The following is a 72089-nucleotide window of genomic DNA, read 5'->3' as shown; positions in this document are numbered from 1 at the left end:
TTCCACCCTTGATCATTGCCTCCATGAATTTCCCTACTACTGAAGTCAGACTGACAGGTCGATAATTTCCAACTTCACTTTTAGAGCCACACTTATGTATGGGAGATACATTTGCACTTTTCCAATCCAAGGGAATCTCCCCAGAGTCTAGTGATGCTCGCATAATTAGCCTCAATGGTTCAATGCACTCGCTTACCGCCTCTCTTAAGATTATAGGGTATATTCCATCAACTCCAGGAGCCTTACTGGTCTGTAGGCTGGAAAGGTTTTTCATTAAATAATCTTGCGAAATTTCAATATCATTAATTACATATTTTTTAATGGTATATACGCATTCAAGGCATCTGTGATTAATGTTTTAAAAGCGTACCACAGTTCAATCGTATTCATTCTCTGCGCGATATCTACCCAGTTAATAGAGGCCATGTAGTACCTTAAGGCATCGTAATTTCCTTTTCTGAAATTAAAACCCATTCCTTTGCCTTTTACTTCTGCTACCTCTCTCGTCATCATCCACCGTAGAACGTGTAATTGGATAACCAATTACAAAAAACAATTGGCAAACCATAAGGTGGAAGCGTAATTAGAAGATCTTTTTATGCTAAACATGATCAAAAACCTTTGAAATGTCAAGAGCAACTACAACAGATAAATTGCTTTTCACACCTCATCAACATGCAAGGACTGCTGACGTCTGTCCTGAAATACAACAGGGTCTGAACAAAATCCCAATGATTGAGGGATCTGCAAAAGAAGTGAAGGTAAAATGCATGCATGTACTAGAATTAAAGCTTAGGCTCCAATTAAGCTTACTACGCAACTCTTGAAAACTTGTATTCATTGGTATGCGTGTTTGATCTATGTTTTGTTTTTCTGCTGATTTGCTAGAGGGGAAATTGAGTGTTTTTTCAAGGAAACTATGCTACCCGAGACCAACTAAGAGTTCAAAATAACACAGAAAGGCTCTTTCCATTTTTGCGAGGGAGTATCCTGCAAACTCCCCATAAAAACTATACGATTTACACCACCCTTCCCTTAATATCCAGACACTTACATATCTATAATTAACCTTTATTTACAGGAAAAATAATAAGGTTTTAGGGTTTAGGAGGAGAGACAAAAAACTTCATTTGGCGTTTTGTCTTTCCTTCCTCGCACCCACACACAAATTGATTCCAGAGGTTCTTCAAGGGCTAGAGTCAGAGATTTGGACTAGCCAGCCCAAATTTGTGACACTGAGGTCCTCCAGTCCGCCGCAAGGAGTGTGACATGTAGTGCTGTCCTTATGAGCCTACCTCCAACTTGTGGATTGCCGCAGAACCATTAACCCATAAGATGCAGAGTCTTAGGCCTGTTCTTGTGTGATGTGTGCCAATCGTCTTACTGAGGGCCGTGTTTCGTGCAACAACGTCGAAATACGTTCCCAAAAGCGATTCTTTGCAAGACTATCTTGGTACCAGCTTCGGAGATTTCTATCTTGGAGTATCTATCTTGGTATCAGCTTCGGAGATTTTCTGGATTGTTTCGTAAGGGTTTCATTATCATTCCGCCACTATTTCCATATCACATCCCTAGTTTTCACAGAGGACTAATTCACTGAAGGGTTCATACCAATCCCAAAACGGATTGTCCCAAAATTTATGGTGAGGCTTTTGAAAAGGAGCCTCACTCTACGTTATCGCTTGTTTTGGAAGGTTGGTTGAGTTTGTTTCTGTTCTGTTTCAAAGACCTCAAGTGGGGTGGTGTTTAAATACTTTTGCAGTTATAGTGTATATTTGATAATTCATATAAGTTGCTTGATTTTATAGCTAAACGAAATGTCTTTTTATTTTCAGTGATATCAAGAAAGGAATGAAAGAGATCGAAGATCGTACAAGACGCAGTGTGAAAGCTGTCATATTTTGCGATGCCATAGCAGACAAAATTGTACCTGAAGAATACATCCAGGAATACGATATGCTTATCTCTTTAGGGTGTCTGGAAGCAGCATGTCCTACTTTCGAAGCACACGAGAAAGCCCTAAGAAGTTTTGCTTCATTAGTACGCAAAGGGGGTGGACTGATTCTCGCTGGTTGTTTTGGGTGCACAGAATGGGAGGTGGGAGGGACGAAATATCCTGCTTTAAGCCTAACAAAGGAAATTGTAGAAAACTCTTTGACCAAAGCTGGATTTAAAATCGTCGATTTTTGGATAGAAGAGCGAAAGGACAACAGATTTGACGTTACTGATGCAGGTGACATGTATGTTCTTTCTGCTGAAAAACTGTAGACGGATCTCTTCGTTTTATCGCCAGAATCGGGCAAATAGAATGTACAATCCTTGTAATGAACATATTGCGAGATATTGTAAAGAAGAAGAAGAACAAATAAAAGAATTGGCTGATACATACATATGAATTTATGTCTACACTCTCACTATACATTCTTCTGATAAATACACGCTGCATTATCATTAACATCCGAACACCCCTCTGTTAATAGTGGGTTCAAGAGGGTCCTTAAAAGAGTCACTCGGAACTCAGGTTAACGTTGTCGTAACAAATACAGGCCCGCAGTGGGATATGTAACCGTCCTCGCCACACCGGGTGGAAAAGGCTTGGATGCAAATCCCATCGATGACGCGAGGACATTAATGGACTTTTTTCACTCCGTGACTGAGTTAGTCTGTCTCAGGTGTAGATAGCAAGGTTTTTTGCCTGGATCCCGGGATTTTTGGTCCGGCAAAGAGGCACTCCGACCAGAGAAAACACGCATTTCCTGACACAATACAGATGGCTAGTTGCAGTGACTTTCCGTGTGACCATAATGAATAGTATAAATCCCATTCATCCTCCAGCGTAGACCTTAACTCACCAAGTGACGACATTAATGAGGGGAAGAAAGGGGTGCACTTATGAAGAAAGGTTTAAGTTCTGCAAATTGCAGCGTCTGGATACTAGGCACCTGCGAGATAATTTGACTGAAGTGTTTAAGACTTTAAATGGTTTGAGCAAGCTCAGTGCCAATGGGATTCTTCCTCTTGCTGAGATTACACATTTGAGGGAACATAAATTCAAATTGAGGAAGCACAGTTGTAGAATAGATGTACGAAGTTTGCCTTTCGCCAGCAAGTGGTTGATTGCTGGAACAAACTTCCATCTGCCATTGTGGAAGTTGACAGCTTAAATAAATAAATAAATTCAAGGCGGAACCGGACAAACCTTTTGGAGCAGATGGAGAGGTGAATGGGAAGTGGCCATGGTAACATTCCTCACACAGCCCTACAAATGTTTGATTGGATTTAAGTGTAGTGATCGTCCTGGCTAGCAGCTGCTGGATTGCTTCAGTTTCAAGATATTCCTCCATTACTTGAGCTTCATGTGCAGTGGCCGTGCCGAGCGTGAAAAGAAAATCTGGGTTAACTGTACCCCTAAAAAGTCGCACAGGGATTCAAGTTCTGTTCTCGGTACCTCTGCATAGCTACAGTAACCCCTATCAAAAACAAAAAAAGATGGGTGCGGCCGTTGATCATTATTCCGCTTCCATATTGATGAAGTTTCGATTAACTTTATCTCAAGGGTATCCAACTCGCTTTCCATTAATTAACATCATGCGGTCCATAGTCGAAAAAGGTTGAAAACCCTGGATAGCTGAAAATGTTCAAGGATTACTTCCAAGAAATTAAAGTATAATTTTAATTATCCAAGTATTTCTTGTAATAATCTTATCCGCGTTAAACACGTGCCAACCACTCTCGGCCCCTCTTTAAAAACTGGGCCGATATTAACTTCATCACAAATATAAGTATGTAAATGTAAGTTGTCACATGGCATGATTATAAGTACTTTGGTATCAGATAAATAATGTACGCTTTTCTGGGGCTTCTTTGTCGAAAAGTATACAAATGTTCTCAAAAAAATCTTCCCACATTCTCAAAAAGTATACAATGAGTGGAAGACGAAAGGACAGTACACATCCTAAAGAAAGAAATGCGGCATAACATCCATATTCCGACAACGAGATCCAGGTATTTAAAGAGAATTGTGTGTCAGAGTATAAGGTCCAATATGCAACAAATGATAGAAACTTTCAATTTAGCAAAGAAAGACCCATTTCAACCGAACAGTGCGGCGGGAGTGGAAGAATCTGTGATTGGTAGTCGCGTGCCTATAAGAAAACCATTTCTTTGTTAAAAAAAAAAAGCATGAAAGATTCGACTGGAGTAGTGCCACCAACGCCAAGACTGGACTGTGGAACAGTGTTCGATTAATCGTTGATAGGACACCGTGGGCCTTCCTCGCCGCTTGCCCACACTGCTCGAGGAACTTCATGGCCAACAGTATCGTAACTCCAAATCCTTTTATTACTGTAATGTTTTTAGGTCAATAATTTCACTAAGTGTAAGATATTTTTGGGCTGCCATTCCTCCAAGTTCTGATCATTCTCGAAGCCTGTTCAAGTCATCTTGAAGGAGCGCTGCTTAGCACTGATCACTAATGACTCTCCCAATCTTTACATTCTTCGGAAAGTTTGACATCACGCTTTCACTCCCTTTGTCAATGTCATTTAGGAAAATCAAAAACAGCAGTGGTCCCAGCAATGCTTCTGAAACCCCACTTAAGTGAACTCAGTCTGAAGATTAAAAAACAATCGCATCAACCCAACTAAGCATTTTCCCTATGATTCCATCATCTTCCAGCATATACAGCGTTTTATCGTGTAGGACTGAGTCAATGGCTTTGCTGAAATCCAAATAACCATTGTCGAAATTATTTCCAACATTCAGCTCATGGATGCTTCAGTATTCGAGCAGGTAGGCGCGAGAGTACATAACCACCCGTCCTTTGAATGATCGGACTTCGATCACGTGACTGCTAATAAGGTGCAATGTGGAAAACAAGGGGAAACTGTGACATAAACATTCCTAAGAATAAGCAGCAATGAATACTCAAACTAAAAATGGTGGCAGTTGCTGTGGGGCTACCAATCATAAGACTGAGGCAACCGAAGAAGAAGATTCACCTCATGAGTGAATATTTCCCCTTTACAAAAGTAAATTGGGTTTCATTGAGAGCTCCATTTTTGTCTAAATGATTCAGAAATGCACCCTTTATCATTGCTTCCAGGATGTTCCTTACCACTGAAGTCAGGATATCTGATGTGTGGTTACTCACTTCGCTTTAAGAGCTACCTTTATGTACATTGGCGCTTCTCCAATCCAAGAAATAACTCTTGGGTTTAGCGACGATTTCATATTAACATCAATAGTTCAATTCAATCTTTTCCGCATCCGTGAAAATTACTTGGCGTGTGTCATTAACTCCTTGGGCATTATTTGCCCTTAGGCTTGAAAGTTTTTCTGATTGATAATCTCAGAAATTTGAGTATTCCTCATTTTATGCTAATCGGCTTCACTCGCACAGTTTTCTCCTCTTCACGAATCGCCTTTCTTCTGTAAATATCGATGCAAAGAACGAGGGGCGTTTGAAAAGTGCGTGGCCTGGGTAGGAACGATAATTTTGAGGAGTGTGATAACAGATTAATTTTCAACGTAGTCCCATTTGGATTCAGTGCACTTTTCCACTGATGCTGCAATGCGTTGACCAGCTGAGAAGAAAGATATCTCTTGAGCCTCCAATAATGCATCTACTGCAGCAGTGTCGTCATTGTTTTCAAAACCTCTTTTCCTTTTTGTAAATACCTCTAGTGCAAATCTTTGGAATGCCTGAAAGGATTCTTCATTTTCCACGAGAATAGCTTCATTTCCTTCAGCAAAATCATTATGGTAAGATTTTATTGTTTGTCTTTGGTCATTGTAGTTGGAGCAATGATAAATCACATGACCCCAAATTTCCTCTGACCCGCAGGAGCAAAGCTGTGGGTTTCGAAAATCGAAATAATTTCGAATTTAGGGATCCGTGACCTGTGATTAGTATGAAGAGTAGAGACTAGGGTTGAACCATTTAGTAACATCTCTTTCCGTGGTAAAGATAACATCTGATACAAAGTTTTGAATCACATGCCTGGTTTGGCTGGTGGAACAAGACAATTCTGTTGAATTTTCCTCTGCGTTTGTCTTCACGAATGATTCCACATAAACGTTGCCTAACAACGTCTGCGTAATATCCACCTATGAAAACCTAGCCCTTCCGTATAATTCATTAGCAACACTCCATCACGAACCCCCTCAAAAAAGAAAAAAAAATAGATGTCATCATCTTGCCAGCAGAAGGAATCGACTTGTCTTTCTTTGGAGAGGAGAAGAGTTGTGTTTTCAAAGTTTGGGCACCTCCTTTGTCTTTGGTTGAAAGTTGATGGTCGCACACCTCATCCATAGTCATAAAGCTTGTAAGGAAATTTGCTGGATCTGCTTGATAAAACTGCTAATGTTCACTTGACTTGACCATTGGGTATTTGGGTCCCATCGTCTTGACATCTTTTTCATTGCGATACACCCTTTCAGGTTAGATGTCCAAGACGCTGACAATATGCCAAACTGTCACTAATGGATCACCGATCTCCAGATCGTGCACATTGTCAACAACCTCGGGAGCGGCGCACGTTGTAGGTCTTCCACAGCGTGGTCATCTTCCAGGCTTTACCCTCATTGTTTAAATTCTGCTGCCTACTTAACCAATGAATAGGAAAGGGCATCCTCCCCAATATTTTAACCATGGCCTCATGAATTGCCTTTCGTGTACTACTTATTCCCCAAATATTGGATGACTGCCTGAAGATTGATTGTGTCCACCTTTCATCATTCACACGACCTTGTCGACTTCAAGAATTGCCATTAAAAAAATAAATTTAAACTACATGAAATTTGGTGAGTTCCTATTAGAAGGTTCTATATTAAGTATAAATTTTTTTTGTACTTAATAAAGAAGAAAAGTTGGTTCTGCGAGTTTGAAGTTGGACAGTAAAAAGGATGTTGACTAGTTACAGCACAAGTTCATCTGGTTTGGATAATGGGAATCTCATGGAAGCCAATTCAAAAGAACAGTCCACAGCGAAGTAGCTATAGAAAAGGTAATTATAGTAAGATTTTTGGAGCATCAGCAACTAAAATCTTACTACAATATTGTTCCATATATAGTGTCTGTAAATTGCGTGTGTTCTGTGGACGATTTTGTGCTTGCTGGACAAAACCCTGAGTTTCCTGGAAAAAAATACAACGCTACCCTCGCTTGAGACCGACTAACTCAGCCAAATTGTGGAAAAGGTCCATGAAAATTTAGCATTTTTAGCATTAGCATTAGTAGAGGCATTTGATGCAAGAAAGCAAGCTTATGCAGCATCAGCCAAAAAAAAAAAAAAAAAACCACTTCCACTTCACCCCACTGTTCATTCAAAATACCTGTCCAGCTGAGCCTTAAACTTATTTAGGCTATCAACCTCCACCACAAGGGATGGAAGTCTGTTCCACCAACCAACCACCCGCTGGCTAAAGGCAAATTTCCGCACGTCTATCCTACATCTGTCTTTCCTCAATTTGAATTTATGCCCTCTCAGGTGATTTTTCTGAGCAGGAGGAAGAATCCCATCAGCATTGAGCATGCTTAAACCATTCAAGGCTTTATACACCTCTATCAGATCACCTCGCTGGTGCCTAGTCTCCAGACACTATAATTTGCAAAACTTAAGCCTTTCTTCGTAAGAGCACCCCTTTGTTCCATTCACTAATCTTGTTGCCCTTCTCTGTACTCGTTCCAGCAGCTCTACATCCTTCTTGAAGTGAGGCCTCCAGACCTGTATACAGTACTCTAGGTGTGGCCTGACCATCGCCTTATACAATGGAATAATCACCTCCTTATCCCTGCTGGAAAAATTCCTGTATATCATTGACAATACTTCATGAGCTATTCTTGCAGCCCGTCTGCACTGCTCAGAGAACTTCATATCTGCCTGCACAACAACCCCCAAGTCCCTTTCATTCTCTATCACTGTCAGTGTAGTACCACAGAGTTGATACGTTGCTCTGAGGTTGCTGTTTCCCATGTGTAGTACTTTACATTTGTCAATGTTAAACTTCATTTTCCACCTCTCAGCCCATCTGCTCAACCTTTCCAGATCCTGTTGCAGCAGCATAGTGTCAGTAGTGTCCTTGACAACCTTGCCAACCTTTGTATCGTCTGCAAACTTGGACATTCAGCCCGATATACCATCATCAATATCATTTATAAATACAGAAAACAATAATGGACCCAGCACTGAGCCCTGAGGGACTCCACTAATAACATTAGTCCACGATGAGCAGTGTCCATTGATTACCACTCTCTGTCTTCTCCCCCTCAACCACCCCTTTATCCATAGCAGCAATTTGCCTCCAATGTCACACTGCTCCAATTTGTGTAGCAGTCTTCCATGTGCAACAGTATCAAAAGCCTTTCTAAGATCCAAGTATATAATATCAAAGTTATTCCCTGCATCCAGTTCTTTTGTGACTGCATCATAGTATCCAATAAAGTTGGTCAGGCAAGAATTCCCCTTAACAAAACCATGCTGTGTCTGAGCTATAACTGAAGTCTTGTCTAAATGATCCTGCAGTGCTTCTTTAACCAGTGCCTCCATTAAGTTTCCTGGAACAGAAGTTAAGTTCACAGGTCTATAATTACTTGTGTCAGCCTTTGATCCTCCTTTGTGAATTGGGGTTACATTTGCACATTTCCAGTCTATGGGTACCTCCCCTGAGTCGAAGGAAGCTCTCATAATTATGGCCAAGGGTTTGCTTACTTCCTTTGCTGCCTCCTTTAATATAACTGGATAGATCCCATCCACCCCGGGTGCCTTTCTTGTGTTTATCTTCAACAGTTTCTCCTCCACTTTACTCCCAATTATTTCAAGATTCTGTAGCTTACTGCTAGAGTTGAATACACCTCTGGCATTCCCTTCGCTGAATAACTCCTCATGTGTGAAGGGTGATACAAAATATTCATTTAGTTTGTTAGCTACCCGAGCAGGGTCATCAACAGTTGACCCATCGATCTCAAGTGGACCAATCTGATTCATCCCCTTCCTTCTAGAGTTTACATAAGTAAAGAACTCTTTGCTGTTTTTCTTTGCATCCCTTGCCAAGGATTTCTCGTAATCTGCCTTCGCCTGCCTAACCTCCTTTGTAACTTGGTTGCATATCAACTTGTATCTATCATAGGCTTCTGTGTCACGTGTTAATTTGTAAGTATCCCATGCATGTTTCTTCTCTGCCATATGTCTCATCAGTTCATCTGACAACCATTTAGGCCTAAACCTTGAACAATATTTCTTAGTTGGTATGTAACGCCTAGTAGCTCCAAGATAAGTTCTTTGAATGCTTCCCATTTTGCATTTGCTGTTGGTAACATCATCAGTTGGTCCCACTGTATAGAATTTAAATACTGTCTCAGTCCATCGTAGTCGCCTTTACGGAAGCAATAACCCTTCCCTTAACCCCTAATGGTAGTTACCTCTTTGAGTAAATCCCACTTCAGCACACTGTGATCAGCACTGCTGACCATTAAACCAACAAGTGTCCAATCTGAGAGGGTGTTTTCGATCACTGGTCTCTTTAACACAAAAATAAGGTCAAGTCTATCAGATAAAATGCTTAATATACTGTGTTTTTTAAAGGAAGATTTTAAGAAAAAAGCTGAGCAATAAATAGTAAAGTAATTTCCCCAAGCTATTTTTTTTTCACATTATTTTTATTTATTTATTATTATTATTATTATTATTATAGGGCTTATTATTTTTTTGTTTACTATACGAGAAGATAGTTTTTATTCAAAGGATTTACAATTTGTAATTTTGTATAATCTCAAGCTGGTTACTTTTTTTGGAGCATTTTAATTTTTTTATTTTTTTTACTATAAGAGGTGATAGACTTTGTTTAAAAGATTTGATTACGATTTGTACAATCTACCCAAGATAAAATAAATACCTGCATTATAAACTTTTAATTATTTTTCCTAAGTCTGAGAAAATCGGTTTTTAAAACCGGTTTTAAGAGTAAACTTCGGTTAAACTCGGTTTTCAAATTTCTCGGTTTTATGCAAGCCCTAGAATTTACCTTTAAACTATAAAACGTCTTCCTGAGACTAACTAAAGATCTTTTATTTAGCTGAGGTGAATTTGTCTTTAGCGCTCTTAATTAGTAACAATATTAAAACTAATGTGTTTTCCAAAAAAAAATACCAGACAGTTGAAAAATACCATGAGACTTCACATTTCAAGCTTGCATATGTAAAAAACCAAAACAGGAACAAGTTTAATTTATAACTACTTGTAATGAATCAATTTAAAAATACTTAAATTTATTAAATGAATAACTTTAGAGGATTTAAGGGCACAGGTCTGGAATCTGTTTAAAGAAACTGTCTGTATATCATTCCAACTGCTCCCTGCATCCGATTGCTGCTTTTGTCTCTATGCTGCCATTTTTTTTTGTTTTTGTCAGATAAGATCACATTGATAAGTTTACATAACTTGTGCCCTGATTGTTTTTTTTTTTTTTTTGGTTTTTAGAAGCATTAGCAACTAAGGCCATATTGCTCCGGGGATATGTGGTGGTGGTCATTCCCTGACCTTTCCACATCCTCCGTATTTGGTGGTCACGGGCTTGAACCCCGGTCTAATCAAGAAGCATGTGTTACGCACTGCTGCTCCTGCCCACCTGGCTATGGAGGCACCAACTTGTGCCCTGTGATTACTCACAACATTATCAACTAGAACTATAATCACAAGAGAAGGGTTACTTAAAACTCCATCTACAATCTGACATCCATTCTGGTCTTAACCAACCTTTGAACAATATCTCTTAGTTGATGTAAAAAGCTTGGTAGCTTCTGCAATTACTTCCCTTAACACTTTTCATTTTGAATTTGATAACATCATCAGCTGGAATGAAAAGAATTTAAAAACTGCCCAAGACCACTGCAATCATCTTTATAAAAGAAAAATCCCTTCCCTTTACCTTGATTCTAGCTATATCTTTAAGTAAATCCAACGTCAATATACGCCAATCACTGCTGCCTAGTGTTTCCTTTGTCTAGAGATTCTTATTGCATGAAGAGTTAATTTCTCATTAAAGACTTGAGTTCGAGGCCCATCGACAGGACTAGGACTCAGGTGTTCTCTACCCGGTGTGGGGAAGACGGAAATTCTACCCAAGAGAGCATAGAAAATGCATACAGCAGAAATAGAAGTCTATGAGATAAAGAGTAGAGAGACTTAGAGAAGAAGGGTCATTAATAACCTAATTGTCCTCTTTTAAATGGAGCCTAGAAACCTGGGAAAAGTTTCGGGGGCACCACACTAGATGTGAGAACAATATTCAATAGTCTGGCGAATTGGAGTTTGTACTGAGTGAGAAGAGCTACTGGTTCAGTGAAACAGAAAACTCAGTTATGTCGATGCAAAGGATGCAATATTTTAGATGTGCTTATGCCCAGAGAGATTCGAAGTCAGGGTAATCCCTAACAGAGATACCGTATGTGATCTTGTCTTGACATCTGAGTGTCATTCGAAGGTATTCATAGGAGCGGAAGAATCCTTTTTGCGAGATATAAGAGAGGATTGAGTTTTAAAAGGGTTTAAATCAACTAAGTTTTATTTTCCCCATTGGAGAATTGCCTCAAGATTGCATTTATGGAATTGGATATTCGAGAAGTTGAAATTGTTTCTGCAGGGCAAGGTCTCTCAAACTGAAAGGTGGAATGAAATGTGCTATGGTCAACAAAACTATGGATAGGATTTTCAGTCAATGAAAGGAAGTCATTAAAGAGGAAAAGAGTGGGAGAAAGTGTTGAACTCTTGGGTAACACCTTCATTAATGGAGAAGTTCGAAGAAAGAGCAGTCTACCATCACCGTAGTGAGCGGTCAGAGAAAAATCTTTGACCACAGAGGGCAGAAATTCTCAAGAACCACGAAAGAGTGACTAGGGTCTTTGGGGACTATCACAAGTTATGCTACTGTTGCAAAGACGATCGGTAGAATTCAAAAGACTGGAGTCAGTTAAGGATGATTCAAAGTCTGTTGGACTATCTGAAGCAGTCAATTTTGAAACAACTGGCATCGCTGAAGAATAAAATTTTAGAAACTAGAAGAAATTAAACTGTCTCAACTTGAAAAAGTGCTTAACAATTCCCATGAAAGCATTCTAATAATAATGTACGAGTACTTCGGAATGTCCAAAGTGTGGGCAAGATGGAGTCCCAGAAATCTTTCTATTTCAGGAGAAACATCAAAGGGTGGAGTCATCAAACGACAATTTAAAATTGATTCTTGTTAATCCTGATGGATTTTTATCCTGTGTGGTGAATGGTAATGAAACTTGGCTACGTTTTTATGATTCAAATCCCAATTAAAAAGAGTGCATTGGAAGCACAACGCGTCTCCTACCCCTCCGAATATGATTCCAACCCAACCATCAGATAGAAATGTGATGGACACAATTTTCTGAGATACAAAATGATTGATATCAATTGATTACCTTGAATTTAAACCGTAATAATGGGAAATATAATGCCAGCCTTATGCTAAAATTGAAAACTGCAAATCGGATACTTCCATGGCACATTCCAGTGCCATGGAACTTCCATGACACCAGTTTTTCCGTTTCCCGGATGAAAAACAAGTTTTCATCAGGAGGGAGCAACCCAGCGTCCGAGAGAGCCATACTCGAAGGAATGAAAATAACCCATAAAGTTTCTTCCTTCTCCTAATTGTAAACCAGGAGTTTAAGGAATCAATAGGAGTTAAAGACTGCATGACCACAAAAGAACGGTATGGAGCAATTCAGCCTTTGTGAGGAAAGCGTCAGCCATAGATCATCAACTGCAATGAGCGTTTAAAGGGATCAAAATGCCTCGTAATCGGGTGTGCAGCTACAGTTTATTCTTTGGCATCAGCAAGTGCTCAGTTCACTCATCTGATCATCAGCGACTTTTCAGACTCTAACCGCAGAAATGTGAAGAACTGGATGCGACAAGAGCCAGGGACGTTGGACCATTCACCATTTTTCAAATGTGTGGCCGAACTAGAAGGGTACAGGTGAGTTTTTATTTTTTTAATTTTCTAAAATCACTCTAGAGACATTCCGGAATATTATTAGCAAAGAACAAAATAAAACAAACTTCAAAAATCAATGGATTTGTTCGTTCTTAACAACTATTAGTGGAATGAATACAAATTCAATCTGTTAGGGCATACAGTGACTGTGAGTTTTACTTCCTAAGTCTTTGCAAAAAAGACTTTTACCTTTAAGTCTTTGCTACACTTTGCAACACTCGAAGACAGTGAGATGACTAGTCTATACATAGACAAGGATCACATAGAGGAGCACTCTCCAATTCTGGATTCAAGCCTCTGACCTGGCAGTTTAAGGATCATTCACATGCAGGAATTGGAGTTTCAAATTGAAAAGGTGCAAGAATATTTGCTGATGCCATCGAGGCAATGTTAGATGGTCGGAAAACTGCTAGCTTGGGGATGGATACACGGACTAATAGATTAACAGGATCTGCAGGCAGTGGTGAAAGTTATTCTTGCACTGCTTCTATTGGAATGAGCAGCAGCCTAGAAAACGAGGTGCTGGGGATTTCAGAACCTTCTGGGAGGAACAAGTAAATACATGGACTGTGTTAAGGTAACTAAGAGTAAGAATAGGTGCACGTATACTTGCATGTACACCAATGCCAGGAGTCTGCAAGAGGGACACTTGGTGTTTATCAATGATTTTTTGGAATCAGGCGAGCAGAAAGGTAACGGTCACTGCCCCTCTATATACGGCGATGGTGCTACCAAACTTGGAATATTGTGTCCAGTTCTGGCCTTTGGATTACAGCAAAGGTTGCCACGATATTTTGAAAATTTACACCAGCCGATATGACAGTCAGTTATAATATTATCTCAAATACAGCGATAAATATCAGAAGAAATAATCTGCTGTAGAAAGAAATTATCAAATGAGATTTTCTCCATGATTGATGAAGTTCCGATTATCTGTATCTCAAGGTCATGCAAATCGCTCTCCATTAATTCACATTATGCGGACCATAGTCGTAAAAGATCGAAAGCCCCTGGACAGCCAAAAATATTCAAGGATTTCTTCCAAGAAATTAAAGAATAATTTTAATTATCCAAGTATTTCTTGTAATAATCTTATCCGCACTAACACGTACCAACTACTCTCACTCCTCCTTTAAAAACTGGGCCGATAGTAACTTCATCATAAATGTAACAAAACACTGTATGCAAATGTAAGTTGCTACATGGTATGATCCCAACCCCGTTGGTATCTGGTGTACGCTTTTCTTGGTCTTCTTAGTCAAAAAGTCATAGGTTCTCAAAAATCATTCACATATTCTCAAAAAGTGTACAATTAGTGGAAGACGAAAGGAGAATACAGATCTTAAAGAAAGAAATGCAGATGATCCACATTCCGACAAAGGGACCAGGTATTTAAAGGGAACTGTGTATCAGAATAGGAGGTCCAATGTTCAACAAATGACAGAAACTTTCAATTCAGCAAAGAAAGACCCATTTCCAACCGAACAGTGTGGCGGGAGTGGAAGAATCTGAGAATTCACGGTCTTGTATCAATGGCTTTCATACCCATATGAAAGCCATTACTTTGTAAAAAAAAAAAAAATTGGAAGTTTCGACTGGAGCAGTGCCACCAATGCCAAGACTGGACTGTGGAACAGGATCACATTGTGGAAAAAGATCACATTGTCTGATGAGTCTCGATTTGTTTTTTTGCAATGATGATAGGGTGAAAGTGTGGCATGAACCTCATGAACCCATCGATCCAGACTACTCTTGTTCAAGTCAAGCAGCTCAAATGGCTACCATGGTTTTGGGGATATTCTGTTGATACAGATTGGGTCTGCTCATATAGTTACAAGTTCATGTCATCTCCAACGAATCTTTCTATACTATCGGACCTTACCCAGATTGCAATGAGTTCTTTCAAGACGACAATGCATTATCCACCTTGCAAAAATTGAATCTGGATGGTTTCAGGAATATTCTCAAAGATTACCAACGTCAACTGTAACCGCCTAATTTTTCAGATATGAATGCAGTACAGAACATCTGGGATTTGTTGTAAAGGCCATTTCAACTTAGCAGTTTCCTACCGACCACAACGATGTATCAGACAAATATCCTGATGGAAGAATAGAGAGATCTGCAGCTCGATTCCCACAAACATCTAGGGCAGTCTAGGTGTACGCGCTGTTATTTTGGGAAAAAAGGTGGCCTCATTACATAAAGGTTTCTAATTTTTTGTGGAATGAGTTAACTCCATTCACAGTTTACATTAATTAAAAAGATTTTATATGGACATCTGCTGCTATTTGAATCTTTTAAATTACTTATGAAAAAAATAATTTTGATATCATATACTTGGATTTCAGGAAAGCTTTTGACACTGTTGCGCATGGAAGACTATTGTACAAATTGGAGCAGAATGGTATTAAGGGTAAGTTGCTACAATGGATAAAAGGATGGTTAAGTGGGAGAAGACAGAGGGTGGTAATCAATGGGTGCTGCTCTTCATGGACTAATGTTATTAGTGGAGTCCCACAGGGTTCGGTGTTAGGTCCACTGTTGTTTTGTATATTTATCAGATATTGATGAAGGTATATATCAGGCTTAATGTCGAAGTTTGCAGATGACACAAAGGTTGGCAGGGTTGTTAATGACAGTCATGGCAGTGTGCTACTGCAACAGGATCTAGATAATTTTGGCAGATGGGCTAAGAAGTGGCAACTGAAGTTCAACCTTGACAAATGCAAAGTACTGCATATGGGTAGAAGTAACCCCAGAGAAACGTACCAACTGTGTGGTACTACACTTAAGGTGGTAGAAAATGAAAAAGACCTGGGAGTAATTGTGCAGTCAGATATGAAGTTTTCTGAGCAATGTAGACAGGCTGCTAGGGCAGGTCATGGGGTTTTGTCAATGATATATAGGAATTTTGCTAGCAGGGAAAAGGAGGTGATTGTCCCTCTGTATAAGGCAATGGTCAGGCCACGCCTTGAGTACTGCGGACAGGTCTGGAGGCCTCATTTTAGGAAGGATGTCGATTTGCTTGAGCGTGTACAGAGAAGGGCAACACGATTAGTGAGGGGAATGAAGGGATCCTCTTACCAAGAGAGGCTTAAGTTCTGCAAATTGCAGTGGCTGGAGACTAGGCACCTGCGCGGTGATCTGATTGAGGTCTATAAGGCCTTGAATGGGTTGAGCACGCTGAATTCTGATGGGATCCTTCCACTTGTTCAGATTACGAACCTACGGGGACATAAGTTCAAATTAAGAAAGGATAGATGTAGAATAGATGTGCGGAAATTTGCCTTTAGCCAGCGGGTGGTTAATTGCTGGAACAAACTTCCATCTGTCGTTGTGGAAGTTGATAGGTTGAATAAATTTAAGGAGGAACTGGACAGGCATTTGGAGGGAATGGTGTGATTTTTTTTTTTTTTTTTTTTTTGGCTGATGCTGCATAAGCTCCTACGCTTGCTTTCTTGCATCACGTGCCACTACTACTACTACTACTACTTCTATTTATTGTAAACAAAATAAACTCGACAGAAAGTGGAAATTTCAACCCAGTGCTCGCCATTCGCAAAGATTGCATTCGTCGATAACATCTCGTCTGTTATCGGCCTTGTCGCTACCCCCTAGTTGGGTAACACGATAGTGTAGTGTGCCTGCCAGTACAAGGTCATATAAGAAGATAGATATGTAACTCAGGAAGTGGATGACAGCGCACTCTGTAGTCACTTAAAGCAGTGGTAACTGTGGGAGTAGCGCTGCGCATTAGCTGGAAGTTATTCTTCGTTTTTTGTTGACAGAAACCACTTTTTTGAGGTAAGATTCCTTTCGTTTTTTGTATACGTTTAACCTTTGTCTGTTCGCTGAAGAAACTTTCTTCATGCACATTAGAGTATTTAAGAGATTTTCGTTTGCTGATGGAGCCATTGCTGCCAAATACCGACCGTCAGAATGACTCATCATATATCTGTGAGCAAGGTATACTGCGATGTCAGTAAAATGTTGTATCTGCGACAGTAGGTGAATTGAAGTGAACCAACTGAGAATATAAGTTCTAATAGCTATCAAGAGTCATTTTTCCAAGGATTCATGATAAGGTAAAGCGAACCTAATAAAGTGGTCAGTGTTAGTCGACCTTTGAAGCCCCAAAGAATTGCTTAAAATTTTAGGGTCAAATTATACTCTAAGTATAAAATCCTGAGCTTGAATTAATGGCAGTTTCTTAGGGTTAGAATGACACAAATAAATGCCGATATATTTACAATTTTTTATATACGAGGTGTTCCAATAAAGTTCCCGGACTGGTGCAATGAAGAGAACATAAAGTGAAGGAGCTAAAAATGTTTTTATTTTTATTCCAAGTAATCACAACCTGATTGAATGCACTTTTTTACACGGTTATAGAAGTTTATGAGAAGAGTGAGCAAAGGCGTCCAAAGAGATGATGTTAGTCTGGTAGTTGATTTTTCTTTATGTCCTCAACATCCTGAAATCGTTTTCATCTTGTGAAAGAAGAATCCGCTGGTCTAGATCGGGAGTGTAGCGTGGATGGTTGATCAATGCAATACATGTTCCTTCAGAAATGTCTTCAGAAAGTGAGGAATGGGTGGGTGCGTTGTCGCGCAACAAAATGCAAACTGTTTTTCTTTATAAATTGCGCCCTCACAAGGGAAATTGGCTGGAATAGTCTTTGAAGCACTTGTGCTCTTTGAGACTCTCTTTCTTTCAGGTACAAATTCCTTGTGAATCGCTCCCTGTTTGTTGAAAAACATGATAAGCATCGTCTTGAGACTGGACTTCTGTAAACGAAATATTTTGGATCTTTCTGATAATATTGAAGTCCACTGCATGCTCTGACGCTTCATCTCACTCTATCGTTCAGAAACATTTCACTCATCTCCAGTGACAATACAGTTGAGAAAATTAGGACTGTCTTGACAAAATCTGGATGAAGAGTTCACATTACGACACACTTCGTTACTTCTGCTCATCCGTATGTAAGGCAAATTTTGCACAGATCATCGTTTTCCCTTAATCTTCATTCAGAATTTGACAATAATCTATAAACAATCATGATGAGGATCAAGCGATGATCTCTTGGCACAATTTAGCAAAATTTTGCAACTCTGGCTTCATTTCGAGAGTCTGATGGACGCCCAATTCTGGGCATTGTGGTCATTGACATACATTGTGACGTGGCCTCACATCCTTCTTTGAACCGCTGATATTATTAAAACATACTTGTTTGACTATAATTTTCTCCTCCATAAACATTTTTCAACATTTCGTAAGTTTCTCTTTCAGATTTTCCCAGTTTAAAGCAAAATTTGACATTCGTTCGTTGGTCGATTGTAAAATCGCGACACGGAACGTTAACCATACGAAAGAATCTCTTGAATCTCTGCACCACCATCTCTTGGAGGAAGATCAACGTACCACTTCTGTTTATTTTCAAACTCCTACGCAATAGAACCAGTTGGAGAAATTTATTGCCATTCCTCGTATATGAATTTGTATATATTGCATTTATGCAAACATTTATTGAAAAAACTCAAAGAAGATGGTTGACTGTGTTTTGTTTTTCAGATTGCCATTTTTCGAAGATGTCCAAAAAAGCTCCGACGAAATTTGCCGACGACTGGGGTCAGTACTTCAGGGGAGAGCGTTTCGAGTCAGTTGGTTATATAAAAATGGCAACTGAAGATTTGCGCGAAACTTTCAGATGTAATTATATTCCCGGGATTCATAAGGTTATGAACAGCAGTGAGTACAATCCATAACTAATTTCAAACTTGTTTTATTTCTGAACTTTACATCTATTACTCTAATCTTTTTTACTACACTATTCGAAAAATTAACAGGACACGTGGAAAGCGTGGTGTAACTCTTGCAGTTGCAAAGAAGCAGGACAAAATTTGGTGTGATTCTGTTTCGTTGAATAGCAGTGGAATGAGGAGACAGAGAGGAACTTCAGACGGGTATGTGGGACATTTATAGGAGTTGTACAAGAAATACAGATAGGTCGCATTACATAAGACGTTACAAGATGCTCTAAAAAAAGGTCACATGACATCAGTACGGCCTTTGGTCCCCTTTACAACAGCTCAACAGGTCTAACAACGGTGAACTATGCTCAATGTAAGGGCGTCTATAAGATTCTGTGGCAAAAAATCCTATTCTTCCACCAGCGTAGACCTTAGCTTACCAAGAGCCCGAGGAGTTGGCTGTCGACGTGCAATGCTGAGCCAAATGGTGTCACATACATGTTCCATCGGATTTCAATCTGTGGTCGTGTTGGCCACGGCAGTCTTTGGATTTCTTCAGTTTCAACATATTCCTCCACCACTTGAGTTCTATATGCAGTGGCGTTGTCGTGCATGAAAAGAAAATCTGGGCTAATTGTACCTCTAAAAATTCGGACATAGTGTGTCGAGGATCCACCTCCTCCACCGTAAGTGTTCCTTTCCCTGATGTTGGAGGATGTCAAAGAACAGAACTCGATCTTATTTTTCAGGGCTGAGAGTTAGTTCATGGCTCCATTTTCGACGACCTCTGTGCCGATCTTCCCAGCGATTTTCCCATCTTTGGGCCCTTTCCAGAATACCCATGCCTTTTTGTCGGTGTGGTCTCATACGTAGACAAAGTGTGATCTTGCGTTCGTCTTATACAGTGGGATTATGACCACTCTATCCCATATTTTCAAGAAAATGTTCGCTAGATCATTAATAGGACACCCTGGGCCTTCCTTTTGGCTTTTTACACTGCTTGAAGAACTTCATGTCCAACAGTATCATAACTCCCAAACACTTTTATTCCTGTACTATTTTTATTTCAATCATTTCACTAAGTGTGTAAGATATTTTTGGGTAATGCCCCCAAGTTCTGACCATTCCTAAAGACTGTTCAGGTCATCCTTACGGAATGTTGCTTAGCACTAATCACTAATGTTTCTCCCTATCTTGACATTAGATGCAATGTTTGATATCACGCGCTCAATCCCTTCATCATTTAGGAAAATCAAAAACAGCAGTGGTCCCAGCAATGCTTGTGAAACCCCACTTAAGTTAACCCAGTCTGAAGATTAGCCATCAGCTGCGAAGAATGAATTCTCTTGAACCTCCAGCAATGAATCCACTGCAGAAATTACGTCACTGTCGGTGGGAAAAATGGATACCAGTCAGGTATTTTTTCAAATTATAAACAGGTGAATGTCCGACGGTGTTAGTGAAAATGGGGTTGGTCTAAGATTTCAAAACAGGAGTTATTCAGTTCAGTCATGACAATGACAGACTCGTAAACTGGAGCGTTGTGCTAGAAGAACAAACGATTCTTCTGAATTTTTTCACGCACACGGCTCGTATGAAAATATAGTCTTTCCGAGGGCTAGATTTTTTCCATCAGGAACCCAAAAATAAATCCGATGCCATCACCTTGCCAGCAGAAGGAATCGACTTAACTTTCTACGGAGACAATGTACATTGGACTGTTCCTTTGTCTATGGCTGAAAGAGAGGGGTCCACATCTCATTTTTAGTCATAAACCTTGCAAGGAAATTTGCTGGATCTGTGTGAAAACACTGCAAATGTTCACTTTACTTGACAACCCCTGTGTGTTTGTGATCTCCCGATAGCAACTTTTGATTCCATCGTGCTATCTTTTTTGTATAGAAACTCTGTTAATCTGTGGTACACCCTTTCAGGTAGTCCAAAGTGCTGACAATGTACCGAACTCATCAAACACCCATCAGCGGATCTGGCATACTGCATGACTGAACGGTTCAAACGAACCGTTCAATTCATCTGCAATCTGTGGAGATGTATATATAAAGGTTTATTGCTCCTTGGGTCTCTTTTTGTATTGGATCTTTGTGTCCAGAGCCAGTTTTATTGAGAGTTTTGAAAGATCACAGGTCATTAATGATTTTGGTTACTTTTATCTCCAATAAAAATGTATTTCGCGAAGAAGCATCGAGAATTTAGAAAATATCAAGTTTGTATTGTTTTAAAATCTTTTAGATTCTTTATTATTTTCTCTTTTTTACCCCATAGAGCTATTTTCGGGATCTAAGCTGCTGGAAATAGGGTGTGGTCCGATGATGTATGGTGCGATGTCGGCCAGTGCTCATTTTTCTCACATCGTTATGAGCGATTTCTCGGAGTCAAATCTGAAGACAGTAAAGAAGTGGTTGGACAATGAACCTGGAGCTGCTGATCAATCGTTCTTTTTGGAGGAAAATGCTAAGCTTGAAGGATACAGGTAATTTTTTTTATGAAAATCGCAAGCACAAGAATTATTAGAATTTATAGTATTTACTGCCATGCATGGCTTGAAGGTTAAGAGGATGGAAGAAGAATCTTGTTGACATTAAACTTGAATATCTGTAGTTCGTAATTTTCAGGGAATAGGTATGAACGAAGGTGGCTCCAGAAAACGAAGTTGAAAGAATAAATGGGGAATAATAATAGTTTGTTCTGTGAGTTTGAAGTTGGACATTAAAAGTATGATTGGGGCACGTCTAGTTTGGAAGATAGAGCGGACTTAAAGAAGCCAACGCAGAAGAACAGTGGCCAGGGACGTATCTATAGAAACGTTCGTTGTCGTATGGTTTTAGGAGCAACAGCGACTAAGGCCATATTGCTCCTTGTATATTGTCTGTAAATTGCTTGTATTCTGTGGTAGGTTTTCTATTTGCTGGAAAAAACCATGAGTAATTCATGGCGAGTGTAACATGTAATCCATGTTACACACGCCTGAGACCTACTTATCAGCCACGTTCTGAAAAGGCTCACAAAAATTCCTCATATCATCGATGGGACTCAAACTCAGGTCTTTTCTGCCCGCTTTGGGAAACAGTCATTCTACAAAGTGGTAAAATGACTAGAATTACCTGGAGTTCAACATTTAAGGAATTGGGTGGATATTCGAGAATTTGAAACTGTTTGTGCAGGGCAAATGTTCTCAAACCGGAATGTGGAATGCAATGTGCTATCATCTGCTAAACTATGGATAGAATTTGCGGTCAATGGAAGAAGGTCATTAATTTACAAGAGGAAAAGAGTGAGAGGAAGAACTGAACCTTGGGGTACACCAGTATTACTGCAGAAGTTAGAAGACAGAGATCCTGTACCATCTACCATCACCCACTGTGAGCGGTCTGAGAGAAAATTGGATACCCAAATCCAAAAAAAAATAGTTGGGAAACCATAAGATGGAAGCATATTTTGAAGACCTTTATGACAAACACGATCAAATGTCTTTGAAAGGTCAGAAAGCCATTACAACAGATAAACTGCTTTTAATACCTCATCAACATAGAAGGCCCGCTTATGCAATCACTCCAGAAATACAACAGGATCTGAACAAAATACCAATGATGCTGATGGATCTGCAAGCAAACCGGAGGTAAAAACTAAGCTTATAGAAGGCTGCAATTAGGCTTGGTTCACTGTCCTTGAAACTTTAGCCTTTATGACAACCTTCAGTCTCCGCGGTAAACTCCACCATTTTTTAATGTCCTCCAATATTGGCCCTTACTCAGCTTTCAAAGCGGAGAGCAGTTCAACTCTGTCTCTGGTCTCTACTCACTCGGAAGAAGGTCATTAATTTACAAGAGGAAAAGAGTGGAAGAAAGAACTGAACCTTGGGGAACACCATATTAGTGGAGAAGTTGGAACGCAGAGATCCACACTCCAGTTCAACCTGAAGATTCTTTTAGCACTGAAGTCAGGGATTTGGGCTAGCCAGTCCAACTTTGCCACGGTAATAGAGGGGAAGAGATGGGATTAAAATAAGAAGGTAGATGGATGGTATTACTGAGACAGTGATAAATTAAGGTATACAGGATAACATTAGGAGTCTTCTTGAATATATTGTTGGTAAAGTCCTAAGAGTGTTTCTGATTGTGGTGTAAGGGAATGATAAATAAGATAATAAGAGTAACTCTGGACATGAAAATTATAGGAAAGGAGAATTATGGAGCTATAAGAAAAGTAATTAATGCGCAGAAAGAATATTTAAAAATGTATTGTAATAGGATTGAGAGAATAATGTGTTGAATCAAGAGATGTAACACTAAAGATTCAGTAAACAGTGTGTGGTGTTAATCATGGTGATTAGTTGGTTGTCAATGGCCGCAGGACCATCTTAATTCTAGTGATCAGCATCTTTCGCACTGTACTTGTGCTGATACGTGTCCCAATAGTCTCATTGAGGACCGCGTTTTCTGTGACAACGTGGACATGCGTTCCGGGGGGACGAACTTTTGCAGGACAATCTTGGTTCCAATGTTTTGGACTTTCAAAATATCGCCTGATCAAGGTGTGATCAAATGTCGAAGTAGCGGCCAGCAGTCCAATTCGGTTAAGGACAGTGTTGAATATGCTGCTGACGAAAGGCCCAACAAATTGTTACAACATTGAACGATAATCCGAATGATTCCAATATAAGATCAATAAGACGCCAGCAGAGCACACGGTATAATGCAGATGCAGAAGCTTGTTGAACCTGCTTTCACCAAGGAACACCACTGGAACGTGGATACGGTCGTATCCAAGTCTGAAAATAATTCATTGAAGGGTTCAAACCCATCCAAAAATCTGCAGATTTGTATTGTCCCAAAACGTATAGTCAGGTTGTTGAAAAACAGTCTCACTGTACATTTTGAACAAGGTTGATTTGGCGCTTACCACACATCAACCTTGACTATAGATTATGGCTTATTTCGAAAAGTTGGTTAAGGTTGTTTCTATTCTGTACAGTGTAGGTAAAGCAAGTTCATTGATCGCTAGTGCGGTGGGGTTCAAATACTTTTGTAGTTATAGTGTATATTTGGTAATTCATATAAGATGCTTGAGTTTACAGCTGATCGAAATTTCTCTTTGTATTTTCAGCGATCTCAAGAGAGGAATAAAAGAGATCGAAGATCGTACAAGACGCAATGTGAAAGCTGTCATATTTTGCGATGCCATAGCAGACAAAATTATACCTGAAGAATACATCCAAGAATACGATGTGCTTATGTCTTTAGGGTGTCTCGAAGCAGCATGTCCTACTTATGAATCACACGAGAAAGCCCTGAGAAGTTTTGCTTCATTAGTACGCAAAGGGGGTGGACTGATTCTCGCTGGTGGTTTTGGGTGCACAGAATGGCACGTAGGAGATTCGAAATATCCTTCCCTAAAACTCACAAAGGAATTTGTAGAAAATTCAGTGACCAAAGCTGGATTTAAAATCATCGATTTTTTGATAGCAGAGCGAAAGGATAACGATTTTGAACTTAGTGATTTGGGGGACACCTATGTTATTTCTGCTGTAAAACTGTAGAGGGATCTGTTCATTTTATCGCCAGGTTCGGGCAAATGGAATGTACGATCCTTGTAACGAATTATTGTAAAGAAGAATAATAAATAAAAGAATTGCCTGATATATATATTGACGAATTTATCTGTACACTCTCACTACACTTTTTTCTGATACATGTACGCTGTCTTATCATTAATATTCGGACACACCTCCGTTCACAGTGGGTCCAAGAGAGTCGTCCATTCGGAAGTCAGGTTAGCGTTGTCGCAACAAACCGCCCCTCAGCGAGACGACTCGGTTAATTTTATCACCAGTACAATGCGCAGGATGCTGCATAATAGGGATTATCAGCAGTCCAGTTATTAATGGTAGAGCAGTGTATATGGGTGGTCAGAAAAGCGTTTCCTGATTTCCTATCCTTATTAAATATTCCTAACTCTTCAAACCTAGCTCATCTATACTGGAATCTTTCAATTGATCTTCTAGTTCAGCGCTTTTTAGCTTATTCTGTGATCACTTAACCACTCAAGATCCAGGCACCAACCAAAAATCAAAACTAATTCTCTTATAAAAAATAAGAGAAGAAGACAGGTTTTATTTAGTATTATAACAAAAGTATTTCCTTCGCCAGTATCTACCAGAATTCGCGCTTAGAGTTCTTCTAAATTCATCAGTTATTAAATCAGTTCTAGTATTTTATTTAAATCAAAGTTTGTAGAAGATATGTTTTTTGGAATCATCCAAAATGTTAAAATATCCCTCGGCTTTTCACCAATTTAGACGTGTTAGCATATATGTGCAATGCGACTATTGTCTTCACCCTGTCCAACCGTCTGTCCGTCCGCATGTAATAACTAGACTCCCATGGAAGGATATTCATGAAATTTTGTAATTGGGCCTTTTAAAAATATTTGTTGAGCCAACCTAAATTTCATAAAAATCAAACCATTAGAAATCCTGAAATGTTTATTTATACACATCACAGGTTATCCATATACCATATATTGTAGCTGACGCACTGGATGTTTGTTACTATGCTCTGGTTGGAGAAATGAATGGGCAATGTGACAGATGCGCAGAAACGAAATGTTCTTGGTTCGCCCATAAGAGTCGTTGCTTTTGACACATGTTTTTGTTGTAAACTCCCTCAGAGACGATTAAGACAGGTGGCAGTTTCAAGCAGCATGATATGTGTTATCACTTTCCTTAATCCATTCATAATACAATAATCATCCCCATTTAATGCTACACTCCATCGCAATTTTAGTTCCACCCTCCTTGGACTGTACACTAATGGAAAGCTGTGCTTTGGAGCGCCAAGTCACAGTACACCGTCCATCAACCTAACTTGAATGCAGACCTCATCGTCCGGAAAATGAAGTTCGACGGAGGCAGGGATTTGTTTGAGGCTGTTTTTCATGATTTGACCTGTTGCTATGGATTAAACCATGAATGCTGAAGTCTGTCTAGACAGCGACGCCGACCATCTCACATTTGTCTAGATAATGACGATTACCACATTGACTCTGTGGAGGAAGAATTTAACGCTGAAGAACTGCAGCAAGCCCTTGGCAAAATGAAGGATAAAAAATCCCCAGGACTGGATCGCATTGAACCAGAAATACTAAAAAAGTCGCCCAGATAAACCACAATTTCTGCTTAACCTGTTGAATAAATGCCTAACCCAGGGATCCTTCCCAGAAAGCTGGAAAATACCTGAACTAAAGTTAACACTCAAAAACCCATCGAAGCCTCCAGAACAGCCTAACTCATATCGACCCATTGCCCTCTTGTCCACATTGAGCAAGCTATTTGAACGCCTCCTCCATACCAGACTCCTAACACACTACACAGAAGCTGGCCTACAATACAATTCACAGTATGGATTTCGCCCAGGACGCTGCACAGAGGATGCTCTCTACCAAATAACCCAAGCTGCAGCCAGCACTAATTACAAGTACTTTCTCCTCATAACCATTGACTTTGCCGGGGCCTTTGACATGCTCTGGTGGCAAAGCATTCTTCGCAGGCTAAGACTGGCATGCATACCAGCCAACTTATATAGGTGTATACAAAGTTACCTTTCCAACAGGAAGATCATCATCTCCTCACCATACCAGAAGCTCACAAAATCTATTTACAGAGGCTGCCCACAGGGTTGAGTCCTCGGCCTGTTCCTCTGGAACATCGTCCTTGATGAGTTACTTGGCCTGGATCTGGGCCCTGTTACTGTCCAAGCATTCGCAGATGATATTACCATCTCCATCGCAGCGGACCCCAGAGCAGCTCTCGAGGCCACTGGAAATCAAGCACTACAGATCTCACAGGACTGGGCGATCTACACAAGCTCCGGATTTCTCCATAGAAGACACAATCCATACTTCTCAAAGACACCCTACAAATATCAAGGCCTCCTCAGATCAAGGTACAAGGAAAAACCATCAAGCTGGTAACTTCCCTAAAACACCTGGGTATCATCCTGGATTCGAAGCTCTCCTTCTTCCCTCACCTCTCATACCTTCAAGAAAAAATCCGAAATAATGCAGCCTTAATTGTCCGAGTAAGCAGGTGTGACTGGGGTCTGAACCGGAGAACACTCAAACTCCTGTATAAAGCTATGTTCCTCCCTGTTATTACATGCGGATCCGAGATTTGGTACCATAGAGCAATAATTGTTCGCAATAAACGCAAACTGGAAACAATTCAGCGGAGTATATTGCTCGCCATTACAAGGGCCTGTTGCACAGTAAATTCTCCGGCCCTCCAGGTTCTTGCAGGTGTCCTCCCCTTGACTTGGAGGTTATCCGTCGAGGATTGCACTATTGCTTGTCGCGGGGAATCCCAGCTACCATTTTTGGACATACCATCGACACCCGCACTAACTGTAAGCAAGAAAAGAAGAAACTAGCTGCCCTGCTACTACAAATCTGGCAGACAAGATGGGAGGAAACGGACAAGGGCCTAATAACTAAGAAATTCATCCGGGATGTCAAACTAGTTTATCCAAAGTCGCCGCCTTGGTTCTCTCCTGGCCTCTACTGTACATATATTATAATTGGACACGGCTCTATAAATCATAAGTTGACTACCTTGGGAATCATCAATAATCCCTACTGTACATGTGGAGAAATTGAAGATTGGGACCATCTTCTTTATAACTGCCCAATTTATGACGATCTTCGAGGAACACTGTACACCGGACTCCAACACATACCTCAAGGACAGGAGCACCAGTTAATTTCTGAAGAACAATATTACAAATTATTAACAGAGTACGCACAGAACCTCTTTGCTAGGCACAGGACTCTACAACCAACTCAAGCTAGGGATACAAACCTGTAAGGGACTTGCTCAAACTTGAAATAAAAAATCTGTACTTGACCGTTTTACCAGCATCGACTTGTTAACCCTGGAACATCCAGGGTAGGATTACCTGCTAACTCACCCACATGGTTGGGTAGGCTCCAGTGGTCTTGACCACTCCACCGCAAAATATATCACACTCAGCACTCTCGCTGAGTGGCTTTTCTACCCTTCTGGAGTTATCCCAGGAAGGTCCACACTTGAATCGACAGGACAAAGCTCCATATCACAGTGTTCGCGTTGTGACAGACTGGTCTGTGGATATGACAGCCCAAAAGTTGGACTGGCCATTCCAGAACCCTCACCTCAATCCTACACCTGAGTTTTATAAAACAAAATTGGACAGTGTTGCATGAAAACTAGAAGCTGTTATAAAGGCTAAAGGTCTTCAGCACAACGTTAGTGCTAGGGTAGTGTATAGTTTGCATAATGTTAGGGGAAAGGCGCCTCAAGAGGTCCCATATCTGTGCCATGTGAACTCTGTGGAGACAAACAGTATCACTGTGAAAACCAAAAAAAAGTGTTGTATGTGAAGACAAGCAGCTGAAAGTGGTACCCTGGTTTTGTGGATGTTCTGGTGATAGAGACTGCGTCTGCTCCTCCAGTGAGAAATTCGTGACGCCTCCGATGAATATCTTTCTATACTATTGGTAAACATCGCCACGAAATGCTTCCTTTTTACCGGGATTGCGATGAATTCTTCAACACGACAATCCATCTATCCACTGTGCAAAAATTGAATCTGAGTGATTCGAGGAACATTCCGAAGATTAGGAACGTCTACGCTAACCATCGAATTCTGCAGATATGAATCCAGTACACAATTTGAGGTTGGGCAGTTCAGATTCGCAGTTCTCTACCTCCAACAACGTAGCATTTGTTAAATATCCAGATGGGAGAATAGTCGGATCTGGAGGTGGACTTTCTCAAACTCCTCGTGCAATCCACGTGTACGCGCTGTTATTTGGGGAAAAGGAACCTCAAAAGACATTGAATAAAGATTTCTAATTTTTTCCGTGGTGAGTGTAGTTCCCTTAAGTGGTTAAATGAATTTAAATAAATCTAATTTTATATGGACACGTTCTGTTATTTAAATCTTTCGAATTACTTCTAGAAAGTGGAACTTTCAGCACTGGGATAATCATAAATAAATAAGTCCCAGGGACTGATTCAAACAGATTCCATTCGTTGATAACTTCTCGTCTGTTATCGGCGTTGTCGCTGCCACCTGTAGTTGGATAAAACGATAGTGTACTGCCTGCCAGTACAAGGTCACATAACAAGATAGATATATAACTCAGGAAGTGGACGACAAAGCACTCTGTACTCAATTAAGACAGTGGTAACTGTGAGAGTCGCGCTGCACATTATCTAGGAGTTATTCTTGGTGTTTTTGTTGAAAGAAATCACTTCTTTGATTACAACACGTGAGGTAAGATTACTTTCGTTTTTAGTACACGTTTAACCTTTGTCTGTTCGCTGAAGAAACTTTCTTCATGGACATTAGAGTATTTAAGAGATTTTCATTTGGTGATTGAGCCATTGCTGCCAAATACCGGCAGTCAGAATGACTCCATCACCATATATCCGTGATGATGGATGGTGATGTATCTGAGAGAGTAGGTGAATTAAAGTGAACCAACCGAGAATATAAGTTCCAATACCTACCAAGAGTCATTTTTCCAAGGATTCGTGGTAAGATAAAGCGAATCTAATAAAGTGGCCAGTGTTAGTCGACCTTTGAAGCCCCAAAGAATTGCTTAAAATCTTAGGGTCAATTATACCCAAAGTTTAAAACCGTGAGCTTGAATTAATGGCACTTGCCATTATTTCAACTGAATTAATGGCTAGAATGACACAAAATAATACGGATATATTTACAATTTTTTATACGAGGTGTGCCAATAAAGTTCTCGGACTGGTTCAATGAAGTGTTTTTATTCCAAGTAATCACAACCTGATTGAATGCATTTTTTACACCGTTAGAGAAGATTCTGAGAAGAGTCAAGCAAGGCGTCCAAAGAGATGATGTTAGTCTGGTAGTTCCTTTTCCTTTATGTCCTCAACATCTTGAGGCAGTTTTCATCATATGAAAGAAGAATCTGCTGGTCTAGATCGGGAGTGTAGCGTGGATGATTGATCAATGCAATGCATGTTCCTTCAGAAATGTCTTCAGAAAGTGAGGAACGGGTGGGTATGTTGTCGTGCAACAAAGTCCAAACTGTTTTTCTTTATGAATTTTGGCCTAACCAGGGAAGCACGTGTACTTAGAAAGCAGCATTCAGGCTCTCTTCCTTTCAGGTACAAATTCCCTGTGAATTGCGCCCTGTTAGTCGACAAACATGATAAGCATCGTCTTGAGCCTGGACTTCTATAAACGAAACATTTTGGGCCTTTGGGATAACTTTGAAGTTCAATGCATGCTCTGACGCTTCGTCTCTGGATCGTTCTGAAATACCCATCACTCATCTCCAGTGACAATACAGTTGACGAAATTAGGACTGTCTTGACAAAATCTGGATGAAGTCGCCACATGACGACACTTTTGATGGTTCTACTCATCCGTGAGGGTACCCAACACAAACTTTGCACCGAACTTCGTTTTCCCTTAAGCTTCATGCAGAATTTGACGAATGGTCAATATATTCACACCCAATTCATCAGCAATCATTCTGAGGATCAAGCGATGATCTGACAGTCTCGAATCTCTGCACCATCACCACCATGTCTTGGAGGAAGTTTGAACTACAACGTACCACTTCTGTTTATTTTCAAACTCTGACGCCATAGAACCAGTTTGAGAAATTTATTGCCACACCCGTATACGCATTTGTATATATGGCATTTATGCAAATATTTATTGAAAAAAAAAACACGAAGAAGATGGTTGACTGTGTTTCGTTTTTCAGATTGCCATTTTTTGAAGATGTCTCAAAAAGCTCCGACGAAATTTTCAGACGACTGGGGTCAGTACTTCAGGGGAGATCGTTTCGAGTCAGATGATTATTTAAAAATGACAACTGGAGAATTGCACAAAACTTTCGGATCTCATTTTGTTCCCAGCATTCATAAGATTGTGAACAGCAGTGAGTATAATCCATAACTATATTCAAACTGTTTTATTTCTTAACTTTACATCTATTACTCTAATCTTTTTTACTACACTATTCGCAACACAAGTTGCGAAGAAGTGGGACATTTGGTATGGTGCTATATTGTAGAATAACAGTGGAATGAAGAGACAGCCAGGAGCTTAGAACTTTATAAGGGGCATTTATAAGGGTTGTGCAAGAATTTACAAAAAGGTCACATTACAGAAGTCGTTATAAGATGCTCGAAAAAAAGGTCACATGATTTCAGTACGGCGTATAGTCCCCCTTCAACAACTGAACAGGCCTAACAGCGGTGAACCACGCTCGATGTGAGGGTGGCTATACGATTCCGTGGCAACAAATCCCATTCCTCCACAAGCGCAGACTTTAGCTCACCAAGTGACCGAGGAGTTGGGTGACAGCGTGCAATGCCGAGCCAAATGGCGTCACCAACATGTCGATCGGATTTCTGTCTGTTGATCGTGCTGGCCACGGCAATCTTTGGATATCTTCAGTTTCAAGACATTCCTCCACTTGAGTTCTGTATGCAGTGGCTTTGTCCTGCATGAAAAGAAAATCTGAGCCAACTGCATCTCTAAAAATTCTCGCACAGGGTTCTAAGATATGTTCTCGGTACCTATGCCCAGTTAACATACCCCTATCAAACAGATGAAAGAGTGTGAAGCCGTTGAGCCTTATTCCGCCCCACACGTACACCGGCTCCACGGTAAGCGTCCCTTTCTCTGATGTTGGAGGGATGGTACCGCCTTAGTCGCTGTCTCCAGATGAAGTAATATTTAGAATCTGTTTATAGGCTAAAACGGGGCTCATCAAAGTATAGACCTGGACTACATTTTTCAGAGCTCCAAGTCAGTTAATGGCTCCATTTTCGACGACCTCTGTGGTGGGTTTGGGTTAATGGGATACAAAAACCACCGGCTTCCTTGCGTAGAGTCCACTTGAATTGAACCTTCTTTACGGAGACCGGTTGGAAATGTTTTCACCCTGGCCGTAATAATCTGAAGCGACAGATGATGATAGGACATTGGAGGGTTCCACCTTGCTCTCAAAGACAGATAGCGGTCTGTTCTTGTTGACGTAGCCCTGGGGCTACTTTGGCTAGCTCTTCTTGCAATGGTTCCTGCCTCCTGAAACTGCTTTCCTCGTTCCGAGACGGCACTGCGTGGCACATTAAGCTAACGTGCCCCACGCTGCTAAACCCGGCTTCAACTGGTCCAACGTCCACCACTTCAAAGATTCATCTAAATCGAAGATGAACTGCTATCCTGTATAATGGAGATGTGGTTATCCCACTGAGCAAGCCATGGAACAGGAGTAAAGTGATGGAACCCATATTTTTTTAGGCATGATTCATTTGAATAATATACTGCTCTCTATGGTAATACCAGGCATTTGCTACTCAGGTGAAAAAATTAAGATAATTGTTCATTTAAAATTAAAACTAATGATATATAATAAAATAAAATAAAATAAACAGCCAACTTGTTTCTCTCCTCAAGAATGTAAATATCCAGCTGACGTTTGAAGTTCTTGAAATTGTCAGCCTCAATCACCCCATGAAGCAACCTATTCCAGTAATTCTCTGGCTAAAATAAATGTTTCCTGAAATCCAGTCTAAACCTCCTCCCTCGTGATTTGAATTCATGTGCCCTAGCTCTGGAAGCATGTATAAATTCAAAATTTCACCCTCATTCATGTTATTTTCACCTCATGGAGCCTTATTACACCTCAATGAAGCACCGAAGAAGCACCGATAATTTAGAAAATATCAAGTTTGTATTGTTTTAAAATCTTTTAGAATCTTTAGAATTTTCTCTTTTTTTCTCCCATAGAGCGATTTTCGGGATCTAAGCTGTTGGAAATAGGGTGCGGTCCAATGATGTATGGTGTGATGTCGGCCAGTGCTCATTATTCTCACATAGTAATGAGCGATTTCTCGGAGTCAAACTTGAAGACAGTCAAGAAGTGGTTGGACAATGAACCTGGAGCTGTTGATCATTCATTCTTTTTGGAGTCAGCTGCCAAGCTTGAAGGATACAGGTAATTTTTTTTATAAAAACCACAAGCACGAGAAGTATTAGAATCTATAGTACCACGCATGGCTTGAAGGTTGAAGAAGATACTTAGTATTATTATTAGTACAGGCATATGATGCAAAGAAGCAAGCATATACAGTATCAGCAAAAAAACCTTCCGATTTCACCCATCCATTAGCTCCAAAAGTTTGCCCACCTCTTCATCGAAGTTATTTAAACTTTCAACTTGCACAACGACAGTTGGAAGTTTGTTCCAGCAATCAACTACACGCTGGCCAATGGCAAATTCCCTTACTTCTATTCTACAACTGTCTTTCCTCAGTTTGAATCTATGCCATCCACTCAGGTTTCTAATTCGAGCAAGCGGAAGAATCCCATCAGCATTGAGCCTACTCAATCCATTCAAGGTCTTATACACCTCAATAAGACCACCTCGAAGGTGCCTAGTTTCCAGAATCTGCAATTTTATTTACTATACTCTTAGCATTGGTGTTCCTGCAAGTATACATCCACCTGTTCTTTCTCTAACGCAGCCCATGTATTTACTTCTTCCATGATGACTCCCAGCAGTACTGGAAATCACTGGAAAGTTGCTGTCTAGGCTGCTGCTCATTGCAATAGAAGCAGTGCAAGAATCATTTCCACCTCTGCTTGCAGCTACTGTTAATTTATTACTCTATTAATCCCCATAGTTTTCCCACCCACCTAACATTGCCTCGATGTTGCTGACATTAAACTTGAATTTCTGTAGATTGTAATTTTCAGGGAATGGGTATGAACGGGTTACTGCAGAAACCGGAAGTTAAAAGAATCAATGGCGAAGAAGAATAGTTTGTTCTGTGAGTTTGAAGTTGGACAGTAAAAGTATAATTGGGACAGGTGCTTCGATCTGATTTGGAAGATGGAATGGTCAGGGAAGTATCTATAGAAAAGGTGGTTGTAGTAGGGTTTTAGGCGCATCGGTGACTAAGGCCACATTGCTCCTTGCATACTGTCTGTAAATTGCTTGTGGTCTGTGGTTGATTTTTCACTTGCTGACAAAAACACTGAGTTTCCGGGAGAAAAAACCAGGCTATCCTCGCCGGTGACGGACTAACTCAGTAACAAAGTTGTGAAAAACGTTGTCGACCGGACTCGAACTCAGGCTTTTTCGAACCGATGTGGGGAGAACGGCGATTCTATCAACTGAGCTACCCACGAGAGAGTAGAAAATGCATGCAGCAGAAAGAGAACTCTAAGAAGAAGAGAGTGGAGAGACTAAGAAAGAAGAGTCATTAATTGACCTAACTGCTCTCTTTTAAACGGAGTCTAGTAGCCTGGGAGAAGTTTTGGAGGCACGATGCTGAATGGTAGAGATCTGAGATTTGTACAGACTGAGCAGCTGTTTTCAATATGAATAACGCCGAGTGCAAAAGAGAATACCCAGTATTTAGATGCAGAGAAGCAATATTTGTAATGTGCTTATGTCAAGAGAGAATAAAAGTCAGGGTAATCCCCAATAGTGAAAATATGATCCTTTCTAGAAAATCAATATTATTCGAAATTATAGGAACTGATGAATCCTTTTCACGTGATACAAGATAGGACTGAGTTTTAAAAGCATTGAAATCAATAAGTTATCTTTGTCCCACTGGGGAATTACCTGGAGATTTACGGATTTTGTAGTGGATAGTCGAGAATTTGAAACATCTTGTGCAGGGCAAAGGTTCTCAGATTGGAAGGTGGAAGGCAATTGCTTTCATCAGCAAAACTATGGATAGGATTTCGGGTCAGTGGAAAAAAGGTCGTTAATTTACAAGAGGAAAAGGGTGGGAGAAAGAACTGAACTCTTGGGTAACGCCAGCAGTAGTGGAGAAGTTAGAAGACAGAGAACCATCTACCATCACCCTCTTTGAGCGGCCAGAGAGAAAACCGGATATCCAATTACAAAAAAAAAACAGTTGGCAAACCATTAGATGGAAGTTTATTATAAAGAACTTTATGCCAAAACAAACCTATGAAATTTCTAGAGCAACTGCAAGAGTTAAATTGTTTTTAACATCTCACCAACATAGAAGAACCGCTTATGTCCCTCGTGAAATACAATAGGATCTGAACTAAATCCCAACGATGGATGGATTTGCAAGAAAAGTGCAAGTAACCGGAGTTTTTTCTATGTTTTATTTTCCTACCGGTTTGCTAGAGGGGAAACCCAACTTAGGGATGAAAATAATACATAAAGGCTCTTTCCATTTTTGCGGAGGACCAAAGTAAATTAGTGAGTTGTGGATGGCCAGGACCATCTTAACCCGTATGATGCAGGTTCTTTCCCGCTCTACTTGTTGTGGTACGTGTCCCAATCGTTTCAGTAATGGCCATATTTGCTGTGATAACGTTAACAAGCATTCCGAAAGGATGATTCCTTGAAGGACTCTCTTGGTGCGTTCTTTTGGCTTCTGAAGTTTTCCGGATTGTTTCGTGACGGTTTCAGTACCATTCCTAGTCTGTTTTGGTTAGGAAATTTGTTAAAACATTGAATCTCTAGTGGTATAAGGTTTAAATACTTTTGCTGTTATAGTGTATATTTGATAATTCATATAAGGTGCTTGATTTTATGGCTAAAGGAAATATCTTTATATTTTCAGTGATGTCAAGACAGGGATTAAAGAGATCGAAGATCGTATAAGACGCAATGTGAAAGCTGTCATATTTTGCGATGTCATGGCAGACAAGGTTTTAGCTGACGAATACAATCAAAAATACGATTTGCTTATCTCTATGGCATGTCTGGAAGCAGCGTGTCCTACTTTTGAAGCACACGAGAAAGCCCTAAGAAGTTTTGCTTCATTAGTACGCAAGGAGGGTGGACTGATTCTCGCTGGTTGTTTTGGGTGCACAGAATGGCAGGTTGGAGATTCGAAATATCCTTCCCTAAACGTCACAAAGGAAGTCGTTGAAAATTCAGTGACCAAAGCTGGATTTAAAATCATCGATTATTTGATAGCAGAGCGAAAGGACAACAGGGTTGATATTGGTGACTGGGGTGACGCCTATGTTATTTCTGCTGTAAAATTGTAGACAAATCTATTCGTTTTATCGCCAGGTTTGGGCAAATGGAATGTAAGATCCTTGTAACGAATTATTGTAAAGAAGAACAATAAATAAAAGAATTACCAGATATATACTGATGAATTTATATGTACACTCTCTCACTACACATTTTTCTCAACATGTACGCTGCCTTATCATTAATATCTCGACACCCCTTCGTTCATAGTGGATCCAAGAGAGTAATGCAAAGAGTCGTCCGCCTGGAAGTCAGGTGGAACTTTCAGCATTGCGTACATCATTGCATTCTTTGATAACTTCGCGTCTGTTAGCGACCTTGTTGCTGCCCCCCTCCCTCAGTAGGATAAAACGATAGTGTAGTGATTGCCAGTACAAGGTCATATAAAAAGATAGATGTATAACTCAGGAAGTGGATAACAGCGCACTCTGTACCCAAGTGAGAGTCAACTGTGGGAGTCGGGCTGCACATTATCTGGAAGTTATTCTTGGTCTTTTTGTTGAAAGAAATCACTTTTTTGATTACACCAGGTGAGGTAAGATTCCTTTCATTTTTTGTGTACGTTTAACCTTCGTCTGATTGCTTAAAAAACTTTCTTCGGGGATATTAAAGTATTTAAGAGATTTTCATTTACTGATCGAGTCATCGCTGGAAAATACTGGAAGTCAGAATGATTCTGTCACCAAATATGTCAGTAAAATGATGTATTGAGAGAGTAGGTGAATTGAAGTGAACCAACAAAGAACAAGAGATCCAATACGTTACCACGAGTCATTTTTCAAAGGATTCATGATAAGGAAAAGAGAACCTAATAAAGTGGCCACTCAGTGTTAGTCGACCTTTGAAGCTCCAAAGAATTGCCTAAAATTTTAGGGTCAAATGATACGACAAGAATAAAATCTTGACCTTGAATTAATGGCACGTGCTTAGGGTTAGAATGACACAAATTAATGCGGATATCTTTACATTTTATATATATATATATACGAGGTGTGCCAATAAAGTTATGGGACTGGTGCATTGAAAAGAATATAAAGTGAAGGAGCTCAAAATGTTTTTAATTTTATTCCAAATAATCACAACCTGATTGCATGCACTGATTACACTGTATAAGGAGATTCTGAGAAGAGTCAGCAAAGGTGTCCAAAAGGACGCCGTTAGTCTGGTAGTTGATTTTAAGGGCACAAAAGGTGATATAGTTGTACACGTTGGCACTAATGATATCAAGAGTAGGAGACCGGCAGAATTACTTAACAAGTACAGGTCACTGTTGAAAAAAAGCCGTGAATTAGGGTTGAATTTGAAAGTGTCTGCAATTCTGCCCAGACACGATAGGAGGGAGTATATGATGAGAGCCTTGTCGATCAATTCGGCCCTGGAAAGATTGTGCAAGGCTCAAGGGGTAGAATTTTTTTCAGCCTGGACTGTACTTGTTAACAGGAGAGATTGCTTTTACAGGGATGGGATACACTTAAATAGAAAGGGTGCAAGAATATTTGCTGATGCTATCGAGGCAGTGTTAGGTGGGTCGGAAAACTGCTAGCTTGGGGGGAGACAAGGACTAATGGATTAACAGTAGCCACTGGCAGAGTTGAAAGTGATTCTTGCACTGATTCTATTGGAATGAGCACAACCCTGGAAAACCAGGCAATGGATTCCAAGACTGCCGGGAGTCATAATGGGACAAATAAATACATGGGTTGTGTTAGGGTAGCTAAGAAAAAGAACAGGTGGAGGTATACTTGCGTGTACACCAATGTTAGGAGTTTTGTAAATAAATTTGATGAATTTGAGGTATTGCTCAAAGCATCAAAGGTGGATATTGTGGGGATTTCAGAGACGTGGTGTCACACAGATATAGGGGGTGCAAAACCGGAATTTGGGAAGTACAACGTCTACAGAAAGGATAGGAAGGGAGGAGGGGTTATGCTTTTAATTAAGAAAAACATAAAATCAAAAGAAGTGTACCCACTTGATATAGATGAACAGTGCACTGTTGAGTCAGTTTGGTGTGAGATAAGCACTGCGAAAGCAAAATAAGAGTAGGAGTGTGTTATAGGCCTAATGACTCGAATGAGTACAATAAACAATTGTACAGAGAAATAGAATGGGCCAGTAAATCAGAATGTCTTATAATGGGGTACTTTAACTTCCCAGATATTGACTGGAACTTGTGGGTTGGTCACTCACACACTAGTCAGACTTTTGTGCATTTATTGGATGATTGTTTTCTGCTGCAGCATGTTCTGGAGGCAACTAGAGGGAGTAATATACTTGATTTGATTATCAGTAGTCATTCTTCATGCATTAAGAATCTGCAGATAAATGAACCACTAGGTGGCAGTGATCACAGTGTGCTGAAGTGGGATTTACTCAAAGAGGTAACTACCGTCAGAGGTAAAGGGAAGGGTTTTTGCTTTCGTAAAGGCGACTACGATGGACTGAGACAGTATTTAAATTCTATACAGTGGGATCAACTGACGATGTTACCAACAGTAAATTCTAAGTGGGAAGCGTTCCAGGTTATCAAATGAACTAAGGAGACTCGTAACAGAGAAGAAAAATGCTTGGAATGCATATAAATTATCAAGCGACTCAGAGGCCTATGGCAGATATAAGCTAGTCTGTAATCAGGTCAAAACGGAGGTTAGACAGGCGAAGGCAGATTACGAGAAATCCTTGGCAAAAGATGCTAAGAAAAACAGCAAGGATTTCTTTACTTATATAAACTCTAAAAGGAAGGGGATGAATCTGATTGGTCCACTTGACATCGCTGTTTCGACTGTTGATGATCCTGCTCAGATAACAAACAAACTGAATGAGTATTTTGCATTTACATTCATACATGACGAGTTATTAAGGTTGAAAATGGCAGAAGGTTATCAAATTGTAGCAGGGTGCTTAATGATTTTGTAATAACTGAAAGTAAACTGGAGGAAAATTGTTGGAGTTAAACACAAGAAAGGCACCTGGGGTGGACGTGATCTATCCAGTTATATTAAAGGAGGCGGCAAAGCAACTAAGCAAAACCTTAGCCATAATTATGAGAGCATCCTAGGACTCAGGGGAGGTTCCCACGGACTAGAGAAGTGCGAATGTATCTCCAATTCACAAAGGGGGATCGAAGGGTGACACGAGTAATTACAGACCAGTTAGTTTAACTTCTGTTCCGGGTAAAATAATGGAGTCGCTGGTTAAAGATGCATTGCAGGATCATCTAGACAAGACTGCAGCAATAATTCAAACACAGCATGGGTTTGTTAAGGGAAAGTCTTGTCTGACAAATTTGATTGGTTATTATGATGTGGTTACAAAGGAACTGAATGCCAAAAATAATTTTGATATCATATATTTGGATTTCAGGAAAGCTTTCGACACTGTTGGGCATAGAAGACTATTGTACAAATTGGAGCAGAATGGTATTAAGGGTAAGTTGCTACAATGGATAAAAGGATGGTTAAGTGGGAGAAGACAGAGGGTGGTAATCAACGGGTGCTGCTCTTCGTGGACTAATGTTATTAGTGGAGTCCCACAGGATTCGGTTTTGGGTCCACTGTTGTTTTGTATATTCATCAATGATATTGATGAAGGTATATCAGGCTTAGTGTCGAAGTCTGCAGATGATACAAAGGTTGGCAGGGTTGTTAATGACAGTAATGGCAGTGTGCTACTGCAACAGGATCTAGATAATTTGGGCAGATGGGCTAAGAAGTGGCAACTGAAGTTTAACATTGACAAATGCAAAGTACTGCATATGGGTAGAAGTAACCCCAGAGAAATGTACCAACTGTGTGGTACTACATTTAGGTGGTAGAAAATGAAAAAGACCTGGGAGTAATTGTGCAGGCAGATATGAAGTTTTCTGAGCAATGCAGACAGGCTGCCAGGGAAGGTCATGGGGTTTTGTCAATGATATATAGGAATTTTGCTAGCAGGGAGAAGGAGGTGATTGTCCCTCTGTATAAGGCAATGGTCAGGTCACGCCTTGAGTACTGCGTACAGGTCTGGAGGCCTCATTTTAGGAAGGATGTAGATTTGCTTGAGGATGCACAGAGAAGGGCAACAAGATTGGTAAGGGGAATGAAGGGATCCTCTTACCAAGAGAGGCTTAAGTTCTGCAAATTGCAGCAGCTGAAGACTAGGCACCTGCGAGGTGATCTGGTTGAGGTGTATAAGGCCTTGAATGGGTTGAGCACGCTGAATTCTGATGGGATCCTTCCACTTGCCCCCTTAGGTTCAGATTACGAACCTAAGGGGGCATAAATTCAAATTGAGCAAAGACAGATGTAGAATAGATGTGCGGAAATTTGCCTTTAGCCAGCAGGTGGTTAATTACTGGAACAAACTTCCATCTGTCGTTGTGGAAGTTGATAGGTTGAATAAATTTAAGGAGGAACTGGACAGGCATTTGGAGGGAGTGGTGTGATTTTTTTATTTTATTATTATTATTTTTTTTTTGGCTGATGCTGCATAAGCTCATACACTTGCTTTCTTGCATCACATGCCAGTAATACTACTACATCCTGAAATCTCTTTCCTTTCAGGGCAGTTTTCATCTTGTGAAAAAAGAATCCCCTGGTCTAGATCGGGAGTTTAGGATGGATGGCTGATCAATGCAATGCCATTTTCCGTCAGAAATGTCTTTAGAATATGAGGAATGAGTGTGGGCATTGGCGCCCATCAAATAATAATCTTTGAAGCAGGTGCACTTAGAAAACAGCATTGAGACTCTTTTCCTTTGAGGTACAAATTCCTTGTTAATCTCGCCCTGGTTTGTTTGGGCCTTTACGAAAATTTTAAAGTCCACTGCATGCTCTGACGCTTCGTCTCTGGATCGTTCTGGAACACCCATCGCTCATCTCCAGTGACAATAGAGTAGAGGAAATTAGGACTGTCTTGACAGAGTCTGGATGAAGATCACACACGACGAAATTCTTCGTTGCTTCTGCTCATCCGTGAGGGTATGAAACACAAATTTTACACGGATCTTCATTTTCCCCTAATCTTCATGCAGAAGTTGACGAAATGGTTTCTTTATTCATATCCAACTCATCGACCATCATTTCGAGGATCAAACGACGATTTCTTGGCACAATGTCCCAATATTTTTCAACTCTGTCCTCATTTCGAGAGGCTGATGGACGCCCAATTCTGCATCGTTGTTGCTTCTGACATTGTGACGTGGCCTCACGTCCCTCTTTGAACCGCCTTATTCATTCAAACACACTGGAATGACTATGATGTTCCCCACCGTAAATAGTTTTCAACATTTCGTAAGGTTCTCTTTAAATATTTCCAGTTTAACGCAAAATTTGGTCTTCTTTCGTTGCTCCATTGTAAAATCGTGACACGGAACGGTAACACTACTAAAGAAATGGATTCTTACTTGAAACTTGAGAGCCTTGAATCTCTGCACCACCATCTCTTCGAGGAAGTTTGAACTACAAAGTACTACTTCTGTTTATTTTCAAACTCTGACGCAATGGAACCAGTTGAAGAAATTTATTTCCACACCTCGTATATCTCAAAGCTATTGGTACAAACGTTTAGGGGAGGTAGGTAACATCTAAAAGAATGTGAATCGCATAGGAACCCATAACCGGAAACGTCACGGGAAAGTAGTAGCAGAGGCACAAGAAGCAGAAATGACACAAGACAATAATTAGTGGCAAACATTTATTTGACATAATATTAACAATGGAGTACGAGTTGGATTCATTTCATGATGTTACAACAGATGCTCGAAGGTTCCACCATGAGACGCGATGCATGCGTGACACCGACGCAGCATGGATTGGCGGACACGGTCGAGCACACCCGGAGTTTCTTTGACAGCAGCAGCAGCGCAGACGAGATCCGTTTCCGTCTCCACAGGCGATTCATACACGATAGATTTGAGGCTCCCCCCCCACAGAAAGAAATCAAGGCTCAATAAATCAGGTGAGCGTGGGGGCCAGGCAACGGGTCCACCACGGCCAATCCATCGACGCCCAAAACGCCTGTTCAAATGGTCACGAACACACCTTCCATAATGGGCAAGCGCCCCGTCATGTTGAAACCAAATGTTGCGTCTCACATTTGCTGGAACATCGTCAAGTAACCCTGGTAGAACTTGTTCAAGAAAGATCCGATATTTAGCGGAGTTCATGCTGGATGGTAACAGGTATGGGCCGACTAAGCAGTCACCGACCATACCTGCCCACACATTTATTGCGAAGCGATGTTGTCCCACATGGGGGGCGCACACCGTGTGGGTTGTCGTGAGCTCACACATGAGCATTGTGCTGATTGAATAAGCCTGGTCCTTGAGGTTGTCATAGTAATTCTGTCAAGTATGCCAGACAAGCTATACTTGCTACCTGGGAGTCTAAAACGCTGATGGAACTGATATTCGGGTGACACTCAAGTCAAGTGGACCCAATTTCGGGGAGGTCCGGATGGTCTGTGACAGCCAAATCCTCTGCTTGCACCTTCACGATGGTGGGACTGTTAGTAATTCTGGGTATAACTTCCGTGCACAAGTACATGGTGGGTCACCACTCAGGTGTGAATCAACGTAAGCAGGGGTCGAGGTGTGGCGCCCACACCATACCACATGGAGGAACGCGCCCCTCTATGTTACCAGGCAGTACTAGGTGGTAGATGATTCTCATCAACCGGTGCAATACCACCACTTTGCTTATTGGAGGTTTGAAGTGGTGGAACCCATGTTTAGTCTCCAGAGCTAAGTTCTGGTCAACCCTTCCCCATCTCTTCCATCATGCAGTATGATTGATGACTTTTGAGGTTATGATGAACGTCGTGGCGAGATCCAATGTTCCTTACATTTCGAGGGTACAGCTCTAAAACGGTGTTCGCAGGCTGGCCGCTAGTTAGTACACCGGACCGAATCTATCGGTAACTCTCTAGGAGGCTTCCAGATCAGCTAGTGTATAATCTTGCTACCTCTACTCTGCCAGATAGTGACTGGAGGGATTCTGAGTAGTGTGTATGCGGGGGGGGGGGCATTGTGTGGAGAAGACGCTGTGTCAAGGATCTGGGTATATTCTTACCATATGTACGCCATATCCAAAAATTTCATTACTTCATACAGCATGTCCCACTCACTTTTTCTTACTATTGAATACACCATGGATTGTCAAAATAATAGAGCAAGCTTATCTGCGAAAAGATCTGAACCTCCCAAGGACTTCCTAATTCATTTCACAAATATACGTGGTCTCAATTCCAATCTCAACGATGTCCATTTCCACTTGCAGTCTTTCAAACCCCATGTACTTTTTCTGACTGAATCTCAGTTATTGGTTGATTCAACTACTGCTCATCTCAGATGCCCAAATTATTTTCTGTATGATTCCTTTCGCCTCAAAGGTGGTACTTGTGCATATGTCCATTCTGATATTCCCTGTCAGAGACTTGGCAATTTGGAATCTCCTCTCTTTGATCTTCTCTGGCTTAAAATCTCTCTACCTCATTGTGTCAAATTCATCTGTTGTCTCTACCGTTCTTCCAACTCCACTAATCACTTGGAGCTCTTTGACTTCCTCTCTTTGCAACTTGACTTTCTCCAGTCCAACTTTCCTAACAGTGAGGTAATTTTCCTTGGTGATTTTAATGTTCACAACTCCAGCAGGCTTCCGTTTTCTAGTCACACCGACCCAGCAGGTCGAGATGCTGAGGCTTTTGCAATTACTAATGACCTAGCACAGATTGTTCATTTACCTACAAGACTACCGGATAATCCTAACCATACAGCCAACACGCTTGATCGTTTTCTCTCCAAACAACCCTTTTAAGTACACGGTCGAAGTGAGAGTTCCTTTAGGCACATCAGGTCACAACTTGGTGATTGTCTCTTCTCCAATGGAGCCTTTATCTCATGGCTATTCCCAACGTTGTGTTGTTTGGCATTACAAGAATGCAAAATGGAATGACCCGCGAGACTTCTTTTCCTTGGTTGGATTACTGTTTCAAAAGTTCTGATGTCAACGTTTGTTCAGATCGTGTCAGTGAAATTATTCTTGCAGGAATGGAATCCTTTATCCCACACTCTACATTTCACAAATATACGTGATCTCAATTCTAATCTCAATGATGTCCATTTCCACTGCAGTCTGCCAAACCCCATGTACATTTTCTGACAGAATCTCAGTTATCGGTTGATTCAACTACCGCTCGTCTCAGATGCCTAAATTATTTGCTGTATGATTCCTTTTGCCTCAAAAGTGGTCCTTTGAGACATATATCTCGCAAAAAGGATTCTTCTGCTCCTATCTTTAGTGACACTCCGATTTCTAGGCAAAATGATATATCTCTTTTGGGGATTACCCTGACTTCTAATCTCTCTTGGTACAAGCACATTACAAATATTGCTTTCTCTGCATCTAAAAAACTTGGTTTTCTCTTTCGCTCTCGGCATTACTTCCGCCCTGCCATGGAATATTGTTCCCAGATCTGGGGTGGTGCTCCCAAAACCTCTCTCAGGCTTCTTGATTCCATTCAGAAGAGGGCAGTTAGGTTAATTAATGATTCATCTCTAACAGAGTCTCTCCACTCGCTTTCTCATAGACGCACTGTTTCTGCTGCATGCCTCTTCTACAGATACTTCCATGGGCACTGTTCTTCTGAATTGGCTTCTATAATTCCCGCTCTCTCTTTCAAAACAGTCCGAACACGTGCCGCCACCAGCCAACATCCATTTACTGTCCAACTTCAAACCCACAGAACCAACTTTTCATCTTCCTCCTTTATTCCTTCAACTGTTATTTTCAGGAAATACGTATGAAGGAAGGTTGTTCCAGAAAACGGCAGTCTACAGAAGTTCAAGTCCAATGTCAACAATTATCTTCTTTCGTCTTCTCAACCTCCAACCCAAGCACGGTTGCCTTTGTTCTATAGGTTCTAATACCTCTCGTGTTTGGGCTTTACATAAAAAAAAAAAAATTCCCGAGTGAAATAAGCCTCATCTGTAAACAAAACATAGGCTGGAAAATTCAAGTCTTGGTGAACACTTTCTTGGAGAAACCACTGCCCAAAAGCCACATCGTGCAGGATGATCTTGGGGAGCAGTAACCGAACCCTTTGGAGATGGAAGGGGTGTAGTGTAAGGAATCATCGTGCCAGACACGCTGTACCCTGCAACGAGACACTCCTAAGGCAGAGGCAACGGCACGTGTGCTGGTAGTAGGATTATTCTGGACGGATTCGAACTGCTGGTTAAAACAAGTAACGCGGACATAATAGGGATCACGGAGACGTGGTGCCACCCGAAAATTGGGGATGATGAGTTTCAGTACGGCTTGTATAATGTATTTAGGAAGGATAGGTTAGATAGAAGGGGTGGTGGGGTAATGCTTCTTATCAGAAGCAGCCTGAGTGCGACGATAGCTTTCCCGGATTCAGACATTTCACATGCTAGTATAGAGTCTGTATGGTGTGAGATAGTTGGAAACAAAGGTATAATGCGAGTAGGAGTAATCTACAGACCAGGTGATTGTGAAGATTATGACAAAAGCCTCTACATGCAAATGGAACGGGCAAGTAAGCGTCAATGTCTTATTATGGGTGATTTCAATTTGCCTCTAATTGATTGGAGTAAATGGGAAGGAAACTCGACATGGGGAACAAAATTTTAAATCAACTAGATGACTGTTATTTGTATCAACATGTCAGGGAAAGTACTAGAGAAAAGAATATCCTAGACCTCATCATCACACATTAATCAGATGACATAACAGGGCTGACAGTAGAGGAACCAGTAGCAGGAAGTGATCACGGAGTTCTACGGTGGATGATGACGAGAGAGGTAGCAGAAGTAAAAGGCAAAGGAATGGGTTTTAATTTCAGAAAAGGAAATTACGATGCCTTAAGGTACTACATGGCCTCTATTAACTGGGTAGATATCGCGCAGAGAATGAATACAATTGAACTGTGGTACGCTTTAAAACATTAATCACAGATGCCTTGAATGCGTATATACCATTAAAAAAATACTCCACGAGGAGGGTTCCAAGTTGGATGACTAGTGAAGTTGCCGCATTACTTGAGCAGAAAAAGGTGGCATGGAAAGGTTACAGAGCAATAAAAAGTACTGAAGCCTATAACAGCTACAAGGTGATGTGTAATAGAGCCACAGAAAAGGTTCGACAGGCAAAGGCAGTTTATGAGAAATCACTAGCATACAGAGCAAAGAGGGGGGATAAGGAACTCTTCACATATATAAATGCGAAGAAGAGCAGAACAAACCAGATCGGACCTTTACGTAAGAGAAAGAGGATAGTAATAAATACACCAGCTGCCGTTGCAGATGAACTCAACAGTTATTTTGCATCGATATTTACAAATGAAAAACGTTTTGTGGCTATGGGAACTTGGAAATTGCCACAAATTTAAGAAGTGGAGTTCCCCAAGAATCAGTATTAGGACCACTGCTGTTTTTAATTTTCATAAACGACATTGATGAAAGGATAGAGGGCGTGATGTCTAAATTTGCAGATGATGTTAAAATTGGGAGAGTAGTTAATGATCACTGTCAAGCTGAGCTTCTTCAGAGAGACCTAGATAGACTTCAGGAATGGTCAGAAAAATGGCAGCTGTGCTTTAATCCAACAAAGTGTAAGGTATTACACCTGGGAAACAGAAATCTCAAAAAAACTTATTCACTTAGTGGAGTTCAACTAAAGCCAGTACTGGAGGAAAGGGACTTGGGTGTTACGATACGGTCAGACATGAAATTCTCTGAGCATTGTAAACAGGTTGCAAGGAAGGCCCATGGTGTCCTATCGATGATCTATCGAACTTTTGCAAGTAGAGATAGGGACGTGATAATCCCATTATATAAGGCTTATGTTAGACCACACTTGGAATACTGTGTTCAAGTATGGAGACCGCACCTGAAGAAAGACATCGAGCTTCTTGAAAGGGTGGAAAGAAGGGTAACTCGCCTGGTGAGATCGGCAAAAGGGCGTCCTTATGAAGAAAGACTTCGAATATGTGGGTTGCAGAGTTTGGAAACTAGACACCTTAGAGGAGATTTGATTGAGGTGTTTAAGGCTCTGAGAGGCATCAGTAAAATGAATGATGACAAAATTTTCAAGATTATAAATGATGCTAGAACTAGGGGACATAAATTCAAGTTACGGGGGGAAATGTTTAGATTGGACTGCAGGAAGTTTTATTTTAGCCAGCGAGTTATAAATTACTGGAATAAGTTGCCTTCATGGGTGGTAGAGGCCGACAGTTTGGGGAAATTCAAAGGTCGTCTGGATAGTACCTTCGGGTGAGGGAAGCGCATAGGATGATAGGTTTAATTTCCTTTTTTTTATTGATTATTATTATTTATTTTTTTTTGTTTTGTTCGGATTTTTCTTTTTTTTTTTTTTTTTTTTTTTTTTGGCTGGTGCAGCATAAGCCGTAGGCTTTCTTGCACCATGCGGCCATTACTAATACTAATATTGCATTTATGCAAATATTTATTGAACAAAAACACGAAGAAGATGGTTGACTGTGTTTCGTTTTTCAGATTGCCATTTTCTGAAGATGTCTCAAAAAGCTCCGACGAAATTTTCTGCCGACTGGCGTCAGTACTTCAGGGGAGATCGTTTCGAGTCAGATGATTATATAAAAGTATCAATTGAAGGATTGCACGAAACTTTCGGATCTCATTTTGTTCCCAGCATTCATAAGATTGTGAACAGCAGTTAGTATAATCCATAACTATTTTCAAACTTGTTTTATTTCTTAACATTACATTACTCTAATCTGTTTTACTACACTATTCGAAAATTTAACAGGACACGTAGAAAGCGTGGGTAACTCGTGCAGGTTGCGAAGAAGTGGGACATTTTGTATGGTGCTGTATCGTAGAATAACAGTGGAATGAGGAGAGAGACTGGGACTTCGGATTTTATAAGGAACATTTATAGTGGTTGTACAAGAATTATCAAAAAGTTCACATTACACAAGAAGTACTGCCTATTGTCCCCTTATAACAGCGAGAACAGACCTAACAGCGGTGAACCATGCTCGATGTAAGGGCTCCTGTAAGATTCTGTGGCAACAAATGCCATTCCTCCACCAGCGCAGACCTTAGCTCACAAAGTAACCGAAGAGTTGGTTGGCAGCGTGCAATGCCGAGCGAAATGGTGTCACACACACGACGGTCGGATATCAGTCTACTAATCATGCTGGCCACGGCAGTCGTTGGATATCTTCAGTTTCAAGATTTTCCTCCACCGAAAATCTGGGCCAACTGCATCTCTAATAATTCCCAGACAGGGTTCTAGGATCTGTTCTCGGCAACTATGCGGAGCTTACTTACTCCTATCAAACAGATGAAAAGAGGGTGAGGCCGTTAATCATTATTCCGCCCCACACGAACACCAGCTTCACCGTAAGTGTCCCTTTCTCTGATGTTGAAGGGATGATACCGCCTTAATCGCTGTCTCCAGATCAAGTATTGTCTAGAATCTGTTTGTTGGCTAAAACGAGGCTCATAGAAGATCAGACCTGTACTCCTGGACCTCAGTGTTCTTAGTTCATGGCTCCATTTTCGACGACCTCTGCGGTGGTTTTGGGTTAATGGGATACAAACTACCGGCTTCCTTTCGTAGAGTCCACTTGAATTGAGCCTTCTTTACGGAGACCGGTTGGACATGTTTTCACCCTGGCCGTAATAATCTGAAGCGACAGATGATGATAGGACATTGGAGGGTTCCACCTTGCTGTTAGAGGCAGATATCGGTCTGTTCTGGTTGAAGTAGCCCTCGGCTACTTTAACCAGAACAGACCGCTGTCTGTTCTAACGTCGTTCTAACGTCGCCCATTTCAAAGAATCATCTAAATCGACGATGAACTGCTGTCCAAATGAAGCTTCAGCTAATTTATGGAATAATTTCCTGTCAATATCTCTGATATTGCCATGTTCCATGGCAAATAGCGCTTTGAATAATTTTAAAGCATTTTCAAGGCATATATTCTGTTGGAGCCTGAACGAAAAACGAGCCTCAAACGTTTTTCGTTGGATAAACGTTGGTTGGAGAATTCAAGGCTATGCGATCAAGGGGGGATTCAAGACTATGGTGATCAACATTGCAGGCAGTTTATCTGGTTCACATTGAGCTCCATGGTATTAGTATTCGTATTAGCCGTATGGTGCAAGAAAGGCTTTTGCTACTCCGATCAAAAAATAAAAATAATTCTTCATTTAAAATTAAAACTAGTGATATATAATAAAATAAAACACACAAACAATTTGATTCTCTCCTGAAGAAAGGAAATATCCAGTTGATGTCTGAAGTTCTTGAAACTGTCAGCCTCAATCACCCGTGAAGCAACCTATTCCAGTAATTCGCTGGCTAAAGAAAACTTCCTGCAATCCAGTCTAACCCTCCTCCCTCGTGATTTGAATTCATATCCCCTAGCTGTGGAATCATTTATAAAAGTGAAAATTTCGCTGTAATTCATTTTGTTTTCACCTCATACATCATTATTACACCTAAATCAAATGTCCCGTGAGGTGTTTTGTTTCCAAGTTCTAAAGCACACATAACTTTCCTCATATGGGCACCTTTTTAATGATCTTCCCAGCGAGTTTCCCGCCTTTGGACTCTTTTGAAAAGCCTCATGTCCTTTTGTCGGTGTGGTCTCCATACGTAGACCAAGCAGTCTAAGTGTGGTCTCCATACGTAGACCAAGCAGTCTAAGTGTGGTCTCCATACGTAGACCAAGCAGTCTAAGTGTGGTCTCCAATTTGCTTATAGAATGGGATTATGAACCTCTCAGTCCAATCTATACAAGCAATTATTCGCTAAATAATTGATAGGGCACCGTGGGCTTTCCTCTCCGCTTATCTATGCTACTCGAAGAACTACATGTACCACAGTATCATAACTCCCAAATTCCCTTCTTCCTGTACTAGCAATTTTCCATCAGGAAACCAAATATAAATCCGATTTTTCAGCTTGCTAGCGGAAGAAATCGAATTGTGTTTTTTTGAGGAGGGACAAGAGCTCAATTTCAAATGTATGGATTGCAGCCTTCTCTCTGGCCGAAAGTGAAGCGCCTCATCTCATTTATAGTCATGAACTCATGCGGTGCCTTGAGTACTGTGTGCAGGTCTGGAGGCCGCATTTTAGGAAGGATGGTGAGTTGCTTCAGCGAGTACAGAGAAGGGCAACAAGATTAGTGAGGGGAACAAAGGGGTTCTCTTACCAATTCTGCAAATTGCAGCGGCTGGAGACTACGTACCTGCTAGGTGCCTAGTCTCCAGCCGCCTGTATAAATCTTTGAAACATTTAATTCTGATGGGATTCTTCCTCTCCAAGCAAGATGGCCAAGACAATGACAATGAACCAAACTCATCGATCACCCATCAGCGGATCATGCATACTGTCAACAACGTCTAGGAGGATGGTTGTTGTAGGTCTTCCACAGCGTGTGTCATCATCTAGGCTCTCCTCCGTCGTTTAAATTCTGCTGCCCTCTTCTTAGCCAATGAACAGGAGGGAGTACAGAAATTTTTAACACCATACCACTGTCCTTTTGTAATCAGGCAACGAGCTTTGAAAACGACAGTTCGAGTTATCTGCAATCAGTGCAGATGTATATCTGAAGGTTTATTGCTCCTTGGGTCTCTTTTTTGTATATCATTGACATTACCCCATGGTCCACTCTGATACGCTGTCTGCAAGGTGTGCAAGATCACTGCAGTCAGGGTTGGATTAATGATTTTCGTTACTTTTATCTCCAAGAAAAATGTATTTCGCGAAGAAGCACCGAGAATTTAGAAAATATCAAGTTTGTATTGTTTTAAAATCTTTTAGATTCTTTAGAATGTTCTCTTTTTTACCCCATAGAGCGATTTTCGGGATCTAAGCTGCTGGAAATAGGGTGTGGCCCGTTGATTTCTGGTGTGATGTCGGCAAGTGCTCATTATTCTCACATCGTTATGAGCGATTTCTCGGCATCAAACCTGAAGACAGTAAAGAAGTGGTTGGACGACGAACCCGGAGCTGCTGATCAATCGTTCTTTTTGGAGGCAGCTGCTAAACTTGAAGGATACAGGTAATTGTTTTATGAAAACAGCAAGCACAAGAAGTATTAGAATCTATAGTACATAGTACCATGTATGGCTTGAAGGTTGAGAGAATGAAAGAAGATTACATTCTCTTCAAATACTTTAAATACTTTAATCAATAAATACTTTCTTGTATTTATGCCTCTTAGCAGAGGCATAAATACAAGAAAGTTTTTTTGCTGATACTTTTACAGTATCAGCAAAAAAACCAAAAAACTTCTTATATGATTTATCCATTCGTTCTAAAAGTTTGTCCACCTCTTCCTTGAATTTATTTAAGCTTTCAACTTCCACAACAACAGATGGAAGTTTGTTTCAGCCATCATCTACCGGCTGGTTAAAAGAAAACTTCGCCAATCTATTGGACAACTGTCTTTCTTCCATTTCTGATTATGTCCCTTCAGGTTTTGTAATCTGAGAAAGCGAAAGAATCCAATCAGCATTGAGCCTGCTCAATGCTGATTTTCCATTCAAGGTGTTTTACACCTCAATAAGATCTCCTCGCAGGTGCCTAGTCTCCAGAAGCTGCAATTTGCAGAACTTAAGTCTTATTTCGTTAGAACACCTTTGTTCCACTGACTAGTCTTGTTACCCTTCTTTGTAGTCGTTCTAGAATCTCAAAGAGTGGCCTGATCATTGCCTTATACAAGGCAAGGGAATACCCACCTCCTTATCACTGCAAGTAAAATTCCTGTATATCACTGACAATACCCCATGATCCATGGGGTATTGTCAGTGATATTCATCTGACATCCATTTGCGACTCCACTAATAGCATTTGTCCACGTAGAGCAGTGTCCATTGATTACCACTCTCTGTCTTCTCCCACTCAACCACCCTTTTATCCATTGTACATTCTTGCCTTTAATGCCATACCTCGCCAATTTGTGCAGCAGTCTTCCATGTGCAACAGTATCAAAAGCTTTCCTGAAATCGAAATATATGATATCAAAATTTTTTTTTCATCCTGTTGCTTTGTGACCACGTCACAGTATCGAATCAAATTTATCTGACAAGACTTCTCGTTAACTAACTCATGTTGTCTGAATTATTGCTGCTGTCTTGTCTAGATGATCCTGCAATAGATCTTTAATCAGGGACTCCATTATTTTCACTGGAACAGAAGTCAAAGTAACAGATCTGTAATAACTCGTGTTACCTTTTGGTCCCTCTTTGTGAATTGCCGATACATTACCACATCTGCAGTTCGAGGGGACTTCCGCGGAGTCCATCGATTATGTCATGATTATGGCTAAGGGTTTGCTTACTTCTTTTGCCGCCTCCTTTAATATAGCTAGATAGATCCCATTCACCCCAGGTGCCTTTCTTATGTTTAACTTCAACAATTTCTCCTGAACTCCTTGCTCTCAGTTATTACAAAAATATTTAACTTCCTGTTAAAGTTTGAAAAAACTCTGGCCTTCTCCTTCCCGAATAACTGCTCATGTGTGAATTTAGACGAAAAATACTCATTTAGTTTGGCATCTATCTGACAATGATCATCTACAGTGAAACCATTGATATCAAGTGGAGCAATGTAATTCATCTTCTTCCTTTTAGATTTCATATAAGAAAAGAAGTCTTCCTGCTGTTCTTTGCATCCTTTATCAAGGATTTCTCGTAAACTGCCTTCATCTGCCTGCCCTCCTTTGTGACTTGATTGCAGACCAGCTTATATCTTCCATAGGCTTCTGTGTCACTGCTAATTTATATGCATCCCACGCATTTTTTTCTCTGACACGAGTCTCATTAGTTCATCTGACATCCATTTGGACCTCAATCTAGAACAATATTTTTTAGTTGGAACAAAGAGCCTATTACCTTTCAAGATGCTTATTACCTTCCTTGGATGCTTTCCATTTAGAATCTGCAATTGGTAACATCACCAGTTGATCCCACTGTATAGAATTTAAAAACGAAAATTCGTCGAAGACGGACTAACTCAGTCAAGTTGTGACAAAAAATCAGTAAAGAGAATTCGTGACGTGGTCGACCGGACGTGAACTCAGTTCCTTTCCACCGGGTGTGGGGAGGAGGGCGATTCTACCAACTGTGCTACCCACGAGAGCGTAGAAAATGCATGCAGCAAAAAGAAAACTCTAAGAGGCACAGAGTGGAAAGATATTGTTAGAGATGGGTCATTAATAAACCTGACTGTTCTCTTTTAAATGGAGTCTAGAAGCCTGGGAGAAGTTTCGGGGCACCTTCCCAAATATGGGAAGAAGGAAAAAATATTTCTGATGTGCTTATGCCAAGAGAAATTAGAACTCAGGGTAATCCCCAATAGAGATACATGATCTTGCCTAGAAATGAGTGTCGTCAATGATATGCATTGGAACAGAAGAATCCTTGTGAGATATAAGACAGGAGTGAATTCAAGAAGGATCAAAATCACTTAAGTTATCTTTGGCCCACTAGTGAATTACCTGGAGATCAGCATTTCTGGAATTGGTAGCAGATATTCAAGAAACTGAAGTTGGACAGGGCAAGATTTCTCAAACTGGAAGGTGGAATGCAATGTGCTATAACCTGCCAAACTATGGATAGGATTTCTGGTCAATGTAAGAAGGTCATTAATATACAAGAGGAAAAGAGTGGGAGAAATAAATCTTTGCTAAAGTTCTATGCAGCAATTAGATTTAGTATGCAACCCTTGAAAACTTGTATTCATTTGTTTGGGTGTTTGTTTTACTGCTGGTATTCTAGAATGAAACCCAACTTAGGGTTGAGAATAATACATAAAGGCTCTTTCCATTTTTGCGATGGACGAAAAGTCTTTAAACCAGGGTCAACAGTGTGTGATATTAGTCATGGTTACTAGAGGGTTGTGGATGGCCAGGACCATCTTAACCCGTATCACGCATCATCTTTATGGGGGCACCTTAAGGCAAAGGGTTTAAATACTTTATAGTTATAGCGTATATTTGATAATTCATATAAGGTGCTTGATTTTATGGCTAAAGGAAATATCTTTATATTTTCAGTGATGTCAAGACAGGAATTAAAGAGATCGAAGATCGTATAAGACGCAATGTGAAAGCTGTCATATTTTGCGATGCCATAGCAGACAAGATTTTAGCTGACGAATACAATCAAGAATACGATTTTCTTATCTCTATAGGTTGTCTGGAAGCAGCGTGCCCAACTTTCGAAGCATACGAGAAAGCCCTAAGAAGTTTTGCTTTATTAGTACGCAAGGGGGGGGTGGACTGATTCTCGGTGGTTGTTTTGGGTGCACAGAATGGCTCGTAGGAGATTCGACATATCCTTCCATAAACCTCACAAAGGAATTTGTAGAAAATTCAGTGACCAAAGCTGGATTTAAAATCATCGATTATTTGATATCAGAGCGAAAGGACAATAGGTTTGATATTGGCGACTGGAGTGACGCCTATGTTATTTCTGCTGTAAAACTGTAGAGGGATCTGTTCGTTTTATCGCCAGGTTCGGGCAAATGGAATGTAAGATCCTTGTAACGAATTATTGTAAAGAAGAACAATAAATAAAAGAATTACCAGATATATACAGATGAATTTATGTGTACACTCTCACTACATATTTTTCTGCACATGTACGCTGCCTTATCAATAATATCCAGGCACCTCTACGTTCACAGTGAACCCAAGAGAGTCCTGCAAAGAGTCGTCCGCTCTGAAGTCAGGTTAGCGTTGTCGCAACAAATATCCCCCAGTGAGACGATTGGAATAGTTTTATCACCAGTACAGTGCCCAGGATGCTGCCCAATAGGGGACCATCTGTAGAGTTATTAATGGTAGAGCAGTGTATATGGGTGGTCAGAAAAGCAATCAATTCCTCATTTTTCATTCTTTTTAATATTTCTAACTCTTCAGACAAAGCTCACTTATACTGGAAACTTCCAAATGATATTCTGGTTCAGCGCTTTCTGGATTATTCTCTGTATTTTGATGAAAAGCATGATTTAAAAAGAAACGCAGACTTGTTAAAAATATAATAGACAATAGTAAAGTAGTATACTTTTGAAATGATGGAAAATAGTATAAATATCTCTCGGCTTTTCATCAATTTCTGCGCGTTAGCATATATGCAGAATCGAGCCACCCGAAATTTCATTAAAATCAAACCAAATAGAAATCTTACAATATTTATTTATTTTTTTATACATATCACATAAATTAACCATACACCATACATTTAGCTGAAGCACTGGATGTTTGTTACTTTGCGCTGGTTGGAGGAATGAATGGGGAATGTGACGGTGCGCAGAAACGAAATGATCTTGGGTTTCCCATAAATGTCATTGCTTTTGGCACTTATTTTGTTATCAACTCCCTCATAGACGATTGAGACACAAGTCAACACCAGCACAGTGCGCAGCAAGCAGCATCACATGTGTTACCACGGTTCTGAATCCGTTCATAGTCCAATAATCACCCCATTTAATGATACACTCCATCTCGAGTTAAGGCCCGCCCTCCTTGGACTGCACCTTCATGGAAAGCTGTGCTTTGGAGTGTCCAGTCACAGTACATTGTCTATCAATCTAACTGTTGTACCTGAGTGTGGTAGAAGGAAAGCCACCTACAGACCACATCGTCCGTACCATGAAGTTTGGCAGAGACAGTGACTGTCTGGGACTGTGCGCAGGATTTATGATTTGAATTAAACCATGCTATGGATTAAACCAACTGGGATTTGAGTTTGGGCAGTTCAGCTTCGCTGTTCTCTACCGCCCATCAGACAAATATCCTGATGAGAGGATAGTCAGATCTAGAGCTGGATTCTCTCAAACACAAAGTGCAATCCACTTGTACGCGCTGTTATTTCGGGAAAAAGGTGGCCTTTACAAGATATTGAATAAAGATTCCTAATTTCTTGCGTGGTGAGTTCAGCTCCCTTCAAAGGTTACATTCATTAAAAAAAATCTGATTTTATATGAACACGTTCTGGTTTTTGAATCTTTAAAATTACTTCTATTTATTTAAACAACACAAACCCAACAGAACTTTCAGCATTGGGAAAATCATAAATAAATAACTCCCAGTGCTCGACATTCGAACAGATTATATTCGTTGATAACCTCGCGTCTGTTGTCCTCCAATTCGCTGCCCCTGCCCCTGTAGTAGGGTAAAACGATAGTGTAGTGTCTGCCAGTCAAGGTCAGTTAAAAAGATAGATGTATAAATCAGGATTGCAGCGCACTCTGTAGTCAATTACAATGTGGTAACTGTAGAGTAGTTCTGCACATTAGCTGGAAGTTATTCTTTGTCTTTTGTTGACAGAAACCACTTTTTGATTACACTTTTGAGGTAAGATTCCTTTCGTTTTTTTTTTGTATTTTGTCTGATTGCTTAAAAAACTTTCTTCAGGGATATTAAAGTATTTAAGAGATTTTCATTTGCTGATGGAGCCATTGCTGATAAATATCGGCAGTCAGAATGACTTCATCACCAAATATCCGTCAGCAAGGTATTGTGCCAAAGTCGTTTCCGTTTTAGTGTAGGGCGCCTGCTGGACTGTGTTTAATCTGAATAACAAGATTCCCAGGCAGGTTTCCAACACTAAAATGAGAAACCAGAAAGACTGGGATTTATATGAGCGTCTAGCAGTTCATTCAAGACAAAATCTTGTGTTCTTAGATTGACTCTGAGAGGTACAGAGCAAACTGCAACATCAAGAGGCGTTGTGTTTTTCACCCAGAGGTACCTCTTAGATAAGGGAGCTCCAGGGTGACCGCAATTAATGGTTCTTTTAAACAACTTATTTGAATACAATCAAACGTGTACATTAGAGAATAGTCCTGAAGAAAGAGAGATCAACAAACAAAGTATAGTTTATTGCACGTGTATGGATATGTATATTTATTTACAAAAAGAAATACTAAGTAATATAAGAAACTATGATTATATTATGTTATATAATGTCAGCCTCATGCAGTGGATCGACCGAAACTATTGGAGTGAGATGGAAATTCGATTACTGCTTTCCTAAGAATAGAATCGGACAATACAACTTTCAAACCGGCCTTATTACTTCACACATATAGTGACTAGCAAAAGTAATGTATGGCTATTTATGAGAATATCCAACGATGTAAAAGTGTTCACATTTTTAAAGTATACTGCGGTGTCAGTAAAATGATGTATCCGAGAGAGAGTGTGTAATTTTTAGTGAATCCACAGAGTGTATAACATCTAATACACATCAAGTGTCTCTGTTTCTAGAAGAACGGCACGGTTTTATGGGATGAAAAACTCTACGTCCTCCATCGAGTGAAAAGTCGTTAAGAAAGTCTTCAATTTTGATCCCAGGTCCTTCTAAATGAACAGCGAAACTATTATACTCTAAAGAACGTGTTTCCTGGCATGTGATGGTGTTGAAAAATATGAAAAATCTACGCATTTGTAAGAATAAATCGTATCATGCGTTGTTTCACTGTATGGCAAGAGCTCGTGGATAGCACAGTTGTTAAAATCGCTATCCTCACACTGGGTGGAAGAGACCTGAGTTCGAATCCCGTCGGTAAAGAGAAGGATTTGTATGGGATTTTTCACGAAGGGGTTGAGTTATTCTGTCTCAAGCGATGGCAGCATGGTATTCCTCCTGAAACTTGCGTTTTTCATCCAGAAAACAGAAAATCGACCACAGAATACATTCAGTTTACACAGTTGAAGACTAATAATGTTCCACGAGATCCAGTAACTATTCATGAAAACGTTGACTCAGCTATTTATAATTGCTCAAAGTTCACTGCCACGACAAGCATAGTACAATGACACTGCCGAATTTTGGCAGATGAAGAGAACACGTAAAGTTTTGCAATGATTACCATGCTATATTCAGTCAATTAGATCTTTCGTCTTATCAATTCTTGCAGTGAACTACACACATATGCCATCCCTACGTATCTGCCCAACCTACTTTATATCTAACGCTGTGAATACATGAAACTCTTCTTGTGAATCGCGCTCTGTTTGCCGGAAAACACGATAAGCATTGTCTTGATCCTGGACTTCTGTAAATGAAACTCTTTTGAACCTTGGTGATGACATTGAAGTCCACTGCATGCTATAACTTTTCGTCTCTGGGTCGTACTGAAACACCCATCACTCATCTCCAGTGACAATACAGTTTTGCAAATTAGGATTGTCTTGAAAAAGCCTGGACGAAGTCTCCAAATGACGACGCTCTTCGTTCTTTCTGCTCATACGTGAGGGTATACAACGCAAAATTTTAATGGATCTTCGTTATCTTAAATTCTTGATGCAGGATTTAACGAATCGTCTCCTAATTCATGTCCGACTCATCATCGAGAGGCTGACGGACGCCCACTTCTGGGTCATCGCGAACATCCTCACATCAGTCTTTGAACTCATATCATTCAGACATACTGGTGGGAGTTTGATTTTCTCCACCATAAATACTTTTCAACATTTCCTACGTTTCTCTTTCAGATATTCCCAGTTTAAAGCAAAATCTGATAATCGTTCGTTGCTCAATTGTAAAATCGTGACATGGAACATTAAATCTTCTAACGAAACGGGGTTCTTACTTGAAACTTGTCAACGTACTGAATGATCTCTGCTCAACCATCTCATGGAAGAAGTTTCAACTACAACATACCACTCGTTTATTTTCAAACTCATTGAACACGACTGCAATACCAGTTCGAGAAATTTATTGGCACACCTCGTGTATAATGAAAGAGAAAGAAGTTTTTTGACTCTGTTTTGTTTTTCAGATTACCATTTTTAGAAGATGTCAGAAAAATCTCCAACGAAGTTTTCAGACGACTGGGCTCAGTACTTCGGGGGAGATCGTTTTGATTCGGCTGATTACATAAAATTGTCAAATGGAATATTGAACGAAAGTTTTGGATCGCTTTACCTTCCCAGCATTCATAAGATTGTGAACAGCAGTGAGTATAATCCATAACTAATTTCAAACTTGTTTTATTTCTTAACTTTATATCTATTACTCCAATCTGTTTTACTACACAATTCGAAAAAATAACATAACACGTAGAAAATATGGTGGTGTAACACGTGCAACCTGCCAAGTGGGACAAAATTTGGAATGATGCTGTATCATAGAATAACAGTGGAATGAGGAGACAGCCAGGAACTTCGGACAGATATATGGGACAGTTATAGGGGTTGTACAAGAATTACCAAAAAGTTCACATTACAGAGGACGTTACAAGATACTCGCAAAAAAGTAACATGGCAACAGTAGGGCCTATGGTCTCATTACAACAGCTGAACAGGCCTAACAGCGGGTGAATCCTGGTCAATGTAAGGGAGTGTAGAAGATTCTGCGGCAACAAATCGCATTCCTCCACCAGCGCAGACCTTAGCTCACCAAGTGACCGTGGAGTTGGCTGTTAGCGTGCAATGCCGAGCGAAATGTCACCCATATGTTCGATCGGATTTCTGTCTGCTGATCGTGCTGGCCACGGCAGTCTTTGAATATCTTCAGTTTCAAGACATTCCTCCACCAATTGATCTCTTTGTGGAGTGGTGTTTTCCAGCATGAAAAGAAAATCTGAGCCAACTGCATCTCTAAAAATTTTCCCACAGGGTTCCAAGATCTGTTCTCGGTACCTATGCGCAGTTGACGTGCCCCTATAAAACAGATGAAAAAAAGGGTGAAGCCGTTGATCATTATTCCGCCCCACACGAACACCAGCTTCATCGTAAGTGTCCCTTTCTCTGATGTTGCAGTGATGGTACGGCTTTAATCGCTGTCTCCAGTTGAAGTAATGTCTAGAATCTGTTTGTAGGCTAAAACGAGGCTCATAAAAGAACAGACCTGGACTCCATTTTTCAGAGCTCCAAGTCAGTTCATGGCTCCATTTTCGATGACCTCAGCGGTGGGTTTGGGTTAATGAGATACAAAAACCACCTGCTTTCTTGCGTAGAGTCCACTTGAATTGCGCCTTCTTAACAGAGACCAGTTGGAAATGTTTTCACCCTGGCCGTAATAACCTGAAGCGATAAATGATAGGACATTTTAGGGTTCCACCTTGCTGTTAGAGACAGATAACGGTCTGTTCTGGTTGACGTAGACCTCGGGCTACATTGGCTAGCTCTTCTCGTAAGTGGCACGTTGGCACATTAAGCCAACTTGCCACCTACGTGTGCTACTGCCCCACTTCAATTTGTCAAACGTCCCCCACTTGAAAGAATCATCTAAACCGACAAAGAACTGCTATCCTGTATACTGGAGATGTGGATATCCCACTGAGCAAGCTGAAAAAGAGGAGTGAAGTGAAACAACCCATGTTTTTTTAGTCATGATTAATTTGGATAATGTGGTGCCCGGTATGGTGGGAGATCGATTTTTAGCATTAGTAGAGGCATATGATGCAAGAAAACAAACTTATGCAGCATCAGCGGAAAAAAAAAAAAATACCGCTCCCATTTCACCCGTCCATTCATTCAAAATACCTGTCCAGCTGAGCCTTAAATTTATTTAGGCTATCAACTTCCATAACAAGAGATGGAAGTCTGTTCCACCAACCAACTACCCGCTGATTTAAGGCAAATTTCCTCACATCTATCTTTCCTCAATTTCAATTTATGCCCTCTTGGGTGATTATTCTGAGCAAGAGGAAGAATCCCATCAGCATTGAGCATGCTCTAACCATTGAAGGCTTTATGCATCTCAATCAGATCACCTCGTAGGTGCCTAGTCTCCAGACACTGAAATTTGCAAAACTTAAGCCTTTCTTCGTAAGAGCACCCCTTTGTTCCCCTCACCAATCTTGTTGCCGTTTTTTGTACTCGTTTTAGCAGCTCTACATCCTTATTGAAATGAGGCCTCCAGGCCTGTATACAGTACTCTAGGTGTGGCCTGACCATTGCCTTTTACAAGGGAATAATCACCTCCATATCCCTGATAGAAAAATTCCTGTATATCATTGACAAGACACCATGAGCTACTCTTGCAGCTCGTCTGCACTGCTCAGAGAACTTCATATCTGCCTGCACAACCACCCCCAAGTCCCTTTCATTCTCTACCACTGTCAGTGTAGTACCACAGAGTTGATACGTTGCTCTGGGGTTACTGCTTCTCATATGCAGTACTTTACATTTGTCAATGTTAAACTTCATTTGCCACCTCTCAGCCCATCTGCTCAACTTTTCTAGATACTGTTGCAGCAGCCTACTGCCATTAGTGTCCTACTGTCACCAGTGTTAGAGAATGAAAAGGACCTGGGGGTAATTGTTCAGGCAGATATGAAGTTTTCTGAGCAGTGCAGACGGGCTGCAAGAGTAGCTCATGGAGTATTGTCAATGATATACAGGAATTTTTCCAGCAGGGATAAGGAGGTGATTATTCCATTGTATAAGGCAATGGTCAGGCCAACCTAGAGTACTATATACAGGTCTGGATGCCTCATTTCAAGAAGGATGTAGAGCTGCTGGAATGAGTACAGAGAAGGGCAACAAGATTGGTGAGGGGAACAAAGGGGTGCTCTTACGAAGAAAGGCTTAAGTTTTGCAAATTTCAGTGTCTGGAGACTAGGCACCGGCGAGGTGATCTGATAGAGGTGTATAGATCCTCGAATGGTTTGAGCATGCTCAATGCTGATGGGATACTGCCTCTTGCTCAGAAAAATCACCTGAGAGGGCATAAATTCAAATTGAGGAAAGACAGATGTAGGATAGACGTGCGGAAATTTGCCTTTAGCCAGCGGGCAGTTGGTTGGTGGAACAGACTTCCATCCCTTGTGGTGGAGGTTGATAGCCTAAATAAGTTTAAGGCTCAGCTGGACAGGTATTTCGAGCGAACGGAGGGGTGAAGTGGAAGTGGGTTTTTTTTTTTTTTTTTTTGGCTGATGCTGCATAAGCTTGCTTTCTTGCATCATATGCCTGTACTAATGCTAACTGCTAATGCTAATGCTTAACAACCCTACCCCCTTCGTATCATCTGTAAACGTGGATATTAAGCTTGATATACCATCATCAATATCATTTATAAATATAGAAAACGACAACGCTGGGGATCTCCACTAATAACATTAGTCCACGATGAGCAGTGTCCATTGATTACCACTCTCTGTCTTCTCCCACTCAACCACCCCTTTATCCATAGCAGCAATTTGCCTCCAATGCCACACTGCTCCAATTTGTGCAGCAGTCTTCCATGTGCAACAGTATCAATGGCTTTTCTAAGATCCAAATATATGATATCAAAGTTATTCTTTGCATCCAGTTCCTTTGTGACCACATCATAGTATCAAATCAAATTGGTCCGGCAAGACTTCCCCTTAACAAAACCATGCTGTGTCCGAGCTATAACTGAAGTCTTGTCTAAATGATCCTGCAGTGCTTCTTTAACCAGTGCCTCCATTAATTTTCCTGGAACAGAAGTTAAACTCACAGGTCTATAATTACTTGTGTTGCCCTTTGAACCCCCTTGGTGAATTGGTGATTCATTTGCACACCTGCAGTCCATGGGTTCCTCCCCTGAGTCCAAAGAAACTCTAATAATTACGGCTAAGGGTTTGTTTACTTCCTTTGCTGCCTCCTTTAATATAACTGGATAGATTCCATCCATCCGGGTGCCTTTTTTAAATTTATCTTCAACAATTTCTCCTCCACTTTCCTCTCAGTTATTACAAAATCATCTAGCTAACTGCCAGAGTTTACTGCACCTCTGGCATTCCCCTTCCTGAATAACTCCTCATGCGTGAATGTAGATGCAAAATACTCGTTTAGATTGTTAGCCACCTGAGCAGGATCCTCAACTGTTGAACCATCAATATCCAGTGGACCAATCTGATTCATCCCTTTCCTTCTAGAGTTTACATAAGTAAAGAACTCCTTGTTGTTTTTCTTTGGATCCTTTGCCAAGGATTTCACATAATCTGCCTTCGTCTGCCAAAGTCCTTTGTAACTTGGCTATAGACCAGCTTACATCTATCATAGGTTTCCATGTCACTTATTAATTTATATGTGTTCCAAGCATTTTTCATCTCTGCCATATGTCTAATTAGCTCATCTGACATCATAAATGTAGGCCTAAACCTTGAACAATATTTCAAGAACAATATTTTTGTATGCTTCCAATTTTGAATTTGCTGTTGGTAACATCATCAGTTGGTCCCACTGTATAGAATTTAAATACTGTCTCAGTCCATCGTAGTCGCCTTTACGGAAGCAATAACCCTTCCCTTTACCCCTAATGGTAGTTACCTCTTTCAGTAAATCCCACGTCAGTACACTGTGATCACTGCCACCTAGTGGTTCCTTTATCTGCAGATTCTTAATGCATGAAGAATCACTGCTGATAATCAAATCAAGAGTATTACTCCCTCTAGTTGCCTCCGGAATATGCTGATGTAGAAAACAATCATCCAATAAATCCACAAAAGCCCTGCTAGTGTGTGAGTGACCAGCCCCCAAATTCCAGTCAATATCTGGGAAATTAAAATCTCCCATTATAAGACACTCTGATTTACTGGCCCACTCTATTTCCCTGTACAATTCCTTATTATACTCATCAGAGTCATTAGGCCTATAGCACACTCCTACTCTCAATTTTGATCTCTCAATGCTTATGTCACACCAAACTGACTCGACACTGCACTGTCCAGCGATGTCGACTGGCTTCACTTCCTTGGATTTTATGTGTTTCTTAACTAATAGCATAACCCCTCCCCCCTTCCTATCCTGTCTATCCTTTCTGTAGACGTTGTACTCCCCAAATTGCAGTTCTGCATCCCTTATATCTGTGTGACACCACGTCTCTGATATCCCAACAATATCTGCCTTTGATGTTTTGAGCAATACCTCAAACTTATTTACCCAACTCCTAGCATTGGTGTACACGCAAGTATACATCCACCTGTTCTTTTTCTTAGCTACCCTAACACAACCCATGTGTTTACTTGTACCGCAATGACTCCCAGCAGTCTCTGAAATATCCTGCATCTTATTTTCCAGGCTGTGGCTCATTCCAATAGAAGCAGTGCAAGAATCTCTTTCACCTCTGCCAGTGTCTACTGTTAATCCATTAGTCCTTGTTTCCTTAAATTCGGAATTTGCATGCCAGGATGCCTCTTACATCAAAGATTCGCGTTCGGCGACAGTGGGATTTATTCAAAGAGGTAATTACCGTTCAAAATAGAATATTCGTGAAAACATTCTGTTCTGTTAATTTTGTCGATCGGTGAAGAAGTAGCTTGAAGAACTGTGCCTAACATCGCTGAGTCCAAACTTGTGGAATTGCAGGAGACTTGAGGATTTGGTTGCACATATGCAACAGGAAATGTGTTATATAGGTGCTGCAAATCTTTATCATAAATAAATCTAATTAATGATATATAATAATATGAAATAAAATACACAACCAATTTAACTCTTTCCTCAAGAAAGTAAATGTACAGTTGACGATTGAAGTTCTCGAAACTGTCAGGCTCAATCACTCATGAAGCAACCTATTTCAGTAATTCTCTGGCTAAAATTAAGCTTTACTGAAATCCAGTCTAAATCTCCTCTCGCATGATTTGAATTCCAGTCCCCTAGCTCTGTAATCATTTATAAAAGTGAAAATTTCATCCTCATATATTTTATTTTCACCTCATGGGGCCTTGTTGCACCTCAGTCAAATCTCCTCTGAGGTGTCTGTTTTTTTCAAGTTCTAAAGAACACATATTTGAAGTCTTTTCTCATATAAGGACCCTTTTGTCAATCTTCCGGACAGGTCTCACGGCTTTGGACTCTTTTTAAAAGTCTCATGTCCTTTTGTCGATGTGATCTCCATACGTAGACCAAGTATTCTAAGTGTGGTCTCCAATTTGTTTACACAGTGGGATTATGAACCTTCCCGTCCCATGTATACGAGCAAATATTCTCTAAATCATTGATAGGACACCGTGCGCCTTCCTCTCCGCCTTGTGTCGAAGAATTGCATGTCCAACAGTATCATAACTCCCAAATTCTCTTCTTCCTGTAGTATTTTTGTTTCAATTATTTCACTAAAGTACGTAAGTAATTTTTCGGGTGCTATACCTGCAAATTATAATCATTCTTGAAGCCTGTTCAAGATTTCCTTAAGGATTGTACCTTGACTCTGATCCCTATTGATTCTCCCCAGCTTAACATCATCTGCAGAGTTTGACATCACGCCCTCAATCCCTTCGTCAATGTCAATTAGGAAAATCAAAAACAGCAGTGGTACCAGCAATGTTTGTGAAACCCCACTTAAGTTATCCCATTCTGAAGATTGATCATCAGCTGCGAAGTAGGAATTCTCTTCAGCCTTCAAGGCCCCAGTTCAGGAAGGACCTAGCGAGTACAGAGAAGGGCAAGAAGATTGGTGAGGGAATGAAGGGATCCTCTTACCAAGAAAGGCTTAGATACTGCAAATTGCATGGTCAGAAGACTAGGCACCAGCGAGGTGATCTGATTGAGGTGTACAAGGCTTTGAATGGGTTGAACAGTCTCAATTCTAATGGGAGTCTTCCTCTTGCTCAGATTAAGAACCTGGAGGATACATAAATTGAAATTAAAGAAACACAGTTATAGAATAGATTGTGCGGAAATTTGCCTTTGCCAGGTAGTTGATTGCTGGAAGAAATTTCCATCTGTCGCTGTAGAAGTTGATAGCTTAAATAGATTCAAGCAGGAACTGGACTAAGGTTTAGAGGTTATGAATGAGTAATTTTTTTTTTTTTTTTTGGATCTGATGCTACATAATCTTGCTTTCTTGCATCACATGCCTCGATTACTACTACTAACACACTAAAAATGTCCACTTTGCTTCGCAACTTTTGTGCATTTGTGATTTGCTGTCAGCAACTTTGGGTTCCATCGTGCTGACGTCTTGTTAAAGCGAGAATCTGTTGTTATGTAGTACCTCTTTCAGGTGAGATGTCCGAGACGAGGAAAATGTACCAAACTCATCGATCACCCATCAGCGGATCATGCATACTCTCAACAACGTCAACGGTGATGGATGTCGTAGGTCTTCCACAGCGTGTGTCATCATCTAGGCTCTCCTCTGTCGTTTAAATTCTCTGCCCTCTTCTTAGCCAATGAATATAATGGAGTAACTTCAAACACCAGTTTTGAAAACGACTGTTGGATTCATCTGCAACCAGTGGAGATGTAAATCTGAAGGTTTATTGCTCCTTGGGTCTCTTTTTTGTATTGGATCTTTGTGTCCAGAGCCAGGTTTTATTAAGAGTTTTGAAAGATCACTGCAGTAGGGTTGGATTAATGATTTTCGTTACTTTTATCTCCAATAAAAATGTATTTCGCGAAGAAGCATCGAGAATTTAGAAAATAACAAGTTTTTATTATTTTTAAAATCTTTTAGATTCTTTAGAATTTTCTCTTTTGTCTCCCCCTAGAGCAATTTTCGGGATTTAATCTGCTGGAAATAGGATGTGGTCCGATGATGTATGGTGTGATGTCTGCCAGTGCTCATTATTCTCACATCGTTATGAGCGATTTCTCGGAGTCAAACCTGAAGACAGTAAAGAAGTGGTTGGACGACGAACTCGGAGCTGTTGATCATTCGTTCTTTTTGGAGACAACTGCCAAGCTTGAAGGATACAGGTAATTGTTTTATGAAAACCACAAGCACGTGAAGTATTAGAATCTATAGTACGTAATACCATGCATGGCTTGAAGGTTGAGAAGGTAGAAGATACTTAACATTAGCATTAGTAGAGGAATATGATGCAAAGAAGCAAGCTTATGGAGCATCAGCAAAAAAAAAAAACCCTTCCCATTTCACCCATCCATTCGATCCAAAATTTTGTCCACCTCATCATTAAATTTATTTAAACTTTCAACTTCCACAACGACAGTTGGAAGTTTGTTCCAGCAATCAACTACCCGCTGGCTAATGGCAAATTCCCATACATTTATTCTAGAACTGTCTTTCCTCTGTTTGAATCTATGTCCCCCCTTAGGTTTCTAATCTAAGCAAGCAAAAGAATCACATGAGTATTGAGACTTCTCAATCCATTCAAGATGTTATACACCTCAATAAGATGACGTCGCAGGTGCCCAGTTTCCAGAAGCTGCAATTTGTTCTGCAACTAAGAACACCTTTGTTCCTCTCACCAATGTTGCTGCTGTTCTCTGTACTCGTTCTAGCAACTCTACATCCTTCCTAAAATGAGACTTCCAGATCTGTACGCAGTACTCAAGGCGTGGCCTGACCACTGAAAGGGATAATCACCTCCTTATCACAGCTAGCAAAACTCCTGTATATCATTGACAAAACCCCATGACCTACTCTGGCAGCCTGTGCCTTTCATTCTTCACAACTGTGAGTGTAACACTACCACCCACTTGGTACATTTCTTTGGGGTTACTTCTACCCATATGCAGTACTTTGCATTTGTCAAGGTTAAACATCAGTTGCCACTTCTCTGCCCATCTGCCCAACTTCTCCAGATCCTGTTGCAGCAGCATATTCTCATTACTGTTATTAACAACCCTGCCAACCTTTATACATCTGCAAACTTCGACACTAATCCTGATATACCTTCATCAATATCATTGATAAATATACAAAACAACAGTGGACCCAATACAGAACCCTGTGGGACTCCACTAATAACATTAGTCCATGAAGAGCAGCACCCATTGATTACCACCCTCTGTCTTCTCCCACTCAACCATCCTTTATTCCATTGTAGCAACTTACCCTTAATACCATTCTGCTCCAATTGCCCAACGAGGAATCTTCAATGCCGTTGACATATTCGAAAGTCCAATATTTTGGACTTGCCAAATAGTGTCTGAACAAGGTGTGATCAATTGTCGGAGCAGCAGCTGGCACTTTGGTTAGGAAATTTGTTAAAACATTGAATCTATAGTGGGGTAGGGTTTAAATACTTTTTTAGTTGTAGTATATATTTGATAATTTTTATAAGGTGCTTGATTTCATAGCTAAAGGAAATGTCTTTATATTTTCAGTGATATCAAGACAGGAATTAAAGAAATCGAAGATCGAATAAGACGAAATGTGAAAGCTGTCATATTTTGCGATGCCACAGCAGACAAGATTATACCTGAAGAATACATCCAAGAATACGACATGCTTATCTCTTTATGTTGTCTGGAAGCAGCGTGTCCTACTTTTGAAGCACACGAGAAAGCCCTAAGAAGTTTTGCTTCATTAGTACGCAAGGGGGGTGGACTGATTCTCGGTGGTTGTTTTGGGTGCACAGAATGGCAGGCAGGAGATTCGAAATATCCTTCCCTAAACCTCACAAAGGAAGTCGTTGAAAATTCAGTGACCAAAGCTGGATTTAAAATCATCGATTATTTGATAGCAGAGCGAAAGGACAACAGGGTTGATATTGGTGACTGGGGTGACACCTATGTTATTTCTGCTGTAAAACTGTAGACGGATCTGTTCGTTTTATCCCCTGGATCTGGCAAATGGAATGTCCGATCCTTGTAACGAATATTGTAAAGAAAAATAATAAATAAAAGAAATGCTAGATAAATACAGATGAATTTATGTGTACACTCTCACTAAACATTTTTCTGATACATGTACGCTTCCTTATCATAATATCCGGACACCTCTCCATTAATCGTGGGCCCAAGAGAGTCCTGCAAAGAGTCGTCCGCTCGGAAGTCAGGTTAGCGTTGTCGCAACAAACAGTCCCTCACTGAGACAATTCGGATAGTTTTATCTCCCAGTACAGTGCGCTGGATGCTGCATAATACGGGTTACCATCTGTACAGTTATTAATGGTAGAGCAGTGTATATGAGTGGTCAGAAAAGTAGTTCCACCTTTCTCTTTATTTTTAAATATTTCTAATTCTTCAGACAAAGCTTACCTATACTGAAAATTTGCAACTGACCTTCTAGTTCAGCTCTTTTTAGCTCATTTCCTGTATTTTGATGAGAGATAAAAAGCTAAAATTATAATAAAATAGTAAAGTAGTATGTATAATCATGCGAAATATTAAAAATATATCTCGGCTTTTCATCAATTTCGGCTCTTTAGAATATATGCACAATGCGACTGTTATGTTCACCATCTAACCGTCTGTCCGTTTGCATGCAATAATTCAACTCCCATGAAAGGATTTCCATGAAATTGTGTAATTGGTCCTTTTAAATTATTTCTATTTATTTAAACAACACAAACCCAACATTAAGGGGAACTTTGTGCCTTGCGCAAATCATAAATAAATAAGATTCAGTGCTCTACTCAAAAAGATTGTACATGTATTCGTTGATAACTTTGCGTCTGTTATCCGACTAGTCGCTCCCCCCCCCCGTAGTAGGGTAAAATGATAGTGTAGTGTCTGCTAGTCAAGGTCACATAAAAAGATAGATATATGAAAGAGCAAGTGGATGACAGCGCACTCTGTACTCAATTAAGACAGTGGTAACTGTGGGAGTCGCGCTCCACATTAGCTGGAAGTTATTTTTGGTTTTTTGTTGACAGAAACCACTTTTTGATTACACCACGTGAGGTAAGGTTCTTTTCGTTTTTTTGTGTACGTTTAACCTTTGTCTGATCGCTTAAAAAACTGTCTTCAGGGATATTTAAGTATTTAAGAGATTTTCATTTGCTGATGGAGTCATTGCTGGAAAATACTGGCAGTCAGAATGATTCTAAAGTTTCACTACAGGTCAGGTGTGTATGTCTGCAGAAGTAAGGCACGGTTTTATGGGATGAAAAACTCTATGTCCTCCATCGAATGAAAAATTGTTAAGAAATTCTTCAATTTTGATCCCAGGTCCTTCAACAATTCATGCTGAAAGAAATGGACCATAATCTTCCACGCTAGTCCAGTGCGGTTTGGCAGATCGACCGTATTTAACAGTCAGGGTCTTGAATCCCGGTGTTTTCATAGAGCGTGTGCTCATGACCACTCGGCTTCGGAGGCCGTTGATTAAGAGAAGGAATTGTTATGGGCCTTTTTCACATCACGCAATTTACAGATAGTATTACAAAGTGGAAGACTAATAATGTTCCAGGAGCCCCAGTAACTATTCATGAAAACTTTAACCCAGTCACTTATGATTGCTCAAAGATCACTGCCACGAATAGCATAGTTCAATGACACTGCTGAAGTTTGGCAGTCCAATTAATGAACTTACAGATTATGTAAAAATGGCAGCTGTCCCAGTGTGGCCACCCATGAAATTCCTCATCTAACCTACTCGTATGCGCATATCAATGCGTGTATTTTCTGGTTACCGCAAGGACTCGTGATAAGGTAAGGCGAACCTAATAAAGTGGCCACTCAGAATAAGTCGACATGTGAAGCCCTTAAGGAAATGCTGAAATTTTAGGGCTCGAATTATATCGAGTATAAAATCCTCTTGAATTAATGGCACGTGCTTGGGATTAGAATAATATGAATTAATACCGATATCTTGACAATTTATAACATACGAGGTGTGCTAATAAAGTTCCCGGACTGGTGCAATAAAAAGAAAATAAAGTAAAGGAGCTCAAAATGTCTTTATTTTAAGTCCAAGTGATCACAACCTGATTGAATGCACTTATTACACAATTCTTTAAGTTTCTGAAAGGAGTCAGCGATAGCGTCCAAAGAGATGATGTTCTGTTTGGCAGTTCCTTTTTCTTTAAGTCAACAACCTCCTGAAATCTGTTTCTTTGAGGGCAGTTTTCATCTAGGGAAAGAGAAATCGGCTGATACTAGATCGGGAGTGGTTTGGATGGTTCATCTGTACAATGCCATCTTTCGTCAGAAATATCTTCAAAAAGTGCGGAATGGGAGTGGAGTAATTCTTGTTGATGATGTTGAAGTCCACTGCATGCTATGGTGTTTCGTCTCTGGGTCGTACTGAAACACCCATCACTCATCTCCAGTGACAATACAATTGAGGAAATTAGAATTGTCTTGACAAAGTCTGGATGAAGTCTCCACATGACGACACTCTTCGTTCTTTCTGCTCATCCGTGAGGGTATACAACGCAAATTTTTAATGGATCTTCGTTATCTTAAATTGTTCAGGCAGGATTTGACGAATCGTCTCCTAATTCATGTCCGACTCATCAGCTGTCATTATGAGGATCAAACGGCGATCTCTTGACACAATTTCCCGAAATTTTTTAACACGCTGTCCTCATTTCGAGAACCTGATGGACGCCCACTTCAGGGTGTCCATTGCAAACGTCCTCACATCGGTCTTTGAACCCCTTATATCACTCAAACATACTGGTGGGAGTTTGATTTTCTCCACCATAAATACTTTTCAACATTTCCTACGTTTCGCTTTCAGATGTTCCCAGTTTAAAGCAAAATTTGATAATCATTCGTTGCACAATCGTGACATGGAACATTAAACCTTCTAACGAAACGCATTCTTGCTTGAAACTTGTCAGCGTACTGAATGATCTCTGCTCAACCATCTCATGGAAGAAGTTTCAACTACAACATACCACTTCCGTTTATTTTCAAACTCATCGAATATCACTGCAATACCAGTTCGAGAAATTAATGGCACACCTCGTGTATATTGAAAGAGAAAGAAGTTGTTTGACTCTGTTTTGTTTTTCAGATCGCCATTTTTAGAAGATGTCAGAAAAATCTCCGAAGAAGTTTTCAGACGACTGGGGTCAGTACTTCAGGGGAGATCGTTTTGATTCGGCTGAGTACATAAAAGTGTCAAGTGGAATATATTACGAAAGTTTCGGATCGGTTTACCTTCCCAGCATTCATAAGATTGTGAACAGCAGTGAGTATAATCCATAACTAATTGCAAACTTGTTTTATTTCTTAACTTTACATCTATTACTCTAATTTGTATTACTACACTGCTCGACAAAATTAACAGAACATTTAGAAAAAAATTGGTACAACATAGAATAACAGAGGAATGAGGAGACAGCCAGGAACTATGGACAGGTATAAGGGCATTTATAAGGTTGCATAAGAATTACCAAAGAAGTCACATTACAGTAGTTGATACAGAATGCTCGAAATTTGGTCACATGACATCAGTACGGCTTATCTTTATCATAAAGAAAGCTAATTATCAGGCTTCAGAATGGCCTCATCGGTGATGTATTTGTGATCCTAACCAGGTCTTCTTTGTGTATACAAATCCTTTGAGTCTTAGATTGTAAGAATCGTATTGTTGGTACGCGTTCAGCCAATTCATGGTAGGATCTCCTGTCATTGTATCTTGTA

At 40.4% G+C, this 72089-nt stretch overlaps 5 protein-coding genes across 5 annotated transcripts in view; all 5 read left to right on the top strand.

The window, feature by feature from the left end:
- Window positions 1-2373, top strand: part of LOC150091852 (nicotinamide N-methyltransferase-like) — a 10252-nt gene extending 7879 nt beyond the window's left edge. Inside the window, exon 4 of the mRNA XM_090385925.1 lies at window positions 1836-2373. Within this exon, the coding sequence (XP_090242051.1) occupies window positions 1836-2268 (433 nt within the window). The 3' untranslated portion in view covers window positions 2269-2373. The remainder of the gene's footprint in view (window positions 1-1835) is intronic.
- Window positions 2374-18600: 16227 nt separating this feature from the next.
- On the top strand, window positions 18601-24438 carry LOC150091851 (nicotinamide N-methyltransferase-like). Its single transcript, XM_090385917.1, has 3 exons — window positions 18601-18777; window positions 21063-21270; window positions 23904-24438. The coding sequence occupies exons 1-3, from the start codon at window positions 18618-18620 to the stop codon at window positions 24334-24336; spliced, it is 801 nt and encodes a 266-aa protein (XP_090242043.1). The 5' UTR covers window positions 18601-18617; the 3' UTR covers window positions 24337-24438.
- A 6153-nt stretch (window positions 24439-30591) lies between these two features.
- On the top strand, window positions 30592-35884 carry LOC150091850 (nicotinamide N-methyltransferase-like). The gene is made up of 3 exons (XM_090370012.1): window positions 30592-30764; window positions 32624-32831; window positions 35452-35884. The coding sequence occupies exons 1-3, from the start codon at window positions 30605-30607 to the stop codon at window positions 35882-35884; spliced, it is 801 nt and encodes a 266-aa protein (XP_090226138.1). The 5' UTR covers window positions 30592-30604.
- A 427-nt stretch (window positions 35885-36311) lies between these two features.
- On the top strand, window positions 36312-54326 carry LOC150091849 (nicotinamide N-methyltransferase-like). The gene is made up of 4 exons (XM_090385908.1): window positions 36312-36408; window positions 47395-47571; window positions 50729-50936; window positions 53934-54326. The coding sequence occupies exons 2-4, from the start codon at window positions 47412-47414 to the stop codon at window positions 54160-54162; spliced, it is 597 nt and encodes a 198-aa protein (XP_090242034.1). The 5' UTR covers window positions 36312-36408; window positions 47395-47411; the 3' UTR covers window positions 54163-54326.
- A 4349-nt stretch (window positions 54327-58675) lies between these two features.
- Window positions 58676-72089, top strand: part of LOC150091848 (nicotinamide N-methyltransferase-like) — a 19473-nt gene continuing 6059 nt past the window's right edge. The window contains exon 1 of the mRNA XM_090370005.1: window positions 58676-58846. Coding sequence (XP_090226131.1) covers window positions 58687-58846 — 160 coding nt within the window. The 5' untranslated portion in view covers window positions 58676-58686. The remainder of the gene's footprint in view (window positions 58847-72089) is intronic.

Source organism: Mastigoproctus giganteus, chromosome 1 (genome assembly GCF_048544385.1).
Source record: "Mastigoproctus giganteus isolate SK-2022 chromosome 1, ASM4854438v1, whole genome shotgun sequence".
In the NCBI taxonomy this organism is placed as follows: domain Eukaryota; kingdom Metazoa; phylum Arthropoda; class Arachnida; order Uropygi; family Thelyphonidae; genus Mastigoproctus; species Mastigoproctus giganteus.
Note: the sequence above shows the minus strand (reverse complement) of the source record. Positions and strands in the feature narration are given on the sequence as shown.

What these genes read in the sequence shown, in the direction of transcription:
- LOC150091851 (XM_090385917.1), top strand. Translation starts at nt 18,618, where the DNA reads ATGTCCAAAAAAGCTCCGACGAAATTTGCCGACGACTGGGGTCAGTAC. An exon ending in TCATAAGGTTATGAACAGCA is followed by an intron (nt 18,778 to 21,062) that starts GTGAGTACAATC and finishes TTTACCCCATAG; the next exon opens with AGCTATTTTCGGGATCTAAG. An exon ending in GCTAAGCTTGAAGGATACAG is followed by an intron (nt 21,271 to 23,903) that starts GTAATTTTTTTT and finishes TTGTATTTTCAG; the next exon opens with CGATCTCAAGAGAGGAATAA.
- LOC150091850 (XM_090370012.1), top strand. Translation starts at nt 30,605, where the DNA reads ATGTCTCAAAAAGCTCCGACGAAATTTTCAGACGACTGGGGTCAGTAC. An exon ending in TCATAAGATTGTGAACAGCA is followed by an intron (nt 30,765 to 32,623) that starts GTGAGTATAATC and finishes TTTCTCCCATAG; the next exon opens with AGCGATTTTCGGGATCTAAG. An exon ending in GCCAAGCTTGAAGGATACAG is followed by an intron (nt 32,832 to 35,451) that starts GTAATTTTTTTT and finishes TTATATTTTCAG; the next exon opens with TGATGTCAAGACAGGGATTA.
- LOC150091849 (XM_090385908.1), top strand. Translation starts at nt 47,412, where the DNA reads ATGTCTCAAAAAGCTCCGACGAAATTTTCTGCCGACTGGCGTCAGTAC. An exon ending in TCATAAGATTGTGAACAGCA is followed by an intron (nt 47,572 to 50,728) that starts GTTAGTATAATC and finishes TTTACCCCATAG; the next exon opens with AGCGATTTTCGGGATCTAAG. An exon ending in GCTAAACTTGAAGGATACAG is followed by an intron (nt 50,937 to 53,933) that starts GTAATTGTTTTA and finishes TTATATTTTCAG; the next exon opens with TGATGTCAAGACAGGAATTA.